General features: G+C 52.6%; 1 protein-coding gene across 1 annotated transcript; it reads right to left on the bottom strand.

Moving 5' to 3' along the window:
• Positions 1–23,657: 23,657 nt before the first annotated feature.
• NALF2 (NALCN channel auxiliary factor 2) lies at positions 23,658–45,861 on the bottom strand (the record flags this gene model as incomplete). The annotated part of the gene is made up of 3 exons (XM_080624691.1): positions 23,658–24,067; positions 24,642–24,813; positions 45,100–45,861. 3 exons carry the CDS (start codon positions 45,859–45,861, stop codon positions 23,658–23,660), a joined length of 1,344 nt encoding a protein of 447 aa, XP_080480817.1.
• Positions 45,862–62,664: the final 16,803 nt, after the last annotated feature.

Below are 62,664 nucleotides of genomic sequence, written 5' to 3'. Positions count from 1 at the left end.
GTCCCCGCTATACAAAAAAGATGTGGACAGGCTGGAGAGGGTTTAGAGAAAATCCGAGACAGGGCAGTCATGTGAGGAAAGGCTGAGGGAGGTTGGCTTGTTCAGCCTAGAAAAAAGGTGGCTCATGGGAGACCTTATCACTATGTTCTGGTATTTAAAGGATGGCCACAAAGAAAATTGAGACTTCCTTCATACAGGGAGTCACAAGGGGTGATGAGCACAAGTTACTCCTGGGGAGATTCCAACTGGACACAAGAGGAAAATTCTTCCCAATGAGAACAAGCAACCATTGGAATAAATTCCCCAGGGAAGCAGAGGACTCCCCAGCGCTGGATACTGGACAGGCTGCTGGGACATCCACTCTAGGTCATGCTTACCTAGAAGCGTTGGACCAGATGATCCTTGAGGTCCCTTCCAACCTGGCATTCCATGACTCTATGATTCTATGAAATACAGGCTGTGAGGAGACTGGGCTGGGAGCAGCACTGAGGAGAAGGACTTTGGGGTGCAGGTTAACAAGAAGCTCAGCATGACCCAGCAACGGGCACTCGCAGACCAGAAAGCCAACCGTATCCTGGGCTTCATCAAACGAAGCGTGACCAGCAGGTTGAAGGAGGGGATTCTCCCCGTCTACTCTGCTCTTGTAAGAACCTCTTCCATCCTTCCCCCTCCCTCAGTATTGCATTCAGCTATGGGGCCCCAAACACAAGAGCCCTTGGAGTGAATCCAGAACAGGCTACAAAGATGATCAGGGGCTGAAGCACCTCTGCTCTGGAGCCAGGCTGAGAGAGGTGGGTTTGTTCAGCCCAGAGAGGAAAAAGGTCTGGGGACACCTTAGAGCAGCTCCCAGTGCCTAAAGGGGCTACAAGAAATCTGGAGAAGGGCTCTTAACAAGAGCATGTAAGTATACAGGATAAGGGGGAGTGGCTTTAAACTAACAGAGGGGAGATATATATTAGTTATTAGGAAGAAATTCCACCCTGTGAGGGTGCTGAGGCGCTGGCCCAGGGTGCCCAGAGAAGCTGTGGCTGCCCCATCCCTGGCAGTGTTCAAGGCCAGGTTGGACACAGGGGCTTGGAGCAAGCTGCTCTAGTGGAAGGTGTCCCTGCCCGTGGCAGGGGTTGGAGCTGGATGAGCTTTAAGATCAGACCAGTCTGTGATTCTATGGTTCTGTTATGTCACGTCTGCAGCTACAGCTGCTTCTTCAGGCAGCCTTTACTTTGTATTTGCATTACACACTGCCAGTTGGAGATGTGGTTTCTTTGACACAGGACATTGTGGATGATGAGAGCTCCCAGCAGATGGGATGCATAGGAGCAGAGCCCCCTGAGAGGTAATCAACACCCATCAGTGCCCGTGCTCCTACCAAGTGCCACATCACCTGCTCACAGGCATCCTTTGGCAGCAGCAGCAAGCACTCCGTTGGGCTGCCAGATCCCTGGTGTGGGCCAACATCATCTTTGCTCTTTTCTTTAAGCAAATAGAACAAAGAGTTACAGGCTGAAGCTGAAAACAACCAGCTGGGCAGTCGCTTGGCACTGGTTGTACATCGGTAGCATGGGAAGCAAGATAGACAGGGTTGGGAGCCAAGAGCTTGTCTCAGAGGAAGGGCAGTTTGCTGCAGTCCCATGGGACTGTGAACACCCTGGAGTGGGGTCCCAATAGGTAAATAGTCTCTTGAAATGAGTTTCATTGCCAGTTGGCTGCGGATTCTCCACAGTGAGAAACCAGAGGAGGGTTTCTCAGAGCAGATAACAAAGGTGCCCAGAACCCAGGGCTCAGCAGGCAGACTTTAATTCCGGCTGCCTGGAAGGGGAATGCAGCTGAGCACTGGGTGCCCAGCAGGTTTTTGACTGTGTTGATGCAACTATTGATGCCTTCTCCAGCTTTTCAAAGGTTGATTCTGACTGTAAGAAACGAATCGGAGGTGGAAAGCTGCTTGGGCAAGTTATCAAGGAAGAAGTGTGGGGTTTTGAGAGGGAAGCATGTGAACTTCAAGAAAGCATGAGTAATCCATGAGTTTGGGTTTATATCCCTCAGAAAACAAGGGGTAGGGGAAGACATCCAGGGAGTTGCCGGTTTCTTATTGGAATTCGAATAATGGCACATCTGCAGACCATCCCAACGCAGAAATGAGATAGAAAGAATAGCATGAGATCAGCTTGGTCATCTCAAACACAATAAGGAACACGCACTGAAAATATAAATCAGATCAGTCCCTAATACCGACTGTCAAAAATAACATGAGCGTGTGGGGACAGAGCTGGAAGGAGCAAGGCTCCGACCACGGGGCAGCGCGAGGACAGGCAGCAAGCGGCCTGGGAGATCAGGAAGCATCAGCAAGTATGTCAGTGAACAAGGAGAGAAAAAACGGGCGGCTCTCGTCGGCAAGGAGAACACGCACAGCTCGTACAGCTGAAATGGAAGCGGACAGAAGGGTGAGAAATGGTATTCAGAATAAACCCATTCAAATTTCACTCAGGCGGCTGCTAACACCAGTGACAGGTAAGACCAGGGAAGGTGGAGCAGAGATAGAAACATGAGGATTTCTGCAAATAGCTGGGCCTAACGAAGATGGTGTTTTAGCCATATCATAAGAGGTTATCACTGGGAATTCACAGGGACAGGGAGAGTTTAAAAGACTGGGTGAGGATGAATAAAATGTTGGGCTATTATTACACAGCTTGGTTAAATATCCCCCAAACCTTGCATGTAATCAAGGTGTTTGTTAGCACCTGGACGGTGAGATGGAAAGGAAGAGGGTTAATGGGGATTTGTTGAGGGTGATGTTGTCAGGCCAGGCTGACCTCCTTGGTGAGCAGGCACAGCAAAGCTGGCAATGGCTTTATCTGGATTCCCATGGTGCTTTGACATTCCTGCTGCTGACCAGTTCAGTCCTCACTGGAGGGCCCACCAGCCCCTGGGCTCACAAGAGGAAGGCAGGAACCCTTATCCGAGCAGGGGAGGTTCCTTAAATGAGCATTTGCACTGCAGGGAGCAGTTTATTGATAGTTTACAGTCGAGGAAGCAAAACATCGAAATGAGCTCTGCAAAAGCCTTTGCTGGTTCTATTACCAATGACTGTTTTGACTTGATAATGAAACAGAGAGAGAGATTAATGAGATTCTCCATGATGCCTGCGTGCCACAGGATGCAAGGAAGTTCGAATACAGCGTTAGGAATTATCTTAAGAAATTGAAGAGGTGGCCTGAAGAAAACAGGGTACGGTTGGAAGAATAAAAGAAGGGGGGGAAAAAAGTGCAAAGGTCTTAATGGAAGGAAGCAGAGCGGCTGAGGCAGGGGTGGCTAGGTGGCACTGCTGAGGAGCACTTCCAGCTGGTTTTAGATAAAGCACAACAGATCGGCAGTGCTGGGGAAGCAAGCACTGAGAGGGAATCACAGAATCATAGAATAGTTAGGGTTGGAAAGGACCTTAAGATCATCCAGTTCCAACCCCCCTGCCATGGGCAGGGACATCCCGCTTATCGTCAGATCTATAGGAAGGGCAACTGCACCAAGGACTACAAGTAGCAAATCCCCCAGGCTCAAAGCTCTGGGTGATGCTCCCCTGGCACATCAGGGCTGATGTGCTGCAGGAAGGTCTTGTGTGCCCTGGGATGCCTGGGGCTGTGCCCAGTGAGCCCAGGTTCTGCTGCATGGCTCTCAGTGATGGGGTTGGAGGGTTAGGAGGTCCCTTGCAGGTCTGCGTGCCCGTGCTCCGTCATCCCACGGGTAGGGTGACCTTCACACGAGGCTGTCCTTTCCAGGGAAGTCTTCCAAGTCCTGGAACAGATTGCCTGGGAATTTGTGGGGTCTTCATTGCTCAGTATTTCATAGAATACAGCTAGAAAAAATACTATTGTTGCTGTTTATCCTGCCTTTGGGGAGAAGGATGAACTAGAAGGCCTCTTTGTAGTGCTTCCTAGCTGTATATTTCTGCAGTAGGGCTTTTTTTCTGTAAGGTCTGTGTAATAGTGAAAATCACATGAGAGACTGTTTTCATTTAAGCGAGAAATATTTCCCTAATATTTGTGAATTAAAAACTGGAAGCATTAACCAGCGCCAACCCTAACAGCTCAAAAGCAAGAAGCAAATAAAAGCAAAGGAACCATCTGTAAAAAATTCTGTAATTATTTTAGGACAATTTGTAATTATTTGAATGCTTAGGGTTGTCACTGTTTTCCACGATCAGGATCCGAATTATTTAAAGGCAATCATAAATTGACCTACTCAGTCTTGCAATAGCCTTGTTCCATCTTCAAGAGTAATTTATGTTACTTTTAAGATTCATTTAAAGAGGTCAAGCAAGCTCAGAGGTCCCTGAAGTACTTTGTACTGATTATGTTCATAGAGTCTTCAAGACAGGTCCATAATGCAAATGTCTGAAGTCCAAGCTGTGCAGCTGGGTCAATCAGTTATTAACTGCACATAAGAAGTGAATTCACCATTTCTACTCAGATCTTATTAGGGACATTTGCCAAGTCCCCAAATGAAGGTACTTCTGCCTCCCAGAGAAGATCATGGTGCAGTGTCCTGCCAATTAAGAAGAAATCCTATCTGATGATGTAATTGATAGATAATTACTATGTGTCATCCTGGACCTGAGAGAGGTCCTCATGCATTGACCATGCGACACTGGTCAAGCCCCAGAAACAGGGGTTTTGCACTGTTTTCTCCAGCCTCTCACTCGCCATGGCTGCAGAAATGATGATGGATTTGTATTTCTTGGATGCAAAATGCTTGGATTCTTCAAAGCATTAGAAATGGATTCGTAATGCTTTAGATAGGCTGATCAAAGGCAGGGTCCACAACAGGGAAATAGAGAGCAGTCGACAGGGTCCTCTGAAGGGTGAGCAGAAACTGAAGAGGGAAACAACACACAGAGGCCACGTCTCTAATGCTGGGGGACTTCTCTCGATTCCTGGACTCGCTGGGTTCTTCAGCATCACCGTGCAACAGAACCTTTCCATCCACACAGGATTTAACCAAAGATGGGAGGAGAAGCTGCTATAGCAGCCCTGTCACTTTAGGTCTCCCTTTTCTTTTGGAACAGGTAAAACTGCCCCAGCAGAACACAGGGCACCTTATGGCAGATCCAAGTGCCAGCTGCTGTGCATATTTAATAGATCAGGGGATCTCTTAGAAGGATGTTGTAAAGAAGATTTTTAGCCCATTTTCCATTTACGTTTTGGCAACAGCTGTAACATTTGCAGCAGCAATGGAGCAGATTTTAGCATGTGTGACCTAAAAGCTTTGGAATTCATGACTTTCCTTTGAAGAAAGCTCCGCTAAATTGCAGGAAAGCCATCTCTTTTACTCTCTTCGTGATGTTAGCAACAACATCAATACAATAAGGTCTCCTGAAACCTGAAGTCATGGCATACCAACAGTGCCTCCTCGAATATATTTATAAGCCCTTAGGACGAAGGATCCTGAATTTTATAAAGCCTCCACACATTACTGCAGCTGCAATTATTTCTCCTCAGTGAGAGCCGAGACGTTTCATACAGTCTGGTTTATTTAAGATTGTGTTTTCAATAACTAAGAGCTCTGCCTGTGCAGTAAAGGTAGCTCTTTGTGTCCAACCACTTCCATAGGGGCACAGATTGAACATTATGCTCACATTATCAGGGCAACATGTACCAAGCAATGGCATTCATTTGATGTCTCTTTCCTGGCTCCATCTATGACTTTTCTGAGATTGTTTTCTCTCAGGACATCACTATCTCTGACCATTCGTTGTCCCTCCCATCTTACTCTATGAGTTCCTGTAACTGCCGTTTAAGATGACACTTACCAAGCTCCTCACCCCTCTTCTCAAACTCTCCTGCACCAGGATTGTCCCATTTCCCCACTTGACTGGCAGTCACTGTAACAGGCTTCGACAAGATGTGCAAGACGGAGGATGATCAGGAAACACTCGATATCCCAGTGTCAGCTTGGCAGCTGCTGCTTTTGAAGCCTGGGTTATTTTTTCCCTCGCAAGCACTAGGCAGTGTTTACAGAGCACAGCACACACAGCATCACTCGAGGGGCCATTTTACATCATTAAACATGAAAAAAACAAAAAGCAAAACCTACCACTATGTATTGACTGACATTTTTTCCTTAGAGATGCACAAATAATTATCAACAAGCAATATAACAACAAAACAGTTACATACGCTTGTGTTCTTTCTACAGAGAGAAAAATACTCAGGTCTATCTGTCCTTACTGCGCTTATTTTCACATGTTCTTCCCCCTGTACTACTGAGTTCTAAGAATTAGCAGCACATTGACATCTAGCTTTCCTATATAGACAAGGTTTTGCTTTGCTTTCTGTTTAAAAGGAAGATGGAGGCCTGATTGCTCAGCCAGCTTTGCTATTTCACTTCATTACAGAGCATACAAGCAGGAGGTTTGCCCAAAGAATCCTAAGTTAAGTCTAAACACAGCTTCTTCTAGAGAGGGTAACTAGGATGTTGCTCTTGGTTCTGTTGTATGTTTATTTATATGTTATTTGGTGATAATGAAAAACAAATGTTAGGAATCTATTCAGTTCTTAAACTTTTATAGACTTATTGTCTTTATTGTCAACTGTGCAACTGTCTCTCAGCCTCCCCCTCCCTCAGACACATGGAAGTGCAGTCGGTGACCAGTGTCAGCTGTGCTCTTACTCATCCTGGCGGGAACAATGATATTCCACACCACATTATACAACCTCCCCGGTACTCATCGCCCCCGACCCCCTAGCTCCCCGCATCCCAGGTCACTCAGGCGAGCAGGCAGGGGAGAAGTGTTCCAAGTTATTGTCCTGGAGTGCCAGTTGCAGGATTTGCTGTTGACAGCGAAAGAGGATATGATCTTTGCCTTGAGGAATATACATGATATAGGACAGACACCCTTTCAGAAAGCCCCAGCGCCTGCTTTGCCCCATGTATCGGTAACACTCGCTCACCAACAGCCCACATGAAAACAGTGAGGAGGGAGCTGCACCATTCAGCTCATGCTTAGCTTGGAGGACCAAGAGGACGGTGCTCCTCTCCTCTGCCCATTGCCAGATGATGACAGGGGTTTTCCCAGGCTCCAGCATTTCTGGTGCAGGCATTTGGCTGACCTGCCCACCAAGGAGCATGGTTCTGGGTTTGGTGCTCCTCGGGGGGACCTGCAGAGCCACTGTCTGGGTTGCAGACCCCCGAAACACAACCCTTCCCACCAAAACCAAAATGCAACTGCCCTCAGAGCAGACACAGATGGGTCTTGCAGCATCCTTTGCCCACAGTGGGGCTCAGGCTGTGGCCCTGATCCATCTGCAAATTATTTCAGTCACCTTCATAGAATCCCAGACTGGTTTGGGTTGGAAGGGACCTTAAAGCTCACCCAGTTCCACCCCCCTGCCACAGGCAGGGACCCCTTCCACTAGAGCAGCTTGCTCCAAGCCCCTGTGTCCAACCTGCCCTTGAACACTGCCAGGGATGGGGCAGCCACAGCTTCTCTGGGCACCCTGGGCCAGCACCTCAGCACCCTCACTTTATGTTTGTCTCTGTCAACGCACTGCACAAATTACCTCTTTGGAGAAGCAACCCTGATTAAATTATCACTCACAGAAATTACATCTTTAAAGCAACAGAAGCAGAAGCCAAAGAGGCTGAAAATACACACATGCACCATAAACCTTGGATAAGGGTTTCCCAGGACATCTCCCGTCAGATTTCCCTCTGTCTGGAAGAGACGCTACAGTCACGAAACAAGCATTTCAACCTGTGTATAGGGAAAGCTTATGCACAAAATGCAGTAAAACGTCAGCTAACTAAGTGACATAAGCTCAATTTCTGTGGAGTACACGAGCTCAAGTACTGCCCTGTGCTCACATCTCTCTTTGCTGATACAACCCAGTCTAAAGGCTCTTCCCAGCCCAGCTGAGCTGCACCACCCTGTCCCTGCAACCCCATCCTATTGCTCAACATACCTGACGGTCTGGTCCTTATGGACTAAACCCACATGCTTTCTGCACCTCCAAGGGAAGCCACAGACTCTTCTTGAACTGCTGCAGTTCCTTGGGGTATTTCTAGATGTCCATCAGGACAGTGGCCGTGGCACGGCTCTTACCAAGCTTTGCTTTGGGGTGCCCCCTGGGACTGACCAATGCCCCATCTCCCCATTGCTGATCCTTTTCCATGGAGCAGGGACTCACAGGACTGACGGCCTCACATGCAGCCAGCTCATGAAGCACCATCACTTGTTACGAGGGAAGCATTGTGGGCTTCAGCATGTCTCCTTTGTCACCCAGTGGGATCGTCACATGAGCCTGTTTGGCTTCCAGAACCATCCCTGAAGCCACCAGCCCCAGGTCCCTGCAAGGAGTGCTCACCCTGCCCTTCCTCAAATGTATCTGGCCTGCAGCTTCCGTATCTCTGACATGCTATGTGTATGGACTAATAGTGCTTCATTATTAGCATTAAAAAGCCCAAGGTCTTGAGGAGGCCTTAGCCCTGTCCTTCTTAAGGCAGCTTTCATTCTGGTACAATAACACGCTATATATCTCTGGTCACAGCTGCACAGATGATGTCAGCTGCCATGTGCAGCTCCTCCAGGCTAAGCATTAAAAAATAAATAAATAAAAATTGAATATTATTGAAGAGAAATGAAAACCAGAATGAAAACCAGCCAGATTGCAGTGGGTTTTGGCAGCACAGTGACCAGCGTGTCCTAGTGCCCGACGCACACAGCTGCACGCATGAATACACTGCCTCTCAGCAGCGTTTCCTTGACAGCCAGTGCAAAGCACAGTGCCAGATGTGGAGGCACTGAGATAGGGGAGCGAAGCCCCCCTGTCTCCCACATTCCTGAAGACCAACTGTTTCTCTCTGCCCACCAAAGCTGTCTCTGCAGAGGAGCCAGCGGGGAGGAGAGTCAGTAGCAATTGGGAGCCATAGACTAGGGTCTTCCCGTATAATTCTGGGCTAAACTTGAACTAAACATCTTGGGGTTGGTCAGGGCGAAGAGCTGAAGCCCTGGCTTTGAAAAGGGTAAGTCTGAGGAATTTGTATCAAAGCAGGAGCAGTCATAAGGAGGACATATGGAACTGTCTCTTTCGGCTCACTTAAGTTACTGGACACTGAACAGCCGAGGCCCTGATCCATGTAGAGGACCTCTTTGTAAGTGGATTTGTTGCCAGGTGACCTGGGATTTCAGTGATTTGCAACCTCGAGACTGTTAACATTACACGACAGCAATAACCAGGGGAAGGAAAACGCAAGTGTTTGTTCTTAGATGCATGCCAGCCGTTGCATATTGAGGTGAGGAGAAAGATCACAGGGCTCAGACATAACATCCTATACTAACACAGCCTTAAACCAGCAATTTCCTCTGTGGAGCCCACGTCAGATCAAGGCTTGATGAAGTACCGTGTCTGAGCATAGGTTAGAGGATTTGGGAAGGGGCAGAAGCCAGTTGTTATGGTATGGAATAGTAAAAATTAAATTGCTTATTACAAAGGCGTATTTCAATCGGCGAACAGATGCGGCCCTAATGAGTGCCATTCGCCTTCATCTCCTCTTACAGGTCCAGGAGTGACGGCTCCTCCACCAGCTCTGGATTGCTAGCTTTGGGGCGTGCTGCATTTCTAGGCTAGACCAGCCAATTGTAAACTTGTGTGTTTCATCTCAGAATAAAAAATTATGATTGAAAAATAGCAAACCATGTAATTTTTTGACAGAACTAATTCATTTGTGATTTGGAATAACATCCTTTTGGATGTGAAGGCCAGCTTCTCTGGATCAATTGGATGAAGGTATCCGCTTTATTTCAAAGAGATCTGAAGAGGTAGGACTTGACAGCTCTTTGTGGAAATCTTTCCTATCTCCGTTGTATATCTAAATTACATTTATTGATATACAATGTTGACATTTTTGTAATACTTCTGAATCTCATAACCTTCTGTTTCAAATTCACAGTCTTCTACTTCTTAAGCTATTATTATTTTTACCAGTCCCAAGGGTGTGCTAGAGTCTCTTTGGTACAAATTAGAAAGGCTTTTATGAAAAACTTACAGTTTACATAAAAGAGGTTCTCTCTTTGGCTTCCTAACTCCACCATCCCTAATGCCAATGTAGTGACAGCTTCTAGCATAGACTCACCCAAAACGGGTCTCCACGGCATCTGGTGTTTTAGCACTGATGCTAGCCTTGTTCACAACTAGGCTCAGAGGATCTGAGATGGTGCTAGAAACAGCAGCAATGTTCCCCAAGAGGGAAAAAAAAGCCAAATGTTGACAAGCTTGTGAATATAAACATGTCAGGGCTCTTCTGACAGCAAGACTTTGCTCCAAGCTGGTTGCAGGCTTACCTGGAGGTTTACTGTAGGCTGGTGGCTAACCTGGGCTTAGCACCGAGTGATGGAGAGGCGGATTTGGGGAAGACTGAGTACCAACTGATTTTTCAAGGAACAAAAACTGGGGTAAAATGATCCCTGTGTAGATAAACTGTGGAGCAACACCAATGAGTTTTGGAGCAAAGATCAAGTCACAGGCAAAAAGGCTGAATGATAGAGAGGAGGGTGGTGGGAAGAAACCAAGGAAGACTGGAGGAAGAAGAGTGTGAAAACTTGCTACAGCAAGCCTTGGGAAACGTGACAGATCAAGTGTGAAGGGTAGCTAGGACACCCAAAAGAGACAGAGGATATAACCCTAATCATCACATCCATGGCACTAATTTTGTGTTAATAGCATGAACGAGACAGGCAGAGAAAAGGAAATCAGGGTGTAAATGATGTGATGTGCCACAGGTAATACGAAGATAACTTTCCCTAATGTGGCATTGCATGCAGCAGTTTCTGTGACTTGGTTCAGGGCACTTGTTTTGATGTTTCCTTGTTAAGAAGAGGAAGTTTGATGTAACTTGACATCCCCTGGATATATCAGGTCTGTGATCTTTGCTTGCACTTAACGCTTCCCTCTTCGAATTAAAACCAGATCCTTCACCCTTTTCCTTACAGGAAGCTGCCCAAAAGGCAGTGTACGGGATGGATCAGCGCTGGAGAGCACAAGATGAACAAACTTGGCATTCTGGACATGCCATGTCTGTGTTGCTCCCCTAACACAACACCAATTCACCTCCAGAATCTCCTGCAAACCCTCACCTGCACCAGCAGAAGACTCTCAATTACACCAGAAGCAAGCTGTCTGAATGTACAAGTGATTTTGTAACAGGGGTGAGATGTTTGTGGAGGAGGACAGAAACAGGACAGTGATCTGAGATGTCATGACTGGAACAGGGCTGCAAGGAGAAAGACTCCTTGTGGCCCAAGGTAGGCAAAGGGTTTGACAGGGAATAAACAACAACAGCAGGCTTCCTTTTGGATAATACACTTGGACTGGATATAATGCTAAGCACATCCCACACTCCAGGACACAGGAGCATTGTGTCCAGTCCTTCCCAATCTCAGCCCACAACATCCAGCCTTAACCTCACCAAGTCTCCCCTGCCACTATTGAAAGAGAAGTCCCCCAGGATGGGATGTGCACATTCCTGCTGACCACCACCAAGTCTTCCCTGTAGCAGGACATCTGCCCTTCTGTAGATAGATGGGGAACACAAGGGCCAAGGCCACCCACTCCCAGGGCTTCACTCTTAGGCTTTTGAAACTCTTCTCAGAATACTGGGGCCTACAGGTTTCACCTGATGTGGTTTTATTAACAGGGTTTCCGGATGAGCTCAGGGCAAGCTCATGAGAGTGGATGGTTACCCAAGTCCCATACGGCACCAGCACACCTTCTCCTTCTGTGCCTGACCCTCTGCCTTGAAATATACATCTCTGTATCTTTGTATATTTATCTCTGTATATTTGTATAGATATAGATGAAACAAATAAAAAGAACTTCCACTGCTTTCAGGTGAAGGCAGAAAAACCCCTTCTCTGCCCTTTCCTGTCAAAGGGTTTGACTTCAGTACAATTAAAGCTGAATTAATAAAGACACCAATGTTTTCAATGGGAGAAACACATCAGGATGTCCTTGATCTTCCTCAGTTACTAAACCAGATCTCACAGAATTACAGAGACCCTTGTGCAGTGTCAAGGCCACGATCCAAAGTGGGCAAAGGAGGGACCAGGAAAAAGAGAAAAAGAAGTCACACAGTAAAACCCAGCTGGATCACAGCCTTTAATGTAGAAACCCATATAAACCCACATAATCCTATCTCCAACAGCCCATCCAGGCAACTCCTGCTCTGCTATGGCAAGAGGGTTGCGGATGAAAAAGGAACTGTAAGATCCTACTTAATGCAAATCTTAGACAAAAAGAAGTGATCAAAGGAGTCCTCCAGGCAAAAAAAAATGGGGAAAATGACGATCATTCATCGTTTCTTCAACTCTGAACTACAAGGTTTTCATCAGTTTTCTGAGGTGGCATCACAGTAACTTTCCAGTCACAAAATCCAACAAAATAATACCTGTTCGAGCACATACAAATAAATGAAGAACTCCTCACCAACATCAGGGCATTTCAGTGTGGATGTATCCAGAACAAACGGACTTTGAAAGGCCTAGAAACATCCTTGAGCTTCATGTACTGCCTGAAACTGCATCCTTATGGTGAAGAGCCGAAAGGACAATAAAACACAGGCTCTCTTCAGTCTTCCATCTTCAAATGCTGCTGTGAAATACAAGGCCCTCAAGCACATTTTTAGATTTATGGTTAAAAAGTTGCCTAATTTTTGTAAGTCCTGAGCACTCCTCTGCCCAGGGAAGACTGAGAAAGTCCTGGAGCTCTGAAATTGCTCAGAAACACCATCACACAGCGTGTTTTCTAGATGCACATGCTTGAAAAATGATACCTTTTCCTTGCTTGATAAACCAGGATGCAGAGCCTTGTATGTCATCTTTTAAGCTATATAAATAAACAAAGGAACAAAGGGAATTCCTAGCTCACATCCAGAAGAGACGGTGTTAGAAATCCCAACCCCACACATGATTTCAGTGCCTGGGGAGTCCCGTCTTGTACCTCAAAGCATTTCCAAGCCTGGAGTTTCATTTAGGTCTGCAGCGCTTTGTGTTGTTTTCTCAGGGGTGCAGCATTTTCCATGCTCTTTCTAGCAGTAATATTTTTTACATTGCCCATTTCAGCTTTTATGGAGCCAAAAGGCAAATTTACAGCTGAGAAATTTCTCTCTCATTCCAGCTTTGATGTCTGCAGGCCTATAACCATAAAAATGTATATCTGCTTAACTTGCGTCAACTTCAAATCCCTGCTAATGAAATCCCTGGGAACCGGCATGTTCCTGGGTGGATTTTCAGCTGCTGCACCAGATCAGGCACCTTGTGGCTACTGAGACCCTTCCCTGTGCTTTACCCGATGCTCATTGCAAGCTCCCCAGGCTGGGCAGTCGTGCACCTTCTTGCTCCCTTCTTCAGCACCATTAATCTTGAGGTCTTTTACATGGTAGCCAACCCCAACACATACCTTTTTCAGGGCATTTGGGAGGTGGGGAGGTGGCGCATGCTTATGGTACCTCTCCTCTTGGAAAGGCAGCGACCGAGGACAGGGATGCTTGGGGATTGCGAAATCATGAGATGCCTGAAGAGCATGGGTGAGGGATGTGTGTCTCTGGTGACAAGACACAGGGGCATCAAAAGGAACTTTCACAAACAAATAGCATCTCAAGCATGCAGCATGGCACTCCAGCAGTCACTGCCACAGGACAGGGGATACCAGGGTCTGAAAATGCAGCTGTACCAATTCAACAGTTGAACATCAACCCAGAGCTGTTACATAAAGAGATACCAGCAAATCCCTTGCAATTGACTCAGAAATCCCATTAATGCACGCTGATGTACGGGTACTTCAGGAGCAGCATTGCTGTATGCTTGCCCTGCTTTCACAGGGCTTCCCTAAACCTCTGCCACAGCACATCCCACACCTGATCCCAGCCACACCAGTGTTATTTCCTGGGGGCTCAGCAAGTATATTAAGCTCTCACCCTTTGGCTGTGTTACCTGTACCAAGCCACGGACTCAAACTTTTAATCTCTAACAGTAGTTCCGTTTTGAAAGGCTTCATATTAAGCAGCTACCACATACCCAATGTGGCAGGGATGCCAGCAAGTGCTGTCTCATCGCTGCAGCAGGAGACTGATAGGAATGAGCAATGGCACAGGGCTTGCTGGGACCTGTCCTACCAGCAGTGCTCCCAAAGGACAAAGCAAACCCAAACACGTTCCCTGAGAAGCTTGGTGCTGTATTCCGAGAGTATTTAACAGCTCAGGACTCTAATATGTAGTTTCTAGAACTCAGCTGAGGCCCAGAGCTGCTCAAATTTGGGCAGCTCAGAACACACCCATGAGGAATCACTGCTGAAAGCACATTTAAAGCAAGTGGGATGGGGTGTTGCAGCCCTTAGGAAATGGCTGAGTTGGATTTAGTTGCCTGCAGCAATGTGCTAACCTGAGACACCTGAGTGCTATTCTGGAGATAGCCTCTGCTGTGTGCCTTTCTGTTTGTCTGTGGGGCTAAGCATGGTCCCCTCTATGCAGATAACAGTCCTCTCATTTCTGTTAGCTGGCCATCAAGCTTCTACATTGGAGTTCATGTTCACGTTTTGTCCTGGAAACCATCTTGTCTTTGCCTTATTTTTACCTTTTGTCAGTACCAGAACATGGTACTCCCTGAAAATCAAAACACTGGGCTGGAAAACACCCGGACAAATGGATTTCAGAACAAAGAACCCCACCGCCATTGATTTGCATCAACAATGCTCTTGTACAGCACCTGCTCTGTCCTCTTGCTTTCCTGTCAAAGCCATGAAGGTTCCCTGAGGAATATGGGGAAAATTCACAGTTATTGCTGCTGGAGGCTTTGCAATGTAGGTGCAAGATGACTTAATGTAACTTAAAGCATGGTTTTAGTTAAAAAGGGTCTGGATAATGTTGATCTCTGGTTGCCCAAACTAGGAGTAGCACTATGGCCCTCCCAGCTGCCTGTTTTGGTATCCTGAATCTCTGGGTTTTGTGGGCAAAAAGACAACCAGTCTGCTGTATCCATGAAATGGCTCCATCTGAGAGATGTGATGCCACCTTCTACCCAGCTAATGGATGACTCGAGCAAAGCATTGTGGAAATGAAAAGCGGCTAACATTCCATCTGCTGGCATTAGTGGCCAGGGAAGAGATGCATGTGTGCCTGTGTCCATGCGGCAAAGGGTGCGCAGGCTGCCAGCAGGGACAGGCAGCCCTGGAATACTTTGGATTTTGCAGCTGAAAGGCTGAATACAGATACTGGGGGGTAAAGAGAAGAGCTAGGGATGTCCCTGTGGGTGAAGGGAGAGGAAAGGGGATGGTGCAGCAGCAGGAGCCCTGTGCTGAGCTCAGCCTCAGCTCCATACTTCAACACAACCTTTCTGGTACAGCCTCTCATTCCTGGACCACCTCCTCAGCTTGAGGAACTCTGGGGAACATTTTATATTTATATATATATATATATATGCACACACATATATATATTCTCCCTGTCTGAGCTACAAAGGAAACTTGTCTCTTGCAGAGATGACTCCTGCAGAGATGATTTGATCCTCTTTGGGCAGAAGGGAACAAAGATCCTCATGGGAGGCCAGGAGACACTTCCTCAGTTCTAGCGGTGATACATCCCACTCATCATCTCCCCACCCAGCCCCTCATGCAGTTACACACCAGGCACCCACTCCCCAGCCGTGCTCTCCCCTCCTGCACCCACCACTCTCCTGGTTTCACAGCAGAGCCGCTGCCTCCCCTCGCATTTGCCTTCTGCACCAATCTGCTCTTTAAAAAAATGACTTCTATCGCTGCCCAATTTCATCCCTTTTTTTTGTGCTTTCTTTTCGTCTTCTTTACAAATGTGAGTTTTCAGCTCGGGGTAGGAATGGCCAAAGTGTAACTCTGGAGTTTTATTACATGGCCTTTCGCAGCCTGGCATGCAGCATTCAATTTGGAGCGGAGTGTCCTAGCTCTGTTGCATGCCGAGATCTGTTGTCCAGATGAATTAATTCCAGATTATATGTGGGTGTGGACTTCAGCTGGGCAAAATTTGGATACCCTGGTTTAGTCATTATTCTCTGATGAATCTCTTGGTGACAGTCTTTGCCCCTATTGTTCTGAGGTGAGCCCCATGGCAAGAAATGTGAAGGCAAGAAACAAAAGAATATAAAGAAAGGTTACGAAATCAGATTCAGTAAGGCAGGGTTATTGTCCCTCCATTCTGCCTCTTCTGTCCTCCATTTGAGATTGGATTTTGCAGGCAAAAAACACCCGTAGGACACACAGACGGAGCGGGTTTGAAGGGCAGGTTCTGGTGGGGAGCCGGCACCCGAGCCAAGCCACCACATCACCCCAGCCAGTGAGCAGCACACTGGGACCTGCACGGCCCCAGCTAAACCACAGAGAAAGGGAGGAGGAAGTTATCATCAATTCTTAACATTTTATTTCTTTACTGGGTTAAACAAGGAGCGGAGAAAACCTCTGCCCCAAAATACAACAGAACTGAAAGCATTACAGGTACAGAGACTATTGAACACAGAGAGTAGTAGGATAATATTTTTAATACAACTGAATTATAGCATGGTTTTTGTGTTTTTGTTTGGGTTTTTTTTTTGTTTTTTGTCAAACCATTTTGGAAAAGAAATGTAATAGGAACTAGTGCAAAAAAGTTCTAAACATGAAGCACAGTGTATAAAATGGCATAAGAAAACTGTCCCCTCGAGGACACAGTCACTTTCTTATGACAGAGGGGAGAAAGAGAAACAGAAGGGGGGTGGGAACAGAGAGGGAGGGTCCGGGAGGCAGAGGAAGAAAGCTGGAAAGAAAGAGAAACCGGGCAGGGGGATTAGAAAGAATATTTTGACTTCAGCAGTATGGTTTGTTTTTTGTTTTGTTTTCACCTCGCCACCACGTTCTGTAAAAGGACCTTTTTTGTTTCGTAGGTCTGAGCTCTGTAACCACCGACATGTCACAAGCACTTGAGAAGGGTTCGGTCACAAGCAGCCTGGTCCCCTATAGGCAAAGCTGCCTCGGCGGTGGGGGGGGGCTCTGGTCCCCACCAAGGTCCCCCCCGTGGCAGAGGGGCAGAGAGACCTCGCCACGGCCGCCAGGAGCAGCATCTCCCGCGCTCGGAGTGGAGAAGGGCAAGAGGGCAAGGACACTTCCTTTGGGGGTTCTTCAGAACTCTCCCTCACACCGGTTCCTGTTGAACCGCGGCTTTTCCTGCTTCGCGCCATTCCGGCCCGTTGAGTTTCTTCCAAATTTAAACTCCCATGAGCACACGGGAGCATCACCAGGTTTGAAGGCATCCCGGAACTGTGATGTCCGAACGTATCGGAGGCTAGAAGATTCACTCTGCATTCGTTTGGGTTTGGGAAAGAAAACAGAGGTTGGTTAGAGGGATGGCTGGGGGCTCCTACCACTGGCTGAGCTCCTAGAGAAGAGAGGATGCTTCCTCCTGGGTAGCAGCACCTCAGCAATGGTTCCCTGGGTGGAATGTGCCCATGCAGCTCCCAAGGTGTGTAATCCTGGACTGAAACCACCCTGGTAAGAACAGCAGTTCTCCAGCCTGCTTTTTCCATGGAACCACTCAGCCTACTGCCCCCAAGAAATCGGCTGGATGCTATTTTAAGTCAAACTGGTTGGAATTCTTTACAAATTGCTATTCTCTCCGAATCCACCGCCACCAGTTCCAACTGTGCGAGCAGAAAAAGCGTGATTGATTTTTTTCTTTTTCCCTTTTTTTTTGAAAATGAAAGGTTTTGTGGGAAAGGGCTGCTCTTGATACATTTCTCAATTTGAAAAAAAAAAAAAGGTCATAATTATCAATATCGCTTGTTTTGACAAGTTTCCGAATAAAAAAACCCAACCAAACCAACAACTGTCTGGCTTGAAATATCTTTTTGTTTTGCAACTCAAGCACGCACAGTTCCCAAATACATTTAAAAATGGTAAAACCAACCCCAAATTTCATAAGCCAAACCTAATCTTTTCTTCTTTTGAGTTTCAGTTTACAATGAGCGAAGCTGTTGACTTTCTGGGCTGAAAATGGATCATCATAAAATGCCAACAAGCCTGGAAACCATGCCTGACCTTGTTTCCAACAGAAGTACTAGATCTGCAGTGTAGCAAAGGAAGCAGCAGGAATGGTGTTCATGGGTGCAGCCCATCTCCTGCCCATGAACACCCCATCCTGTGAGCAGAGGCTGAGAGCTTTGATAAAACCCCAATAACTTTTAAAGGGAATTATTTATGATTTTCTTTTCTATGATCCTGATTTGAAAATGATTTATTCTTCACATATGGCCACAGAATCTTCTTTGCTCCCTTCGTCCCAGTTGGGCAGAACTGAAGGTCCCTTTAGAACCTGTCCTGGTGGAGCTGACGCCTGTGGTCTCTTCCACATGCAGGGAGCCCTGGTCTTGGAAAACTTGTTTTTGGGAGGATGCTCTTCTCCACTCAGCCATGGGGAGCATGGTCTGGGCTGGCTTTGTTGTTTGAGATGGAGCCTGGAGCTGCAGGAATGCTGTAAACTACTTGATTTTCAGGAGTCAGGGTCTGGCACTCAGGACAAGCAGAGCAGGCTCTCCCTATCCCTCTCCACGCAGCAAGGCACAGGATGGGGAGCAGTCACCCAAAGAGCCACATGGACCAAGAACACTCAAAAGCAGCTGCTGAAAACCTCCACTCCTGAAATAAAACTAAATGGTGCTTGGACATGTGTACCCTCAGCCTGAGCTGCTGTGATCCAGGAGCTGTGAACAGGCCTCTTTGGGTGCAGAAGGGATGATTGCAGGGTTCGTAATGCAGGTACTGCTGTCACCCCACCAGGATGCTCAAGAGCTGACTTTGTTTGATAGGCTAGGTCAGACGGTTACTAACGTCCTGCCTAAACATTAGACACTGCCCTTTCTAACCTTTCAAGTGCAATTTAAGAGATTTATTCCCCTGTGGATGGGAAGCCATAGGGCAGCTTGGAAAGTCTATGAACAAAATTGTCTGCCACATTGCATAGATTTTAATAGGGATTTTCGCAGAAGCCAAGCACGTTTCTGTCCTGATTTTGTCTCTACCCATTTCTATAGGCATTCCTTTCTGGGGTGGCAGGGAGGTATCCTATTATAATTCATCACAAGCTGCTGCATGACTTTTTGCAGGCAGAGACTTCAATAGGCCCTGCTCTGCACTGTAAATAACCTACCTCCCTGGGAACGTGGCACAGGGAGACTGCGCCAGCCAGATGAGACCTACAGAGCTCACCCGGCCATGGGAAGCTCCATCGTACCACTGAGGAGAATCCTGTTCCAGAAGCAGCAGATATCAGGGATTTTCTTTTGGCTTTTTTTTTTTAAACCGTCTCCCAGCATCGCCTGCAGTCCTGAGTGGCAGTGAATGAACTGCCCTGACATCTCCTATTGAAGCAAAGCAAAATGTGTTGAACAAAAACCATTTCAAGATGTTTTCTGAGTGTTGCCAAGTTACTCAACATGTTCTGCTTTAGTTGTCAGATGCTTTCAAAGCGATTTCCCTAACTCAGAGCACGAATGGTGAGGGCTCTCCCTGGGAATCTTTTGCCTGGGGCTACCATGGATCTGTATTTTCATAAGAAAAAGGCTCAAGTAATGATTAATCTTCACCAGAGGAAGCAGGCCCTTTCTTTGCAATTTTTCTTCAGTTATTTTTAATTAATTTGTACGACTGGCAGTGACATTAAAGGGCAAAACCCAGGACTAATGCTCCAGCCAGGCAGGACCCAACTACTTTTCCTCCTGCACCCCCGCCTGCACTGTCCCTGCACCCAGACGCTGTTGGGATAGCATCGCCCCTCAGGGAAGACAAAGCTTCTTGCCAGGGACGGCAGAGAGGAATCACTGCTTTCCAATAGGCTTCTGCTCCAAGCAAAGAGTCTATCCACTGAAGGAAAGCTTGAATTTTACACATTAATCCCAATGCACAGTGCCTTCCCTAGGGCGAAGAAATAAGATCACTGAATGAAAAGGAGAAAGGACCTTGGTTTTAAATTCCTGGTAGGATAAATCCATTTAGACCTGGTGTTTTCCAAGGTGGCTGCAGGAGCGTGGCTCTGCAAAGGGCTCCTGGGCAAAGGGGGAGCTCAAGTTGAAGCATACCTACACACAGGGGCAGAGAAACCCTCTTGCCTTATGAGAGGCACATTCACTCTTTGTTATACTAAAACCAATGTCAGCAGTGTTAACTGAGACGATGTTAACATGTTCTTTCTGAACTTTTCTCTTGTATAGCAAAGAGAAAGCTAATATGGATGGAGGATTATTAAGGTTGTAATGTCAGACCAAAGAGAAGATTTTTATCCGACAGCCTTATAATGATGGACTGCGACATACACCGCTTCCAGCTGCTCTGTCCTGTTCTGTGAACAGCCGAATCTGGATTCATTTAACGAGATTGGCAAAGTGTTGAATACAGCATATGGTGCCCTAAAACCACAAAACTTATTGACAGCAGCCCAGACTCGCTAAATAAAAGAACTCCTTCCAAAAGCCTCGGTCTGTGAAGACTCAGCACTTTCCTCCCAGTCACACTAGGTAAAAGCCCAGCCCTGCGCCTGCCAACGCAGCTCCGCACCCCGTGCGCTCCCCCTGCCCGTGGACCCCGCACGCTGGCCTCACGTGAACACCTCCAGGGAAGCTGCAGCTTGGGAAACGTGTGGATCTCCTCTGGCTACAGCAGAGCTGCCCTGTGGAGCCTCGCTGATGAGGGTGACAGAGCTACACCTCCTCAGCAGTCACACTACAGGCCCCAGTTTGGAAATGGCTCAGCTTTCAGATTCAGTGGGATGTAGCGCTGGCTCCCTGCCTCCTGAGGTGAAGCTCAATAGCTGAAGTCACGGAAGGTGAAGATGTTTACTGAATGGATTTAGTGGAGTGTGCCCGTTACTTAAAACAAGATGCTCTTGAAGGTCCCTTACAACCCAAACCATTCTGTGATTCTATATGATTATCACAGCTCCCAGGTTATTCCATCAAAACCCTAGCTCCTGGAGATAACCTGGGCTATTTGACCTCACTCCCACCACTCTCTGGACATCACCCATCACAAACCCTCAGTGCTACCAGAAGTCCCCCAAGCCCAGACTGACATCAACACCCTGGTCTGTGGCTCTGCTTATCAGCATGCAGAACAGCCTTGGAGCAAGCAGGAGGGCACAGACCCCTTGAGAACAGTCTTAGCCCTGGGCTCACATACGCAGAGCGCAGCAGAGCGAGCCCACAGAACACCAGGCTGCCCGCCTGCACGCAGGCTGGGCACTGCTCAGTGTCACACCAGCAGACAATGAATAGGGCCAGTGACTCAGGGCCACTTGCTGACGCACCACACTGGGCTATTCTTCTCTCTCTAGATGAGTCGCTCAAAGATTGGATGCAGCCTATCTCCGAGAGAGGCGCCTGGAATTAGCTTAACTCTTGGCAGTACATGAAAAATCTAATTTCCTTAAGAGCGAACTGGATCCGGCTGTCTCTAGGCAGGAACAGGACTGTGCTCCCTCCCTTGGTCTGGCTGTATGCTCTTGCTAGTCATCAAAGCAGCTACACAACTCATTTAACAGCAGAGCAAAAGGAGGAGTCAGATCCCTCTTTGCTGAACTGGTGCATGTCCACATGATCAGACTGGTGTAAACTAGACTGAAAATATACAGATGCGGTGAGGAATAGTCAAACACTAAAAAATCATCCTGTCGTTTTTGGGCAGCAACAGCAAGGGGCTCAGGAAACACTCTGCATCTCCCATGAACACCACCTCTCCCAGCCTGATAACCGAGGGCCAGTGGGTTCATGGGCTTTGTATCTGTGGGACTTTGGTAACAGGCAACTGATAACATGTAAACATCACCCCAAAGCTCTGAGATTCAAGTCAACGCAGAAATCAAACATTCAGCTGCTTCTCAGAGCCTCTTTGGTCTGCAAATGGGCTGGAAATGTCAGGAAACCTGTCCTTCCCATAATATGCCCGGTACTTCCTTCTTCCAGCCGGACAGGAAGTAGCTTTGCTCATGGGGCTCTGCTTGGTTTTGCTTCACCTCAGCAGACCAGGAACCACAAACAGCCCTCAACTCTGTGATTTCATGGACCCTCGCAGGGATGTGGGATCAGTTTGAGATGCAGCAGGACATTCCTCCTGCTCCATCCCTGCCTCTCAGCAGGGCTGCAGCTCTGCTCCCCATCAAGAGGCAGCCTAAAAACAGAGGGACCATCACATGTCCTTTGTAAGCAATGAGCAGGTTCACATCCACACTGCAACCAGGACATTTCATGCTAAAACATACCTTCCTCTCTCCCCTCACATACCCCTAGAATGAACTTTGTCCCAGGTGCCTGGCCTGGAAGCACAGCACCATTCCCCATGCAATCACTCTGCAGGATTCATGCTGGGAGCAGCTCCTGGTGGGGGAGTGGAGAACTTCAGAATTTCCTAAGAAAGCAGGATCTGATTTCTGTTTGGGGCTGAATCCCTGGATACACTGAGCTCAGGTTAAAAAAAAAGACAAGTAAGCAAAATGAGGTTGTGCCAGCCAGCACCTTGCCCAGCTAAGTCCAGCTGGGCTCCTAGAAATCTTCTGGTTTGGGGGGGAATCCATGGATAGGCAGCATTCACAAAACCTCTCTTTCCCAGCTGGGCTTTATTAGTGCCTCTTCTTTGTGTGGAAGACTCTCCCTATATGTCATTTCTCCAGCTCTTTTGCCATCCAGTTGATGATGTGTGGCTAGGAAGCATGTAAGGATGAGTTCCAATGCCCTGCATCTAACTGTAACCACGCACAATCCCCTTCCCTCACTTAGCCTGTGCACTGCTGGAATCACATCTCCCTAACTCCTCTCAGAGACCAGCCACTCCAGTCAGGAAAGAAAGCAAAAAAGGTTAAACCAAATCATCAGGACACTTGGCAACGTGGGATGTGGGAACACTGGGGACATCCCTCCTGCTCTGTGCCTTCTCCCTGCCTCTCCACCTCCTTGCACAGAGGAGTGGGAGAGGCAAGGCTGGAGGAGCAGGTTGGGAACATGAGACAAACCCCCGAGTAGTACCACAGTGTAATGCAATATCATCCAACTCCTGTCCCCCAATCCCATCAGCAAGGGGAATGCCATGCTGAGGACACTGCACCCCACAAGGATGGTTCTGCCTTGAGTTGGTGCTTTTCCCTGGGACAGGAGTGGGTGCCAAGGCTGTGCCAAGAGGTGCTGCCTCCTGCATGCCTGGCCCTTATGGGGGGACTTACAGACCAAGGAGGAAAAGAAACAGGGGCTGAGCTGTCAAACCCTTGGCATCTCGCTGGCGTGTAAGGTGCGGGTGCCCAAGGCACTCGCGGCAGGTGGCTGGGAGATGCGTGGCAGTTCCACAGGGACACCTCATCCAAAGGGAGCCCTTCCCCTCCACTCCCCCACCCCTGTGCCGTACCTTCCTGCGCCGGCTGCTACTGACCGAACCCTTCTCAAAGCCGAGTCCCGCAGCCCTGTGCGCATTAGAGACTCTTCATCACGGGGATGCCCCGCGGCGAGCAGCTCTTGGGGGTATGTGCAGGGGTGTGTGTGTGCGCATCACCCCCAATCCCGTGCCTCCCATTGGAGGAATAGCATGTGCCCCCCTTCGTGGAAAAAGATCTGGCGTTCTTCTTAGAGGTCGGCTTTCCCCTCCGTGTCACTCGTCCCGCGCCACGCTCTCCTCCAGGGCAGGCAGGGCCTCCAGGCTGAGCCTTCCGCCGGCCGCCCCGCCGCCGCAGTGCACGCTCGAGAAGGACACCATGGTGTGGAGAAGCATCAGGACCAGCACGCACAGTCTGATCCTGCTGCTGCTGAAGCGAGACCCTGCGGAGACCGGCAGCAAGGATGGGGAGTGGGGCTGGTGGTACTGGTGGTGGTGGTGGTAGAGGTGGTAGTGGTTCTGCCGCTGGTGATGGAGGTGGGGGTCGTGGCGGTGGAAATGGAGTGACTCTGATGCTGTGGATTTGGGAGATGTGTTGTCGTTGCTGTCTGGTGGGTGGTCGCAGGAGTCCCATTGCACCTCGCAGCACTTGGCCTCCTCGTCAGGCAGCTGGTTCTCCAGCAGCCCTGGGGGAAGGAAGCAGAGGAAAACAGTCAGTGAGAGACGCTGGATGGGGCTGTGGACAGAGCCAGCCCCAGTTCCTGCCAGCCATGCACTAAGGGACAGGCAGAACCTGACAACTGGGACACCCAGAGACTCCTGAGACTGGCCCTCAGTGGGGTTGTGAGCCTGCACAGACTGGCAAGCAGAGACCACAGCCCCGAGGCACGTTCACCCCCATGCTGCTTGTAGCAGTTAAATGCCCCAGCCCTGCTTTAATCCCACTCCCTTCATTCCCTTATGTGCTTGCTTTAGGTTTCAATTAGAGCTTGGGCGTTCATTTCCCACACTAAGCTGCTGGGCAGCTGCTGTATCTCCATTAACCACTTACACCTCAGCCCCAGCCAGCCACATTTTGGCAGTCAGGCACTGCTCCTGTGCCTCCACACTGTACCTCCTCCCACTCTGCCCCAAAAAGCCTTCAAAATCTGATGCATGGCTTGCAAGCACAATGGGACTCGTCAGCACCCAGCCCTGTCCCATCTTTCCCTGACTCCTTGGATGTGCAAGAGCCCAGCCCCACTCCCCGGATCCCCTTACCTGTACAGATGAAGCCAGGCAAACCTCCATAGATCAGCTCATCATTGTCCGGTAACACAAACGGGCACCTGGTCTGCACCTCCAGGCAGTATTGCTTGCATGGGATCCGGTGTCGGCACTGTTGTTGGGTCACGTTGAAATACTCGGAGCACAACCAGGCCTTGTAGACAGCCTAGGGGAAGTCACCAAGAGGGACATGTTACCTCCCTGGACAGCTGGGTAGCCAAAGCATTGCAGAGACAAGGGGTTAAATGTGTGTCAGTACATCAGGGCTGCTTACTGAACTCACCGAGCAACCAAAATAAACCACTGAAGTGCTGGGATCATGGCACCCATCTAACAAACTAAATCCACCACAAAAGTAAAGCTTTTGTAGATGTCCTCTACAGACAAGCACTGCAACACACCACGGTGACTCTGTCACGGCTGGTGGCCCAAGAGCTTGGTCCATCACATGGGAAAACTCAAGCACTGCTTATTGACCATGCCAGACCATCTTCCTCCTTCACAAGACATCTCACCAGTCCTTCAGGGCAGGGTACGGACCATTTATGCCACCTCTAAAGCACTTTTGCCCCCATCAGCTCTGAACAAGGGCCATGGAACAGCAGGACAGACTATGAGCTGATCTTCATTGGGAACTTCCAAAGGTCTCTGCCTCCTGGAAAAGCTGCTGGCCAGAAGCAGGCGGGCACCACTGGGACACAGCATACACAGCCGCTGCAGCCTCAGGCTCATCCTCCTTTGCCACCAAATAACATCTTCCCCACATTCCCCACCTATCTACCTGGTTCTGGGGTAGAATCCCAATTCATGGAAATCTGGAATTCTTCTCTGTGTCATTTCTTTTGACTCAAATGAGCAGACCTTGGGGGGAACTCGTTCATTTTACAGACGTATTTTGACACTCAGATGGACCAAACGGTGGCTCAGATGCCCGTGTGTGCTCCAGTTGCCTTTCTACTGTTTGGAGCTGTGCTGGGCAACACTTCCAGAAGCAAAAGCAACCCAGGGGTTCACCTGCAGCTGCAAGGCTGTGCCACAACCCCTGCCTCTCAGGCTGTCGGGTCCATCACCACAGCCACTCATGAGCAGGGCAGAGAAAGTGGTTTCCATCTGCAGCTGACCAAGATGCACCAACCAGCTCCTCCCTTCCACCCTCCATGTGTTCGTGCCCATTGCAACCAGCAGGGCACAGCCCAGATGGCTTTGGTTAAGAATGTATCTCCCGCATCCCCCTTATCTCCTGAGCATCAGGCACGGGTGGAAATTGTTTGTCTTCGCTTGCTTTAACAGGGAGGGAGATCTCCCATTGCTCCTGGTGAGCTGTCATTCCTCAGGCTGCAAGAAACCCGTGACACCTCTGGGAAGAGCAGCACCCTCCGTGGCACTTCCAGCTCATCTATGAATATATCTAGGCACTAGTGACAGAGTCAAGGCCATGTTAATGACCACATACAACTTCCTTTGAAACCAACTAGAAAGGACTCCCCGTGATTCAAAGGGAATGAATTTTCCTCCTCAACGTGCTTGGAGAAAACCCCATGCTCCTCCTTCCAGCTGCATTTTTATTTTCTGGAGGCTTTAAAAACATCACTTCTTTGTTTCCCCATGTTTTCCATAGATCCTTATCATCATTTGCTTGGACGATGGTAGTGTCTCAGGATTAAAGCTGGTTGGGAAATTCTTGGCAAGTTATTTTATTTCCTTTTTTTTTTTTCCTCCTTGGAAAATGCCAAATCATGAAAACCAGAATTTTCACGGAAGCATGTTAGTTTTGGTGAAACTTTCATCACAAGAAGTTTAACTGGGACCAGGGCACAATATATGGAGCAAGCACTTCAGAGCAGTCAATAGCCCTGCGGTCAGGGCTTTCAGCTGGGATGTCGGAAATTCAGCTGCGGTCCTGCTTTTACTCTGTGGCCCGATGGACGTTAATTACTTAGACAAATTGGAACAGCTTCAAAGAAGAGACCTACTTGGCAATCAGAGAGTCAGGATACAACTGGGAAGGGGAGCTTCAAGTTCTGCATCTGCCCAAAATGAGTGCCCCAGGAGCGAGAAAGAGGAAGAGGGGAGATGGGGAAACAGGGAGGACAAACACAGCCTGTGTCCCAGAGATGCCACAACCCCCACCACAATGCATGTCCTTGCCACCAGCATCCTCAGGGACAGTGTCAGGAGCAAGGGGAGAGTGGGGCAGTGAGGAAGAAACAGAAGGACTCAGTACCTAAAGCTTTCCGATACCTAAAGGGGGCCTTACAAGAAATCTGGAGAGGGTGCGGGCGGGGACACACTGAGTGCCCCCCTCTAACTCAGCCCATTTTCCAGGCCCTCGTCTGACTTTGGACTGAACATCTCCATCAATGGGACTTCCTTGCATTTCCTGAGGAGGTTGTTTTACTGCTGAAACCACTTATCTCGCTGCCTACAAGTTTTCCTTCATACTTGACCTACATTTTCCCATCCAAAAGTTCATTCCTTTCAATCATTCCATAAACCATCACTCTCCCTCCTCTCTGTTTACACATTTCTAATATTTGCAGATGTATCATGCTCCCCATTTAGTCATAACATAGGCAAGCTCGACTGATTTACTCTGTGATTTCCTGCGAGTTTCCCTCCCAGCCCTTCAATCATCCCCGACTCTCCCCCACACTGCTTCCTAGACCTTGCTCACATTCACAGCTCTCACCTGGGGACCCAAACAGCCTGCTGCCGAGGGATGCTACAGCCGGTTCCCTGGCAGAGGACCGTGGCTGTCACCTGCACTGTCCTAGCTCCAGCTTTGGGCTGCAACAACCTGCTGTTTGGCCCCACAGGCGGAAGGAGCAGCCGGCACAGGAGACTCCTGAGAGCTTGGTAGAAAGGAGCTTGGGCTCATCCAGCTCTCCTGATTAAACACAGCTTGCACAAGCAGACTCGGCGTGCATCTGCATGTTTTTCCCCTTAAATGCTTCTATTGACTCTTATCAGGGAAGGCTGGTAGAGGGTTGGAGGCTCAGACAAGGCCATTCCATGAATTCAATGAATTTCACTGTGTGAAAGGCTGCAAGGAGCCGGCGATACCTCAGCCACCAGAGAGGGCAAAGGAGGTGCTCTCACCCAGAACCTGCACCCAGGCACCAGGATTTCCCTGGTGCCTTCCCTTTTCCCTTTCCTCTCCAGGGTACCCTCCTGCCCAGGGGGAAGTACTGGAGCCGTTCAGCTGCCCAGGTCTCAGCTGGCCCTCACCTCGCCAGGCTGTGGGTCCTCTGGGTGTTGCATTCCCACGTCCAGGCATTCTCACAGCTGTGCACCACAAAACTGCCCAGGTCTGCTCAAAAATACAGTAAAGACTTGCTGGATCAATGGGGCTGGCAGCTGCCTCACTCCACTGGGATGTAGGCAGATCTCTAAGAGACACCAGCATCCACTCATATTGCATATCTGCAAAGATCAGCGTCGCAGGCAAGAAGCAAACTCCATGGGATGCTCCAGCCTCATGGCTTTGGCTTTTCAACAGCTTTCAATGTCTCTGAGCTTACCCTATGCAACCTGCCTTCTGCTGCTGCTAGTAAGGACGTGCAAGAATTTAGGACAGGAAGAAATTTATTCTGTTTAGATCAAAGGGGAAAGCTTTCTCAGGAAGTGAGTTTGGTTGCAATCAGTGTTTCTTCCATTCTGTTTTTGCTTTTGGCTGATCTCCAGCCTGGCCAAGTAAATAGAAGTGACCTCAACTCCAAACAGCTCTATTTTGGTGCCCTCTTCCTGCATTTTTAGCTCAGAGGACTGCCTAGATGATTCCAAGAAAGCACAACTAGGAAAGGGGCCAACTTCAGACACCTAATTTATATGCAAGGAGGAGGAGGACAGGCTACTTATCTGCATCTGAATTTTGCAGGTGTGCCCAAACACTCCATCATAAAAGGCATTAAAAAGAAACAGAATGAACTGGATTCCCAACAGCCAGCTAATTAAGCTACCTGCCTGCTCACACTCCCAGTGATATCTGAAAGCAGCAGTCAGAGGGACAGCCTTTTCACAGGCACTTCTGTGCCAAATTGAGTTCTTCACTGCCTGCACTTCTCCCACCGCCTCCTGTCAGTACCAGTATAACATCCCTCATCAAATCACTTTTCCAGAGTTTTTCTGCACAAAATAATGTACTCATTTTTTAAAGTAATTTGGCCATTTCAGTGCTGACCTACTTGCTGCTAGTATTCTGTAAGCACTGGCACTGCCTGTTGAACCACCCCAAATAAATGTGAGGAGCAGCACCAAGGGATGCAGCAGGAATGAAGCAGCATCCTTGGGATGCAACGCCTTTGCAGAGGATGTGGCGCTTGGGACAGCCAGGATGCACACCAGGACCACCAGCTGTAACTAAGCCAATGAGCTGCTGCTTTCCCATTACAGCAGGAATCAACACTTGGGAAGTTTCCTCCAGGAAAATCCCACTAATAGCACGGGTGTGGTGCACCAGCTGTAACGAATCCTTCTCCTTAATTAGAGGCAGCAACACCTGATTCTGCAGAGGGGGATCTGCAGAGTGGAGAGGGATAATGAAGGCAGAGGGGGAAGCGGGAAGCCCTCCCCTACAAAATAACTTTCTTCCACACAGGAAAGGCAGGATCTGGGGCTCACCCTCCGCGAACTTCGAGCCTGGTCAAGGTGGGGAGTTCACCTAGTTGCATGCCCGGGGCTACCATCCACACTGCATGAGGAGAGCAGAGCTGCTGCCCAGCAGTAATAAGCAGTTACACCAGGTGCAGGCAAAATTGGATGCTTTGAGAAAGCGAGCACGGGTTTATAGCTTTGCAGAGCTGCCCAGGGCTGTATTTAATTGCAATAATACTGGGCTCTGCTGACTAATCTGAGGAAGCGCTGGGGTCAGCTCTGGAAGGAGACCCTGGAGCGTGCTCAGGCTGGTGGCTGGAAGCTGCTGGGCTCTGCTGTCACAACCCTTCTCTTTGCTGCTGCTGAGGCCACAAGTGCTTGACGTGGTCACAGCTGCACAGGGCTGGGGTGGTGCATAAACATCAAACAAGCTCCTGCCAGCCCCACTGGGCTTGCTGCTCCCTTGGACCAGACCCCATCTGTGTCAGGGAACCTGCCTGAAACCCTCCACCCAAACCCACCAGTGAGCTCATGTTTTGCTCATTGGGATACCACACGCACCCAGCTACCAGTTTCCAGGTAGGAAAGACTTTCTGGCAGGAGGCATACCTGCCTACACCTGCCAGACCCCCCTCTCCGGCTGAGAGCTGGTCCCTTCCCTCCCCTCCCAGAGCAGTTCCTGGGACTCACATTTCCATCATGGCCTGAGATGAGCATCTGGAGTGGCTGCGCCTCATTAATCTTGGACACAGGGAAATGAGTACCGCTAATGAGCCGCTTGGGCATCTCTCCAAGCTCTGGCACATCAGGATGCAGCGCGGGAAGCAGGACACGCAGGGCAGGAGAGAAGAGCCCCCTTGGATGGCAGAGGATTAAGGCAATGCTAACGTCCACGGCCAGCCAGGAGGAGTCACAAACACAAGCTGTAATGTCCAATTACCGCTGTATTCAATTACTGCTGCCTGCAATCCTGACATTAACAATGTCGAGCTTTTAAAACAGCTTTTCTTTTTTTCCCCCCTTTTAAATTAGCTTTGTTATAGGCTGTTCTAACATCACATCTGTAACAGCTGGGGTTCTGGTCACTTCTTTGATATTTCCAGAGCTGTGTTATCCCTGCCTTACCACATTCACATGCTCTGGTTTGGGAAGAGGGGGGGTGGAAACCAACGGATCCCCAAACCCCAACAATTGTGCACGATTTTATTTTTTTGTATTGTTTTTACCCTTTTTTTACTCTAAACTTGATTTTGCTGGCGATGACAGCGCTGGAGCCGCAGATTCTCTGTTTCACAGCCGGGGGAGGCAAGGGCTGGGGTGCCTCTGCCCATTGTACCCCGGCACCGTAGGGCATGGAGGAGAGTCAGCATCTGTGGCTCCAGGAATCATGATGGAGGCTGCCAGCAGGAACGGTGTGAGATGGGGACGGGTGCTCGGCGGGAATGGGGCCGGCCGCAGGCAGGCGGCAGGGTGCTGGGAACGGCACCATTGCAACCTCCAGCCGCTTGTTCCTCAATCACCACTAGGAACACCACACAGGGCTGCTGGACCAGCATCCTGCCTGCTGCCCATGCCGGGCTCCCCACTACTCTGCGCTCCCCCCTCTAGGGTTTATTATTCTTTCTTTTCCCATTAGTTTTTCCCCAGCCATCCTATGCATGACCCTACTTTTCATCCTGGTTCATCACTCCAACAGGCTGTGCCAGGCTCCTCCTCAGGGAGGGTCCAGGAAGGGGAAACTCCCGTGTGCTCCCCAGACATGGCTTCCCACCCATGTCCTGAGACCAGACCCGCGTCCCTTGATCTCATTGATGGAGTTGCTCCCAAATGACCTAGAAGCAACGCAAGTCAGAGCAACCTGCTCATAACACCTGAGCGACTTCACGAAGTAGCTCATCAATTTTACATTTTTATTTTAATTCCCAGTTCTTGGATTACAGACTATCTGAATGCCCCTTCTTCTGCGGGGGGAAGGCCCCCCAAATAAACCCCCCTCTGAGCTACTCAAAACAAGTCGAAGACACACAATTCCCTAAGCACTCATCTATCAAAATGAAAATAGATTTAAAGCATGACCACCATGCACCTTTGAAACTCAAAGCCCAGGCAGCAACTCCATAGCACTAAAGCTCATGATATCCGATAGCTCGACACACACCTTGGGAACACATTGAGCAGGCAAAGGACAGGAGAACAAGCACCTCAACCTGCCTCTGCAAGCACGTGCACACCTTCAACACCCATGGAAATGCTGGGCCAGGGCAGGAGTGGTTACCAGTGCCAGCTCCCAACCCACGGATGTTGTCAGGGGATGGGCACCTCATTTACAGGCTCATTTCTTTGCTTATCAGCTCATTGCAACCAAGGGTTCCTGTGTACAGAGGCCAAGGAAAAGCCTGGTCTCATCCCAGCAGACGCAGCTCTCAGCTTGGAACAAATCCAGGAGGAATAGCCCGGCATTGCGGTTTGTACTGAAATGGGAAGCATCTCCTGGAATAGCTGGGCTGACGGCCTCGCTTCAGACACTGGACATGGCACTTGGCATCCCAGCATGGCTGTGTGGCTGCATCTATATTACACAGCAAGCAACAAAACCCATAATCGTATCAATGAACATCGCAGCTGGACTAATGGAAAGGCAGCAACCACTGGAAAGCCCCCCTGCTTCCACAGCCAGTACCATGTGCCTGCATGTCATGGGTCCCCCATTTCCCTGCACCCCCATGCACCCTCCAGCAAACACCCTGCACTGATTCTCGCTGTCCTACATGGTCACAGTACCTGGTACAGGGGCTGATGCTGCAGTCACAGTGACGCAGGGTGCAGGGGCAGATGTGTGGGACCCTGAACCACAGGGCAGACATCGCAGTCTGCTCCTTGAAGCCCCTTCCCTCCCACCACATCTCCCACTTGACCACAGGGGCCACCGTGGCAAACCAGTCAGTGCAGACCAACTGGGTCCCGGATGGGGTTTACCCCCATGGTCCGGGTGCCCACCTTGCAGCCACCCAGCCCTGCACAACCACTCCTGCAACCCCAGCCTGCTGCAGTAGGCTTTTGATGCACCGCCGAAAACATTACAATTCCCATGAAACAGTATTTTTGTTTAATTATAAATTGCACCCTGGGACAGACACATCCTTCCTCCAAGGATGATGATGGGTGGAAGCACTCTGCTCCCTGCTGCCCACAGACCCCCAGCTCTCGCTCCAGTGTATGCAATGTCAGCAGTGTGTTCAGTCCCCCCTGGGTCTGTCCCCTCTATTTTCCCTGTGATTTCTTCTGACAGTGACTACCCATGCTTGGACAGTGTCTAGTACAATGCGGCCCCAGTCTTGGTGGGCTGCCTGCAGGCGCTGCTGTAAAACACCAGCAGTAGACAGTCTCTGTCCTGAGAAACGTTTGATGCACACAAGCCCGACAGCACAGCGAAGGCAGAAAGGACCAGCACTCCCACGCTGAGCCCGCTGAGCGAGAGCGGCAATAGTAAATCCAGACTGCTGTTTTATGCTCTCCTTTCAAGATGGGTTTTGGCTGGGGTTTAGAGAGGAGAAGACCAGCTCTTCAGGAAGGCGAGGTCGGGATGGGAACATGAAGGTATGCATGGGAAGGGAATGGTCACCAGGAGAGCTAGCCAGGAGACTGGGACAACCAATCAGGCGGCCAGGGAGTGAGCAGCTTCTCAGCATCTGGAGGGGTTTGTCCTTTTCCATCTCCCATGTGGCCAGGGCCCAAAGGGGAAGGTGTCCAGGGCTGTGGGGAAGCCAGGCCATGCAGGGACTGAGCCCCCTCCCTGGAGCCCGGACCCTCTGGTTTGTGAGGGCTCCGGCACACCAAAACAGACCAGCATTACCTGGCCCAGATATACCAAACCAAATGGGACCCTCCCCAGCTACCGCAGCATGGGTGCACCCAGCCTGCCCCAACTCTGCGGGTGGGCCACTGAGGAGAAGGAAGAGGGGACAGCTTGGTCACTCAGCCATTGCTTGCTAGGGTTGTGCCAAGCCCTCCCTCCCAAAACCACTCCAGTTACTGTGCAGCCAGGGATGTATCTTCCCAGCTGCAGGAATAGGGAATCCAGAGGAACATTAACCAGCTTCCTAAAAAGAACTCAGGGGGATTTCAGAGCACCTCAGAAGGTGGGAGGGCTGCTCACAACACAGTGATGTCTCTGCGGTAGCTGCACTAGCCAGCACAGCTCTGGAAAGGTGCGTAACCATCACTCACCAGCTAGCCCCTGGTGAGGTTGCAGGTAACCGGTGGGTTAGCTAGCAGCCTAGTCTGCTGTTAGTCCAAAAGTAATTAAAGACCAGTATAAAGCTGAAGATGAACACGACCGAGTTGGGACAGAGGGAAAGTCAGGTCCTTGCAATCTATTAGCATCGCTTGAGGAATTCACTCCCATTAGATACTGCTGCAGCTGGGAGCAGGATTCAAAAGTAGATTAAACATTTATTCAGATAATGGGAACATCCTGTTACATTAGATGGATATAAAAAAATAAAGGCTAGACACTTCAGTGCCACAAGTCATATATTACCCACCAGCTGATGGGGACGAGGAAGAAGTTTCCCTGCAGAGCAAATACATCTACCTTTGAAGGAAGCAGTTGGGCTGGAGCATCATTTTCAGCAGGGTTTGAGTGCCCAGCCCAGCAAGGGCTACACTGGGGCATCATGACAGCGCTGCCCTTGCAACCTATGCACATGGAAGGGCCCGATCCTGCACCTTGCCAGAAGCCCTTTGTTCCCACACAAGTGCCTGAATGGTGCGCAGCATCCCACAAGGTCCTATTTTGTGTGAATGGGAACACAATGTGGTACAGGGACTAAGGGACACCCTGCAGCAGGAGGAAGTCTCTGCCTTGCACGCCTCACAGAATGGGGTGAGCAGCAGGATTTGGCCCAGCTCCCTCATGCAGCAAACAGGGGGAGACAGCCCAGCTCCCAGGCACCTTTCATGGTCAGAAGGACATGCAGTCTCCCAGGCCAATGCTGGAGTTTAGACAACTGCAAAAGCCTGCTACACTTGTTCACAGAGGTCTCTTAAATGCAGCAAAAGATGATCTCCTAGATGCTTATCACCACTTCTGATGGATACAAGGGGACTGAAAATGGCTCGTGTCAGACCTGAGAGCTGGAACCTCTCTTCTTATCGCCTGACGAACAGCACTGGCAGAAATTTCCCTCTCTCTTCCAGGTGGAGCCTTAATGCACCCAGGAGGTGGGGAAAAACCCAGGATAACTCCCAGTCTCCATGGTGAGCAGCAGGCAGATGCTCCTAGCCAGCATCACTCCTCAATCAGCCAGCCTCAAGGGATGCACTCCTGTGAGGAAGCCCAGTCCCCACTGCTCTCCCCTGGAGCAAGCCCAGGCGAGACTGGGGCTCTCCTCTCTGTAAAGCTGCCATACACAAACACAGCCACACTGCTCCATCCCCCTGCCAGCTCTGCCCGCAGGCTGCCTCCTCCTCCCAGGCCAGGAGCCAGGATGTAGGCAAGCCCCGGGGCTCCCCGGGCACTGCTGCCAGGCTTATGGAAACACAGCACACAGAGCCTCAGGGCTGCATGCACAGCACCCACACAGCAAATGGGTGCAGGAAGGAAGGCAATGAATTGCAGGCAGGGTGCTGCAAGACAAGGGGGTGAGTAAAGGGGTCTGCATCTTTGGTAACACTGGAACCCAGGGACTTGAACTTCCAAAGCATGGCATGAAGATAAATTATCCCCCGCAGAGTGGAAGTGCTTCCCCTGCATTTCCATGAGGAAGAAGTGTCCAGAGAGATGCCCATGCCCTGGGCCCATTGCTGCCCCAGGACCATGCTCCAAGCCAGCCCTCTGTCCCGGCAGCTACTGCTGCTCCCTGACAACCTCATTGTCACAGGACAGCAATGAACGAAGACAAACAAGTAATACATCATAGCAAATAAAAGCTGCTCTTGCATAAACTTCTGCGGGCACTGCTCCACCAGCCGTGCTGCACACCTAACAGGAACACCAGGCAAAGTTCATCAACACCACTGAATCAAGAGCCTTCATTTTCACTACATACTTTCCACATGCAAAATCAATGGACTGCAACACTCAAAGTGCTTCCAACCCAAGGCATGACTGCCAGCAGGTTTGCTTTATGTGCTTAAAGCACAGGGCAAGGAAGCTCTGCAGCCTGCAGTTACTGGGGCCATTAAAAAGATCCGAACAACTTACAAGGGTATAGATCCAAACCACACTCCTAGAATTCACCTAGAAACTGAACAGCAGGCAGCAAAAATCACAGGACTCTGCTGTTGCATGCGTCTTGCCAGCACAAGCATCCCTCCTCAACGGGCAGATGCCCTCCCTGGATACAGATTTCCAATGCCCAATGGGAAGCGGGGCTGGGCTGCCGGATGAGGGATGCACTGGGCAGTTACAAAATCTTGCCAAACACAAACAATAAACAGCATTCCTGCAGATGGTGCTTCTGCTCACAGCCATGCCCCGAAGAACCCCAGGGATCAAAGAAGGGTTTGAGGCCCGCATCCAGGAGCAAAACCACGCTGAGAGCACTCAGCAGACAGCAAAACACCCGGTGCTTCTCCACCCCAGCAACACCTCTCTGTCACCTACCTGTGCCAGCTCCCACCAAGCAGCCTGAGTAACTGGGTGGGAGCAGGAGGAGCAGGTGTGCCTGGACACATCAGAAACCTTTGGGAGCAGGGATTGCAGGAATATCTCAAACACACTGTTGGAGAGTTCCAAGTCAACATCTGCACACTCACATATCCCTTCTCCCCATGCTAGGGGCCGCAGACCTGTTAGCAACAGCTCAACAGGCAGGAAAGGGGGAGAGGACAACTGCTGCTTGTGAAATAATCATCACAAGCACCTGAGGTGGCTGCGGGCGAGGACTTCTCCCTACTGCCATGAGCATTTCCTGTCCTCATTTGTAGAGGCAGGTCTGAAGCATTTATCAGTAGCATGGCTGCCTGGGAATGTTCTGGCTGAAGGTTTTTTCTGCTTTCTGAAAATGCCAGTCCTTGGACAGTGAAGCACCTCATGGGAAGACTGCAGCCTGGTATAGAATGGAAATTCTAGGAAACCAGGTGGAGGTCCCCATGAGTGAGGCCAGAAGGGTTCAGGGGATAAGAAAGGATTCCCCACAGGGAAACCTGGACCTGCCCCTAGCAGCCACCAAACCCAGGGGTTTGGAGATGGTGCTGGAGACCTTCCTGTGAAGAATGAACCATGCAGAGCAAAGCTCTCATCTAGTCTCAGGCTGCCTGTAGTTGCTTTGTATCCTCAAGCACGAGGACTTATCTCCTCTTTACAGCTTTTCTCTTGGTTATGGCATCATTCTTACTCTCCACCATCTAGCTCAATGGAGATGCCACTGAAGACTAGGAGCAGGTCAGGGGGAGACTCAGGTTTGGAAGGGGTTGAACTCTGCACTCTTATGTTAAACACACAAATACAGCTCTTGCTCCCCCTGCACCGATCAGTCACAACCGTTCTTCCCAAACAGCATCTGGCTGGGAACTTGCAAGAAAATCTCTGCTTGTCACCTCTCCCTCCAGAACAACGAGCTGGGGAGAGTGATGGGGACTGGTGCAGCACGATGCCTGCAGGCACAAGATGCACAAAGCTCCCTGTTCCAGGGAAACAGGTCCTGGCACAGTCCTCATCAGGCCCCATCCCTGCCACTGGTGCCAGCTTGAGCACCCCCTCTGCAGCTCCCCTCACCGCCACACTCTGCCCTCACACAACCTCCATCCACCAGAAGTGCTGCACAAGTTGTCACACAGACATAAGATGACAGCTGAGATGCCAAATACATGTATCTTTTATTCCTGGGGGCATAAGCAGGGCTCGCACTGTTTCCTTCTCCAGCCAGGATCAGGAGCACCAGGATGCTCACACAGGCAGCCAAAAACTTGCTGGTGATGCTGTTTTACGCTGCCTTTTCTAACACAATAGCCACACCAGCAGAGTTTGGGGGCACTCATGCTGTCTGTCTGCACCCAGCACCACTCCTCCCTCTGATACCTCAAGAACATGGCTGGGAGAGAGGCCTCGGGGAGCAAAAGCCAAGCAGGGAAGAGGATCGAGGCTGAGGTGGTCGAGCCTCCCCAGGCGGGCTGCTGCCTGCTCTGCCCATGGGAGCAGCGTGGACAGATGGCTACTTCTCACCCAAGCAGCTTCTGTGTCTCATTCACAGATTTGCTGTCCCTGAGTCATTGCCCTTCAAACGACAGCAGAGACGAGCTTCCTCTGTGTGGAGCTAGGCATGAGTTGCATGCTAATGGCATCCCGGTGACAGCGGGAATAGCCCCTGGCAGGCAGGTGTACCCTGCGCTCCTGCTCCAACCCTGGCAGGCAGCTCTGGAGGCAGGCAGCAGAGGAAAAGCCCCGTGGAGCATCTCTGGGGCCAGGCCTGGGGCTGTGGCATAGTTTGAGGAGATGCCGAAGGGGCTGGGGCTGCTGTGTGTGGTCACTGAGGCATCAGGGTCCTGAGCGGTACCCAGTGTCTCTGCCACAGTGGGAGGCCAGGCTATGTGTGATCCCTTGATGTCCACAAAAGGCTCTTTTCCTGATGCAAAAGATGCCAGTTCCAGGATAGGGACCACAATAAGCCCTCTGCATGAGCAGGTCCAGCGATGGCCTGGGTTCAAGCAGACACCAGTGTGCATCCTCTTCCCCCTCTCAGTGCCTGGCTATGGAGAGGGCGCTGCTGCCTCTCCTCCGGCAGCACAAGGGTGCTTGCAGAGCTGGCAGTCAGCGTGACACTAACAGATCCCTTTGTTGCTACTAAAAGCAGCATTGCAAGCCTGCTAGTAAAAGCAGCATTGCAAGCGCTCCCCAGTATGGGCCACCCCAGGCAGCCTGTGACAATGGATGTGTACAGCAAGGGGGGGATCAAGGAAGTTATGTCATTTTATCAGGTTACACATTTTGCGAACACCATGGCACACGCTTCTGGGCTCACTGACTCCCAGAGACTGCCTGCACCCAACAGGACCATGGCACCCCGGATGCTTTCCAAAAGGCATCGTTAGTGCAGTGTCACACTGTGTCTCTCCCACTGAAGCAGAGCCTGCTTCTCTGAGGAGCTGGTTCTACCCTGCCATGGAGCCCCCGTGCTCCCAGGGACAGGCACACGCGAAGAGGAACCTGGGCTCCTGCACCCAGCACCGGCAGCAGCAGGCACAGCCTGAGCACACGGGTGCAGGAACAGGCGCTGGCACCTGCGTCACTTGTAGCTACTTGGTGACAGTTTGATGGAGAAAGATCTCTCGCCCTCCCTCACACCTCCCTGCACCATTTGCCAACCTGCCTGTTGCTGCACAGAGACTTGCTGCCTTCATAAACTTCTGCTTTTTCCCCTTAAGCACCACCAACAGACATTAACAGGCAAGGACTAACAGACAACAAGCCACCCCAAAGCAGGCACCCAACCACCACTGAAATCAGTGGTGAATCCCCTCCCATTCACATCATAGAATCATAGAATAGCTAGGGTTGGAAAGGACCTTAAGATCATCCAGTTCCAACCCCCCTGCCATGGGCAGGGACACCTCACACTAAACCATGGCACCCAAGGCTCTGTCCAACCTGGCCTTGAACACCACCAAGGATGGAGCATTCACAACCTCCCTGGGCAACCCATTCCAGTGCCTCACCACCCTCACAGTAAAGAATTTCTTCCTTAGATCCAATCTAAACCTCCCCTGTTTCAGTTTGAACCCGTTACCCCTTGTCCTGTCACTGCAGTCCCTGATGAAGAGTCCATCCCCAGCATCTTTGTAGGCCCCCTTCAGATACTGGAAGGCTGCTATGAGGTCTCCACGCAGCCTTCTCTTCTCCAGGCTGAACAGCCCCAACTTTCTCAGCCTGTCTCCATACGGGAGGTGCTCCAGCCCCTGATCATCCTCATGGCCTCCTCTGGACTTGTTCCAACAGTTCCATGTCCTTTTTATGTTGAGGACACCAGAACTGCACACAATGCTCCAAGTGAGGTCTCATGAGAGCAGAGCAGAGGGGCAGGATCACCTCCTTCGACCTGCTGGTCACGCTGCTCTTGATGCAGCCCAGGATATGGTTGCTTTCTGGGCTGCGAGCGCACACTGAAGTTGGCTCATGTCCATTTTTTCATTGACCAACACCCCCAAGTCCTTCTCTGCAGGGCTGCTCTGAATCTCTTCTCTGCCCAACAGCCCAACCAAGTGCTGAGGGAAAGCACTCCAAGGCTGCTGCCCCCATCCCTGGCTACTTCACCCCACAGCAACCATGTGGGTCCAGCTGCCAGCACTGTGCACCCCTCAGCATCGTGTGATGTCTCAACACCAAGAAAAGCTCAGGCCTGTCCAAGCACCGGCTCAGCATCCCACTTCCTTCCTGGCTCACAGCACTCCCATGCATCCCAGCCACCACAGGAGCCCTTCTGATACCTTGACAGTTCCTTTTTTACAGAGCAAACTCCTTTCATCAGTTCAGTTTTTGATTCTTCTGTTTTTCAATCTTTGATCTCTGTTTCCAAGCATTTGGGTGGCACCCAACACAAGGCACAAGGAATTCAGCCATGCCAGAGGCTGTGGCCACAGTAACAGCACACCTAACCCAAAATATCCCTTTTGTTCAAATTCTTTCTACAATGTGATCACATCTTTGTGTAGGGCTCAAAAAAAGCCCCTTTGCTTACACGGCATTGGTGTGTAATGTGGAGCTGTGTGCTTGGCTAAGCTCATGCATGTGGTCTTGCTAAATGATGTGCTGAACCTACTCTGGAACTTGAATCTCATGAAATGCCAGTAAAGCTCCACCTCACCAGCCAGGCTTGCTCCATGGAAAAGCTCCATGTGCACACACCAAAGCTGCCTGGGTGCTTGGGAGCAGCCTCTCCCCTCTTGGGTGCTGCTGCTCCTGGTGCAGCACCCACAAGCCCATTAGTGCAGTAAGAGGGGACCAGACCCAGGGTGCAGCTTTGCAGTCACTCACCAGCAGATTCACTGATACTAATGTAACCCCATATGTTTTTGGTGAAGCCACTTTTGCTGTGGGTCTCAAGGAACCTGCCTTCTGCCTGCAGGGCTCCATGCACCAGGTTGAGTAGCATTTTGGATAAATCCAGCAAACACAAACTCAACTCAATCTGCATTTGTGAAGGTAAAACACTACTTTACTTGCCTCAAGTGGCATCCCTGGCACTGGGATGTCCCCAAGACATGGCCCTCCCAAAGCTTCCATCCAGAAGATGCTCCGCATGGAGGGATGCTCAGCAGAGATGCTGATTGCTGATGCCATTTCTGGGTAAACAAGAGCAAGAAAACAGGACCCCTGGAGGGTGTTGAACCTGGCACTGCAGATTTGCTGCCCAGCCACTCAGCATGGGCTGTGCCAAGTGTGATGCCGCAGCACCTCACAGCCGGAACCAGCCTCCGTCTCTCATGCATCGCCTGCACGTCCACAGTGGGGAAGCACCAGCACATTGTGAAAGCATCAGGAGTGAAATCCTGCCCTGCCAGGCTCCCTCAGACAGGCTCTCCGGTGGGTAACATGGAAACCAGAGGTGCAGAAACAGATCTGGCCAGGGTCACAGTAGGACTTAACAGCCACTGGCTCATCCACGCAGAGAAACCCTGGTAATCTAATATAATTTGAGATGCTACAGGTCCTATCCAGCCTTGCCTTCCCACTAGTGCTCTGTAACCAGCCACGGCCCTGCAGCTGCTGGCTGTCAGTCCTTCTCCCTGCACAGCTTTGTTTCTTGCAGCTTAATGAGTCCTTAATTCAGCAGGCTTTGTCCCATAGATCTTGATTTGCCCTCGTACCAGTGGGAGCGGGCACTTTTAGGAGAGCTCTCCATAGCAGCTGTTGGTGATGGAGGCAGCACACAGTGCTCTGCCTTTATAGAAGCAAACCTCTCATCTGGCAGTGGCTGAGCTGGAGCAACTCTGCTTTTTGCCTGTTCAGAAACATGGAAAAAAGGTACAAACCTGCTGCAAGCATTCTGCAAGGCAACACTTTGGCAGGATGGGTTTTCCTTCCTGCACTAAGTCCTGCCAAGCCTGCATTCGGCAGGTGCTGCCCTCACCTGCATTTCCCAATGGACATTCAGCTGCAACATCCACATCCCAGGGCTGTGACTTCCTCCAGCCCTTTTGAAGGATGCTACCAACGTGTCACCACAATCACTCAGCACACAAAGCGCACCGCGTCTTGCAGTGAAAGGGTACAAAGCATGCAGGAAGAGGGAAGACGGAGGTGTCAGGCAGCTGCTCCTGACTCAATTTAATGCCTTTTCCCTTAAAGGTAGAACACCACCAATGTTTTCCACCTCTTCTATGCACATCACCGCTAACTAGCACCATGTCCCCAGCAGCTGGCACACAGGTGGGCACTGCAAGAGGTGACATGTATTTCAGAAGATAGACGGACTTTATGGACCCACTTTTTCCTCTCCCTCCCCTGTTCGCATGGTGCTGGGGAACACAAGGGCCGTAAGTGCCAACCTCCATGAACCCACACACACACACGAAATGCAAACAGACAATAAACCTAAACCCCATCTTTTTCACATTTCACTCTCAGCCATTGGGATTTTTGGTGTTAGTTGTAGGAGGAGTAACTAAAACATTTTCAGAGTGTGATTTGGAAGCTGACAGTGCTTCACGGGAATAACAACAACGTATGCAGAAGGTGGGATCTGCCTGGGAATTATTTCCAAGCAGAAAATAAAAAGGCCTGAGAGAGTATTACAGCAATGAGTAATCTGAGCAGCAGAATTACACAGAGACCCCACCATTTCACAGCGTTTTCCGCAGCTCCCAGGGGGGATTTTAGCCCAGCTTTCCCTGAGCGCTCCCTCAAGCTCCACGCACAAATAGACCCAGGGTTTGTACACGCAGGATGCTGCTTCCCCCTGGCAGCGTCTGCCTTTCCCCTGCTGAGCGCAGCGCCCCAAACTCAGGGGCTGCCCTCAGGATGATTTATTAACAGGGAAGGATGGAACTCGTGTGTCTCCTGAAAGCAACCCGCAATGCTCAGCTGTTCCCAAGTTGTTAACTTGGGGTCAAAGCTGCTGCCATAAGGAACTGGCTGCTCCAGTGGGGCTGTTGTTGTTGTTTTACAGCAGATGCAATAAAGAGCCAAAATCTCTGGGGTGATTTGGCTGCCAAAGAGCTCCGTATGTGCTGTTTACTGAGCCGTGCTGCTCCCTGGGGACAGAATTACGGGGGGATCTGTGGCTCTGCAGAGGGAAGGCTGTGTGCAGGTGAGCTGGAGCTGCCTTGTTTCCTCACCTTCAATTTTCCAGCTGCTGTTATGGAATAGGAATTTTGTGAATGGGAGGCAGCACAAATCCCCATGCATGGCCACAGGGTGCAGGAGCTCTGCATCCACAGCCCCCAACCCCACATAATCCCTCAGCCCCAGAAATATTACTTAAGTCTACGTACAGGGCTCTCTAAAGCCAGTCTCCCGCTGCAAGGATTATGCAGCAGCCTCTCACGTTGGCTGAGCTGTCCATTATGTTTTCTTCCACTCCTCTCCTATTTTGCTGTCATTTGCTCTCATGGGTTGTTACCATCAAGCAGTGGCTCTCTGCTGTTAATTACAAGCGGGTAATATTCAGCATCTGGATAGGAATTACAAACTCAGCTAGCTTTAAAAATCCCGCCAGCCCATTTTTTCCAATGCAATGAGCAACTGCAGCCCCTGCTGAAGAGCGGGGCACACAGAATCAGGCCAAAACTCACTCGCCACCACAATGCCAGATGAGTTTGGCGTTACCCTCATTTCACAAATGGAGAACAGCCACCGAGATGGCAAAGCTGAGGCTCGCAACTGGGAAAGGCTAAAGTAAGGCACCTAAATACATATTGAAGCACCTTAAATAAGTGGCCTGATTTCCATAAGAGACTGAAACGAGCGGGAGGTGCGAGGGCTTGGGTTGGTGCATGCCAACCCAGGCAACCATACTGGAAATCTCCTTGCAAGTGCATACAGGTTGGCCCGGCTGCTCATGCTCTCCTGTTGCTTCCCAAACGCCTCCTGTGAAATCACAAAGCTGATGCTCTTAGATGCTAGAAAGATGCAACTGTCAATGTGACACAGAGCAAGTTAGGAGGGACACATCCTGCTGCTGCTGCCTTCAGCTCTGCACCTTCTAAGCTCGTTTCCTGCTTCCTCATCAAGGATGTTAAGACCAGGGACACTTAATGACGACTCATCTAAGCACAGCTCTGTTTCTGGCTGCTTTAGAGTCCATGGGAACATCTCCTTGTCCAAGACTCAAAGGTAATGGTTATTTTCTTATGTCTGCTCTCTCTCCGGGTCTCTATACCAGTGGGTACAAGCAAGTCAGCCTGAACAGAGATGGATGCTAAGCCTTAAGTGAGGGCTCTTGTAGGCTCCACTGGCCAAGGCACAGGAAGACCCTGCTTCTGCTGGACCCTCAGGAGCGGGAGCAGCACATCAGTGGGTCGTGCTGAGTCCCTTCCTTCACCGTGGAAGCGGAGCAGCAGGACCAAATACTCTCTCAGTATTCAGCAGACTGAATACTATGTACCTTTGAAACCACAGGGGGAATATGGGCAAGCAGATTGTAATTACCTGGCCTGGCACAGGCTCAGAACGCCACCACTAGCTCCTTTCCAAAACCAGCTCCTTACAAAAGTGATGCAGAAACACGGGCACAAGAGCGGCAGCTAGGATCTCGCTGTCGTGCCCTTGACGAAAGACACCACCTTGGTGTCTCCGGTGCTGTGCCTCAGTGCTGCTCCCACACTTTCCCAGGGGATGAGCCCCAGGCCAAGAGCTGCCTGTGCTGCTACCACAGCTCCAACTGTCCCTCAAAACTCCCTCAGAAGCACAGCAGCCTAACACCGTCCTGTCACCAGGAAGAAATTCTGCCACCGTCCCTCTGGGTCTGTCCCCCAAGACATAGCTCTGAGAAAGGTTTAATTATCAAGACCATTATGCTTCCTAGAGGTGATGTCCGGAGGGAGCGCACATGGGTGAGCCAGGCAGCTCCAAGCAGGCGAAGGCTGGACTCATGAGAAAGCTGGAGAGCACCCACAGAACCACACTGAGGACTCCAGACAGAGATGCAATTGTAGCTCTCATTCTGGAGAGGAGACAGCATTGTGCTGAGGCTCCACATGACTGATGCTGGGGAAAGCAACCCATTCACTTTTGGACCATGGACAGTGCCCTGGAACTGGTGACAGTCTGACACTATGGGAATGGCAAGGAGTGGACTCCTATCCCAGCACCCCTGGCCCACCTTCCTGGGAAAAACAGGTGGAAGGGCTGGAATACAGCTGCTGCATTCAGGGAAGGGGCTCTGGCACCTTGGTTCATCTCAGGTCACTGCTTGTCACTCGCAGAGCCCTGGGCTGCCCCAGCCCTTTTGCAGCAACCTTCTGCAGCAACCCCCTGCAGCAGAAGCAGCAGCAGGCCAGAGGCAGCGATGAGGGGCCCCAAAGCTGCCCTAGCTTGGCCTGTGTGCACACGAGTGTGTGTCTGTACACATAAAGGGGTGAAGTGGTGTTGGGAGCCTGCCTGTATGTGGATGGATGTGAAGGGATGAGTGCATGAACACCCAGACCAAGTCCTGCTCTGCCCTCTTTCTCCCATCACCCCATCCTGGCCACCTTGAGGGCTCTGGGCTCATCTCACCAGCACTGCCAAGCTGTGCCTTGGAGGGCACAGGGAGACCTCCAGCCTGTGGGCAGGTGGAAGCATGGCTCCATCAGGCATGAGAGCAGGAGGGCTGTGGCATCCCACTGCAGCCAGGACCCCCGGGGCTCAGTGTGACTGCAGGACAGCATGCTGCCCACCCGTCAGCACAGCACGGGGGGAGCCTGGGATGCCCCATCCTACCTTGCAGTCTGTCAGGCAGGATCTGACCGAGTACTCTTCCGATTGCAAGTACTTCTCCAGCAAGAGGTCGAACTCCTCGTATTTTTCCTGAGCGTGTTGGTCCAGCCGCTGGTACGCTTGGACGCAGCTGCTACAGGCCTCCCCGCCCAGCGCCCCGGCCGCCGCCACCACCAAGTCCACCATCAGGTTGTCCACGCTGCAGTCCAGGCCGTCCGGGCCGGCCATCTCCCGCAGCAGGTCCCAGATCGTGTAAGTATCACAAAAGGAGAGGTTGAAGTTCCTAAAGTAAGCCTGCAGGAAGGTCCTCTTGGAGGAGGGAGAGGCAAAGTAGGGGGCGGCGGCGGGGGGCGAGCGGAGGGGCGCGCCGGCCGGGGAGCCCCGCGGCCGCTGCAGGGCGTGCAGCCGGGCGCAGGCCGAGTCCAGGTCGCCGCGGGCGGCGGGGCAGGGGCCGGGGGCCCGGCTGAGGTTACCGAGCAGGGCCTCGCAGCTGCCGCCCGCCGGCTCGGCCGCCAGCAGGGCCCGCGGCCCGCGGCTCCTCGCCCTCCCGGCGCCGCTCCGCTCCCGCGCCCGGAGCTTGGCCCCGGCGCAGAGCCACAGATGGTCGGAGAGGAGGACGGTGAAGAAGAGGAGCGAGGCCAGCGAGAGGCGCCATTTCTGCGCCCGCTCGGGGTCGGCCACCGGCTTGTCGCTGCGGCGCGGCGCGCAGCACACCGCCCCGCCGGCGGCGCCCCCGCGGGGGTACATCCAGGCGCCGCGGATCATGCTGCGGGAGCGGCGCGGGGGGGCGGCGGCGGCGGCGGGGCGCGCCGCGCTGTTGCCGCTGTCACCTGCGGCCGCCGCGCCGCGCCGCCGCCGCTGCCGCCATGCCCGCGCCCCCGCCTACAGGCCGCCGCCGGCCGCCGAGCTGCCTCGGCCCCGCCGCTGCCGCCGCCGCCGCTCCCCGCCCCGGCCCCGGCTCGCCGCCAGCCGCTCGGGGGCATGCCCCGGCCCCGCTCACTCGGCTTTCCGCTTCCCCGTCGGCTGCGCCAGATCGCGGGCCCCACCGCGCCCGCCGCCGCCGGGCCCCATGCCCTCAGTCTGTCGCCATCTTCGGCCGCGCCGCCAACACCTTGAGGAGCCGCGCCGCCCTGCGCCTGCGCGCCTGGCCGGCTCCCCCCGCCCCGCCGACCATTCACGGCCCGGCCCGGCGCGGGCACCGGCGGCGGCAGGTGCCGTGGTGCTGAAGGACAGCTCCGCACGCACGGCCCGCCGCTACCGGGGCCGCGCTGCCGCGGGGAGGGGGGCGGGCGGGTTGCCGGTGCCCCGCGGGCCTCACCCCGCTCCTCACCCGGAGCCTCGGCCCCCGCCGGCTTGTCCCGTCCGCCTCCCGCGCCGCCGGCGCGGGGAGCGGGGGCCGCCTGGTAAGGGGGTGGTCCTGCGCAGAGCAGGGTCGCAGTGGGCTCTGCCAGCAGCAACCGGCGCAGAGCCCGCGGCGTCTCGCAGCTCTCCCGTGGCAGACGCGCTGCGTGTCCCGGGGGACCTGCTGCCTGCTCACCCTCAGCCCCGGTCGGCCCCATTTCTGGGTCACCCGGAGGGAGTTCTGCCCAGGCACTGAAGCTAAGAGGAAGGCAGCTTCGACGGAACATCACTTCCTTGTGTCCAAACCCTGCTGACACCCCATTAGGAGTTTATTGGGGTAATTAAACAAGAGACTGTTAGCTTACTTGGGGTGAAAACTAAACACAGCTCACAACATGAAGTCCAGCTGTAAGCAGAGCAGAGCTTGCTCCAAGGCTCCTTCTCCACACATGAAGCCATCCCCACCATTGGGCACTCACCTGTTTGTGGGAGCTGGTTCAAATGTTCTTGTTTGTGGGGTTTTCATCAAGCTCTGTCCCAAATTGAACCAGCTCCTTCACGCCACTCTGATGTGCTGACACCCTTCATCAACAGAGGTGGTGGAGTCGGTTGTCACCCTCAGGCTGGCCCAGGGAGGAAGTCACTGGTGGGTTTGTTCTTCTCTCATTTGTCAGCCTGACCTGTGAGGAGACCAAACCCTGGGAAAGGGGAGCTCACGGTGCTCATGCAAACACAGCAGGGCTGTCATCTCAACTGGAGCTCAGAGCACTTCTCTAACAGGACCACAATGTGTGGAAGTCCTCTCATCTGCAGCTGTCCTGATCCCAAATGCCCAGGCCAGCAGATGAGGATTATGCTTTGCTACAGCCACCACTTGGACCCCTGCTCCTGTTTAAAGCCACCTGCCTCTGAACACAGGCCCAGCAGAACAGGGCATGGGCCACCAATCTCTCTCTGTGGCAGCAAGGGCACTTTGGGGGCTGTGGCTCTGAACTCTCAACCCCCTGCCATGCAGCACACCCGGAACAAAGAGCACATTAATCACAGAGACCAATGTATCGGAGCCACACATACTCCAACAGTCAGGGATGCTCTGGCTGAGGCACTGAGGTGAGAAAATATCTGGTGTAGAGCCAGGAGAGGTTTTACAGCCGGAACGAGCAAATGTCGAACATCAGTGGAAGTGATATAGGGAAAACTGCAACCCAGACTGGAGACCGAGCTTCTCTGAGCTGTGGCATGGACACCTGTGGTTCCTGGAGCACAGGGCAGAGCTCGGGGGGCAGCTTCCCTTTGGCTCTTTCACCCTATCCCTTCCTGCCCCTCCAACGTGCCCGTGGCCCAGCTGGGAGGAGATGCTGGAATAGCTGAGAGCTATTCCTGCAGGTCTGGGGTTCCTTTCCCTTGTGCACACAGGATGGTACCAAGGCTTGGTGCACTGGAGCCATTATTTCAGAAATAAATACTAACCGTTCTCCCTCTCTATTTGCAATGAAATGGCCCCAGTGTCCCAGGCACAAATGCCTCACCACCTTGTGCACAGTGTGGGAGCAGCGTGTCCTGCAGCTCGGGCACCTGCGCCACACAGACAGAGCTCACCGGGTGCAAAGCACAAGGCTGTGACCACAGCAAGTCCTTGCCGCAGGGAATGGAGCCCCAGCCCACCTGGCAGAGCTCCTGCGCTTCCAGTGGGAAACTGAGGCACCAGCAGGGAAAAATGCACACAAGCCTGGGCACACCTGATAGATGCCGGCTCCGTGCATGCTGGCAGGGACCTCAGCTCCCTGAGCTGTGCTGCCTAGCCAAGACACAGCACCCGCGGGACACGGCTCGCTCTGTCACACTGCTGACAGGCTGTTCTGCCCAAGGGCTTTCACCTCCCCCGGGGGAGGTTTTGCTGTTTCAGCCCAAGGGGGAAGTGAAGTTTCATGCTATGCAAATCCGAATTGTCTCAAGGACAGCGCTACAGGCAGGAGGCCAGCAGTATTGCATGCTGTCTCTATTGTTAGAGCCAAGAGATAACAACAACCCCTCAAACCCTTGCATACTCCATTATTTAGCTGCCACCAAACCCCACTGTCCTTCAGCCCTAGCAGCTCCTTCCCTTCTAGTTTTCCACATTCCCAGTGGTGGGTTTAGTGGCTCCTGCTAAAGGCTAGGCTGGTTCCCGGGAAAGCCCAGCACTTTAGGTTTTACTTGTGTCAACAGCATGGATCTTCTCTTCCTTCTGCCTTCAGCGGGGAGCTGCTCCTTAAGCCTCTCGTTTCACGCATGTCTCCACCAGGTACAACTGTTCCCGTTGTAATTCAGCTTTTCCTCAGTCAGAGGACTCTGCTTTCTTCCTGCCCCTGCACTCCTGGTTCTTTCATGCACCCCAGGCAAGCAGGTACTTGCAGGCCGTATGGGAGCAGCAGGGCAGGCAGGAGGAGCTTCCTAGGAACCCACCCGTGCAGGCACACACTGTGGCGCTGAGCTCAGCCCCAGCTCCCCTGCGTGCTCTTACAGGCCTCTGATGGGAACAGTCATCCACTACAGAGCCTGTGCCCTGCTCAGCATCACCCAGCTGAGATGAGGCTGGATGAGCACTGCCCTGCTGGGTGAAGGGCTCTGTTGCCAGGGTGCAGTGATATTTCCACCCAGGAGTTTCCCCTTGCTGGGAAAACATCAACCGCTCCTCCCACTCCCTGCTCTCACTGTAGAAACAGCAGCTTACACACAGCCCTTCATGACATAACGGGTTCATTTGCTCAGCCTTCCTCAGGTTTCTCTCCATTTGCTGCCGGCATTTAAGGGCAGTGTTTTAGTGATGTTTTTCTTAGACCCGGCAAAGATGCATGAGCTGGACCAGGGTTCCTCGGGTGGCAGAGGCTGCTGCCCCAAAGCTCAGGAGGCTTCCTCAGGAAGCACTAGCACTTTTGGGGATTTGGAGAGTTGCCATCATTACCTGATGCTAATGAGCTAGCTCCCTTGTCAGGCAGACCCTCAGGTGGGGATACACCAGTAAGGAGGTTGCCACCAGCATAAAGTCAGTGTTTTCTTGCTACCTGCTGTAGCTGACAACACTTGGCTTGGTCTTTGCAAAGGGATCTCCACAGTATACTTTTATGGGATCTTGATGCTCTGCTGGGAAAGGCAAATTTTTAACTGGGACAGGAGGAGGCCCAGCACCAGAGGAAGCGAGGAGGAGAAGGACCCTAAGCTCCAGCTATCGGAAGCATCAGGGTATACACATCCCCAGGCACAGCCAAAGCACCTTGAAGAGACCCCAGGGGCTGACACGATGGGGTGACCAGAGAGATGGTTGCACCAGGCCTGTGTGTGCACCCATGTCACCCTGCTGACATAGGGCTTTTGGCATGCACACAGCACTGCAGAGAAGCCTTTGCTCTCTGTGACTGAAGTCAGCTGGAGAAGAGACAGAGCCTGGCTGGCTGCACTGAGTCACCGAAAGAAAAGTGTAAGTGTCGTGGTTTAAGGAGAATAAGCCAGGGCATGTGGCCTCATGTGCTCCAGCTCCTCCAAAAGCCTTTATTTGGTGTGACTCAAAGGGGAAGCCTGGACATGGGACATCACCATCAGCCTCTGCCTCCTGGGGCAGAGGGAGGACTTGTAGCCAGAGGAATCACGGGGGTGACAGTCCTGCCCGAGGGCTTGACCCAGGAACAGTCCTGGCCATGGTCATCCTGGTGTATCCTGAAGCCTCTGAACTCCAGGGCTCTGCCCTCACCCCCCCCAGGGCTCGGTGTAGGGTAGCTGGGCTCAGGCTTGTGCTCACCTCCATAAATGTGTGTGTGTGAGCTCTGCTCCGCAGCCCTCTCCCTTTACCCCTTACCTGGGCAGGAGCCAGTGTCTGGCTTAGAGTCACTGAAATCCCACCCAGAAGTGCAGATCCTGTGCTCCCACTGGAGGCTGGCAGCAGGAAATGCTTTACCCATCGTAGGAGCATTACATACCGGACTGAGCCTTGCGTCATGGTTGAACATCTCCCAGTCAGGCAGGAAGTGAGACACCCCACCACTGAGGTGGGCACTGCTGGGGTTTTAGGGAATCTCCTAAGGGATGCTCCCAGTGGGGGGCTGATTTGTTGAAACCTGAGTGCAGCTGAGGTTGCTTCATACAAAGAGAGGCCCTGAGAGCTTCACAGCCATAGCAGCCTTTGCTCTGGCAGCAAGTAAATCAAGCACAACCAAATATAACAGCCAGAAGGCAGAGAAGAAGTGGATATACCTCATGGACCTCGCAATGAGACTGGGAAAGGCAGGGAAGCCATGCCCTGGTGCCCAGGGTTTGCCCTGCCCAGCATTGCCCATGGGACCCACTTGTTCTTGCCTGGTGCCAGGCTGAGACAGGACATCTGCCTCCAGGGAGAGGGGCTCAGGGAGCCCCCCCGCGGGGGGACCCCACAGTCTCGCCTCGCTGGCGCTGCCCGTGCTGCTTTCATTCACAAATCCTCATCCCCGGGCTGGCTCCGTGCCCTCCCGACCTCGGTGGCCCTCGCATGGCGCCACTTGGCTGGGTTTCTAGACATACCCGGAATGATGTCAACAGCGTCCAGCCCTGCTTCTATATGGCCCTCCTGGGAAAACCTTCAGACCACATAGCCGAGTCGCTGGCAAGACCTGCCAGGCTCCCGGCTCCTTGGGCAAGGGCTCCTATTGCTTCAGCTCCCAAACAATGGGTGGTGGCAGGGGCTCTCAGCAGCCTCCGGGGCACCAGCTGGTCTTCCCATTAGGTCCCACAGCTGATGCCACCATGTTACCTCTGAGCACAACCTGGTGCACTGCCCGTGAAGCTGCCTCGCATCCCTTCCTGGGAATGGCCATGTTTGCATCCCACTTCTCTTGGGAAGAGGGGAGATGGGTGCTGGGTACAGCTGCAGCAGCAGTGGCAGCCAACCATGATAACCAGTGGGACTGGGCTCCTAGCAATGCCAATGCACCTGGAGAAGGGGCTGTAATGGTGGCATCTTAACAAGAGCCTACACCAGTGGTGAAAGGGATTCACCAGCTGCTCGAGATCTCATACACTCATGCAGTGCCACTGCAGTGCAGTACCATGCTGGAAAGGAGCTTCCCCTTTCCCTGTTACCTTCCCCATTCCCTGCCCTCTTGCTGGGTGCTTCTTGTGTGTTGTGGATGAAAAGGGATTTTAGTTTCCATCATGCATTTACAGGAGAAAAGCCACTCACATCCCACCCAGTGCCTCTCCCTTCTGCCTGTCCCATGGCTTTGCTGGGAGCATTTTGGCCCAGCAGCCTGGAGCCCTTGGGACCCTATTCTCCCCAGCCTGCCCCAGCACCTGCTCTGCAGCCCAATCATAGAATCATAGAATAGCTAGGGTTGGAAAGGACCTTAAGATCATCCAGTTCCAACCCCCCTGCCATGGGCAGGGACAACTCACACTAAACCATGTCACCCAAGGCTCATAGGATGAAACAGCCAGCTTGGCCCCAGACTGGTGCATCCAGAAGAAAGGAGTGGGGATGGACATGGAACTCATTGCCCTCCTGGTGCTACTGCCCTTGGAATAGGTGCCTCTTGCGGGTCCTCCCTGTGTGAACCCCAATCTGCATCCATCCTACAGCTCATCCTGCTGCCCTGTGCCCAAGTACAGGCCAGAAATCTCCCCCGTTAGAGTGGAGCAGGATGTAGCACCCTCTGCTTTCCATGTGGACTTGTACTCTATGCTTTTTCCACTCCTCTCCTGTTGTTTCTTATGATGTCCTGGAACAGACCTGAAGGAATGTTGTTCACCAGTATTCCTGTGCTTACCTGGTGTGAGAGGTCTCTCTTTCAGGCTCCATCATCCCATGCTCTCTCCCCCAGCCCTCTGCCCCTTGTCCCCACACCACTGCAGTCAGGCAAGGGGTCAGAAGAGTGCTGACAAAGATGTCACAGCACAGCACACCGATGGGACAGCCACTGTGGCTCCCCTGGCCCAGGCTGGCTGCAGCCCCATGCTGGTCCCAGCTGTGAGCACTCAGAGCAAGGGAGGGGAGCAGGGAGAGGGTTTTACAGCCCACAAAAGCAGATGTTGGTGACTGAGCCTTTGAGCTGCATGCCAAGCCGTGGCATGGAGGCTCTGCCCGGGTTTCAGAACCACTGCCAGGTCACTGGCTTTGAAGACAGTGGGGGTGGGAGAGCGGGAGGCCGTGCACACGTATCGGATTGGGCACAGAGCCCGGAGCCAGGCTGATAGACCCAGGTCTCTGCACCGGCCACCGCTGGGGCCAGGAAGCTCATCCAGCTGGAGCCAAGGAGCTCTGGAGCAAGGGTCCTCACATTGTGCTCTTCTTAACAGTGGCAGGTCCTGGGGCTGCCTAGGAAGGAGGGAGGATCTGAACACCTGGCTTGATCAGAGCATCCTCCTCATTGGCCTGGGTGCTTGCCAGTACTCACATCCCCTGACCAGCTGGTTTGCTAACCACATGAGCCATCCTGTGCTCCCAAACCCTCCAGCTTCCCTTTCCTCACCTCTCTGGCCACACTTAGTCAGAGCCCAGGTTTATTTCACCAGTGCCCAGCTCTGACTGGGGAGCTGGTTGTGCTGCTGCTGCTGCTCTCAGTCCATGCCAGCAGCGGTTGCTTTGTCCCAGTGGGGTGAGCTGAGCACAGGGTAACCTGGGTGCAGCGGATGTCACCAGGTACTTGTTGGTACAACTCACCAGATCCTGCATTTGTCTGCAGGAAGCTCTCAGCGAAGCATCTCTCTGCTCACTTGGGGCACCTCCTCTTTGCTGCAAGCAGCTCAGACACCAGCACTGTGTCTGGGCCCTGTTTTGGGGTCACCGGGCCGGGCAGCCCAGCAGAGAGGTGTCTGCATTACCTGAAGTGACCCCTGATGAGTGCTTCTGGGTACTTCTGGGTTAGGCGGGGGGGATTCCCACGCATCCTTCAGTCCGGGAGCACAGGGGGCAAGGGGAAGGGGGCAGGCACCACGAGCCATCCCTGTGGCTCTGCTGCCCCCCCGCGGGCTCCCCAGCGCCTGTCCCCGCACAGCGGGGTGTCACGTTCCCCCTCATCCCCCCCCAGCCCCGCACACCCAGCCCACGCTTCGCACACGCGTGTGCATCCCTCGGGCACGCACGCCTTGGCAGCTCCCGTGGGTACAGCATGGCTGGGCCGTGCACGCTGCTCACACACGTTTGCGGGCAGAGGGGCTCCCTCTCTGCCCAGACACCCATCAGTGCGCTCATCTGAACACGTCCACTCTATTTTCCCATTTTCCTTTCACCTCAAACCCCGCCATCCTTATCCCGCACCTTTGCCTCTGACCCCTCAGGGCGGCAGGTCCCCTGTGCCCCACAGTGTCCTCAGGCTGCCCAAGGTCCAGAGCCTTCACCTCACTCCACAGCATCTTAGTTTTTGGATTCAACTTAATAAAAGATAAGGGATGCTGTCGGAATGGTCCCAGGAGGAAAACTGGAAGCATGGCTTTCCTGCAGTGCAGGAAACTCCCATCAGCTCCAACTCCCATTAGGAGTTAGGCTGAGGGATGGAGGAGGCTGTGGTGAAAACAAACTGCAGGGAGGGAAAGGTAGGACGAGTGGAGCCCAGGGTGCTGCAAGGGAGGGAAGGAAGAAGGCATCCTTCACATTTGGAGAACCCCTGGTCTGGCCCAGCCCTGCACCCAGGGGTGGGAGGGATGCTGCATACGGGGAGAGCAGTGGCAGCGCCAGTGCCACAAGCACCCAGCCAGCTGCAGGCAGCGCAGTGAAGGGCCTGGTGCTCAAGCCCATCCCCGTGGCTCTGTGCCCCGATGATGGTGGTGACCCCAACATAGGCGGTGCCCTCACCCCCCAGGGCAGGCAGCTCATCCAGCCAAGGCAAGCACAGAGCCACATCCAGGGCTCATCCAGGCAGGAGCAAAGGGATGCAGGGCTAGAGGCACTGCAGCTCCAGAGGCCCTGGAAGCAAAACCAGGGATGGAGACAAGTCACTGTGGGCATCCACATCCCCACCACTGAGACAAGTTACCTGTGCTGGAGGGCTGAGGTCCATCTAGAGGCAAGGCTGGAGATGAGATGCCCACCCCAAGGACAGGAAGGGGTTGAGGGCTCCAGGCTGGGCTTAAATAGAGCTGCAAGCAGGTGTGGGGAGCCCCAGGTGAGGCTGTTCAGGGCCTGAGAGTGCCCCTGGGCTCTGACAAGGGCTTGGCTTAACTCTGTGTCTCCCTGCAGCACCCCCAGCCCTGCAGTAAGGACCAAACGCCCATCTGAGCCACCAGAGTGACAACGGTGACACCAGAGCTGCATCCATCCACCCCATCAGAAACAAGTGAAGGCTGAAAGGGGTGGGAGGCCAAAACTGGGTAAATGGCCAGAGGGCAAGTGAAGGCCAGATGAAAGTGGAGGCTGAAAAGTGGCCAGGGGCTGATAAAATTGTAGAGCTAAATTTAATCTGAGATCGAAAGCGTCTGATGAAGGGTGGAAGCCACTGAAGAATTGAAAGCTTAAAAGGAGCAGGAGTCTAAAGAAAAAGTGGAGACTGTTTAAAAGAGTGCATCTAATGTAAAGGGAAGCCAAAATGGTGCAGAACCCTGGGGGGAGCGAGAGGTGGAGAAACGGACAGAGAGTGGGATGCTGAATATAGCCGAGCCCCAAAACACTCTGGACACTGAGAGGGAAGCTGAAAAGTGGGAGGTGGGTGTTTGTGGGGCAGGGCTCCCTGCCTGCCCTGCCTGTTCCTGCCTGCCCTGCCTGCCCGGCACCGTGTCATGGAGCCGGGCGTGCACTAGAGGACAGCCGAGCTCCACACAACGAAACCCGGCCCTGCCTGCCTGCACCCTGCCCTGCCTGGAGCACTATGAACACCCTGCCCGTGAGCATCCCGCAGCCCACAGCATCCGCTCAGCCCTCAGCATCCCAGCCAGCCTCAAGCACTCTTGCAGCCCTAAGAAGCCCTGCAGTCCAGAGAACCCCTGCCAGCCCCCAGCCTCCCTGGCAGCATTGCTACAACTTGGAGCATTCCCTCAGCCCCAAGCATCCCCTCAGGCTGGAGCATCCCTGACAGCCCTGAACAGCCCCCAAGCAAAGGGGACCTGGACCTGGAGGCTGATGAGCTTGGGGCAGTTTGCTAAAACCACTGCTGAGCAAGTCACAGCAAAGGTGAAACTGGGGGGGGATTTGGTATTTCCGTTGGTGCTGGAATTTCCAGAGCCTTGTGCTTTATTTAAATCCAGACCCAGGAGCACTACCTGGGGGAAACAGTAGTGAAGGTTCCCACTCACGGTTCTGCCCTGGAGCTGATGTGGTTGCATAGCAAATATGGGAAATGTTTCCTTTCCCCTCAGTTTCAGGTCAGACGGGGTGGGGAGCTGCAGCAGGCCCTGCTGCCAGGAGCTGCTGCTTGCATTAGAATTAAGGAAGAAGAAAAGGACATGAGAAATCCCAGCCGCGGTGCTGTGGCAGGCATGTAGCCCGCACTGGGGTCCCCCCAGCCAACCCCTGATGAGCCTGCCCCTGGCTCGGTCAGGGAGCTGGCTCTGCCCCCCAGATCCCATCTAGAGCCGGAAAGTGTTTCCTGATGTTTAACCTCCACTTCACCCCGTGCTCCACATGGACCGCAGGCAGCCGTGTCCCCCTGCACCAGTGCAAGCCATGAGCACGTCCTCTTCCCGCACGGCCACAGGGGCCGGACCCGCTGGACAAGCATCTCTTTCCATGGGCACTCAGGGCTGGGACATGCCTTCCTGTTCCCTCTCCACCTCGGTGCCCGTGGCCATCACACACCATGGCAGGATGAGTGTCCTCAGCCCTTGCTGCCAGCCGAGGTCGTCAGGGGGCTCAGGACTCCCGTGGGATCCGGGCAGCGCATCCCCGCTGGCACCCATCATATCCAGTGCATCCTTGCGGTCTCAGTGCGGGGACCATCGCATGGTGGGCAGGGCAGGGGGTCCAGGGCGCATGGAGGCTGCTCAGGTTGAGCAGAGCAGCTGTGTTTGCTTTCCATCTGCTGGAGGGAACAACAGGGGATTGTGATTTTTGGTTTAATTTAATTTTATGTTTTTGAGGCTTTGTGTGTCCTGCAGCAGCCAGAAACCGCCATGTAAACATCCTGCCGCTTCGCCAGGAGGAGGGAGTCCTGCCTCCCTCTCTGCAGGGCTGCTCCTCTTGGCACCCATCCACCCAGCAGCACAGGAGGGTGCTGACATCCACCCAGCTCAGTGTGGTCCCTGTGACCAGGCTGGTAAAGGGTGCACAGGTGACCCCATGAGTGCCCAGGAAAGCACAAGCCCCGGGGCTGCAGCCTGCTGCCAATGCCAGCACCCAGGCAAATATCCTGCAAGAAATGGTTCTGTTCCCCCTGCAAATGCAGGCTTCAGGGACTGCCCAGGCTGGCTGGAGGGAGAGGAGATGGTGTTGGGGTGTTTTCAGGCAGTACCTCTCTGGGGAATGAGAGAGGGGGATGTCCTGGGGACAGGTTGGGATGCTCTAGGGAAAGCCGCCAGCCTGCGTGGTGCCTGTGATGCCCCGAGGGAAGCAGAAGCACAGAAAGAGAGCACATGGGAGGCAGAGTGCAGGGCAGACTCAGAGAGAGAGACCAGAGCAGCACCTTGGGCTTGGAACTGCAGTGAAACCATGGGGTTTGCTACAAGCATCCCCAAGGCTTTCCTTTCTTGTTCTCCAAGCAGGGGCTCCAGCACTCTCATGGTGGGGCTGTGGCTGTGCTGACCATCAGGGTGATCCAGGTAGTATCCACGAGTCCTTTGATTTGAATTCCAATGAGCAGGGACTCCTGTTTAAGCCATTTTCCCCAGTCCTAGACAGGAGAGGGGTCTCTAATTCTGCATGGTTTTAGGGGGAGTTTGAAAGCCATCAGAACACAAACCTCTCCCAAGCCTCATTGCACAGCTCTGCCTCCCTCCATCCATCGAGGGCAGCTCGGGTGCGCAGGGCTGGTACCTCCTTGCAGCACTCTCCAAACCCCGATAGCATCCCTGCATCGCCTCCTGCGTGCCCAGTGCCTGTTGCTCCTAGGGTGGGGGACATGGAGGACACAGGGGACATAGGGCAGGTGGCTGCAGCACTGGTGGCAGACGGCTCCGGAAGAATGCAGTCAACGGCTTCATAAAGATTGCTGAACCCTTGTGCTGTGCCTGTGCAGGAGGCAAAGAGAAGGCCCTTAGCACACACCGCTGCCTCTGCCAAGGCTTAATCAGCAGGTTTGTTCCAAGTTGTGGCCAGCCTGATTAATCCAGGCTGTCTCTGCTGGGATGCTGATTTCGGAGCTTGCTGCTGCGAGCAAATTTCTGGCTATTATGTGCAGAAAATTGTTCAGGTTCCGGCTGAATTATCGGTGTCCAGGGAAACGGAGCAATACCTTGGTGGGACCGATGCTAATGGATTGCAGCGGTGCCTCTGCGGGTGTTGGAAGGGCTCAGGGGGTCTGGGACAAACCCTAAGGCTCAGAGGCACACCGGTGTCTGTGGCAGACAAGACCCACTGCTGGCCCAGAGCATCATTGTCTTCAATGAGGAGGAGAGGAAGCATCTGACTTCGAAGGAAGCATTACCCTTCCGACCCCAACGCTCGGGCCAACTGTTGACTCATCTAACATCATCCCCTTGGCCAAGGAGACTTGGAAGCATGTGGTCAGACAATGCTGTAGCCCAGCTGCCTTCACTCCTCACAGGGGCTGTGCGTGCTGCCCCAGGGCTGGGTGAGGACGGGGCTTTGCTGAATGTGGTGTTTGCTGTTGAGGCCATGTCCCACGAGTGGTGCTCTCTAGAACACCCATGACAACGCCCGTGCTGGGGGTGACACTGCAGCAGAGCATCCTCCATCCCGGCAGGCAACTCATGGGAGCATCCTCAGCGGGCGCCTGAGGGCAGCCCCATGGCTGGGCTGCGAGGAGCTGCCAGTGGGGCCATCCAGCAGCCAATGGGGCTGGCAGCCCAGGCGAGGCGCTTGACGGCAGTGGCTTCGCGTTGTTTACTCTGCAACTTTGGCTATGGCTGGAGTTTGTTAAGGGGTCAGGCTGATTGGGTTGTTTTCCTGTACTTTACAATTTCCTATGTGGTACTTTAACAGACGTCAGGGCGCCTACAGCTACAGAGAGGCACTTTATTTTGTTTTAGAAATGGAAGTAAATAAAGACATAAATGCACCCAGGCACTGCCTTCCCCCCCCGGCCACCTCACTCACTCTCTCGCTATCTCTCTGCAGTCCCTCACTGGCTTCCTCTGGCTTGAGGGAACCTTATTTAAACTAACCGCAATATATTTTTAACGAGGACAGTTAATTAGCCCCGGCCCCAGCCTGCTGTGCATGGCTTCCTTGAAGTGGGGCCGGGGTACCCCGGAGCAGCGTGGCAGCTTGGCGAGGCTCTTTCCTTGGTGCAAACACCAGGATCCTGAAAAGCACAAAGCAAGTGGTGTTAAGCTCTTCCTAAGGAAGCGGTTTGCTGGGACTGGGCGGAGGAGCCCAGAAGGGATGGGGAGGATCCAGGCATGCTCTCCCCTTTGCCACTGAATGTTTAATCCCGGATGGCTGCAACCTTGCAGGTGTCAGCCCCATGCCCGGCCACAGCCATTGCTCCTGCTGCCCACTCTTCTCCCCAGGATGAAGCCATCATTGGGTCTGCGGCTCCAGCAGCAGCTCTGAGTCAGGCCGAAGTGATGCTGCTTCGATGGATGGACTTGTCAAGCCTAACAAAAGCCATCACTGCTCCAGTTACGCTGGTACAAACTGCGGCGATGTGCAGGAGGGAGATGGATCCTGGGGAGCTGCTCACCCCACATCACATCACCCACTGCCACCGCTTGGCTCTGCTGTTTCTTCCTTTGAGGAAGAGGCAGAGCTTGGCCCTGTCGTTGCCCCATCACTGCCGGGCTGATGTGTCTCCGTGGCACAGCGGGCACTCAGTGGCAGCACTGCACCGGCTGGCATCCTGCGGGTGCGGGTGGCTGCTGCCACGGGCATTTGTTTTTGTGCAAACAGTGGGGCTGGTGTGTTGATAAGATGCCAACGGTGCCTTTCTCTGGGCCTTTCCCTTCTCTCCCAGGCCCTGAGGGCAAACATTCCTGGCATATTTGTCATGTTCGGCTCAATACAGCATCCTTCAGAAAAGAAAAAAATCAAATAAAAGAAAATCCGGTTCTTCCACTGCTCCCTTTAGTGTTCTTTTACACTTAAGCTTTTTAATTCCAGTTCTGAATAACACTCTTTATGGGGAGGCCTGAAAAGCTGCATCCCTCACTCAGCCAGTGCAGGGGTGATGGGGCGATGTCGGGGAGCCATGGCTGTTGTCCTGCTCTTGGCACTGCCAGGGATTCTGCTGTTGCCCAGCTCTGAGCATGGGGAAGAGGGAGCTGGAGGTGCAGTGTGGGGCTTGCAAGTGGCAGAGACATGGGAACAGTGGCACTGGGTGGCCTTAAACTAGACTTGGAGAGCTGGGACAATGGGTTTCATGTGTGTCTTTTTATTGAGGTAGGCAAAAGGTGCCTGGATCCCAAGGGTGTCCTGTCACCTCTGGTGCTGAGTGGAGTGCTGGCACTGGACCTGTCACCCAGGCAGTGTGGGGTGGTCTCCAGCACAAACTCTCTCCTCTTCACCTTACCCCATTGCCCTTTCACTTTTCCACCCCATTGCCATCCCCTCCTCTCCTGCTGCCCTCCTTTTCATAGCATCATGGAATAGTTTGGGTTGGAAGGGACCTTCAAGGCTCATCCAAGACCAATCCCCCTGCACTGAAGAGGGACATCTTCAGCTAGATCAGGCTGTTTCAGAACCATATTCAGCCTGGCCTTAAAGGTGCATCCACCACCTCTCTGGGCAACCTATGCCAGTGTTTTACCACCTTCATTGTAAAATATTTCTTCCTCATGTCTAGCCTGAATCTCCCCTTTTATTTTGTGCCCATTCTCCCACCAAAGCACTAAGCCCACATCCATCAGTGTTCATTTCCAAGGCTGGGGCAGTGGTGGTGGGTGAGCTTCCATCCCCAAGTCCTGTTGCAAGTTGCCCTTTCTGGCCATCAGCGCCTGCAGCTCGCCCTGCCCTGCCGCGGGCACTCCCCAGTGCTGCCCGTGCCGCAGCTTGCCGGGAGCTGCTCCCTCTCTTTCAAAGGACACCTGGGTACGGGGGCGAGCGGCACCCGGCTTCAGAGAGCTCTCGGAGCTTGGGAAAAAGCCTCGGAGGCTCTTCCCCAGCTGTTTGCCTCTGCGTGGATTAGACCACGCCGCTGGCACGCTGCCTCCCACCGCGCTCGGTACCACCTCTGCAGCGGACACAGAGGCACAAGCCCGGAGCTGCCAAGGGGCAGGCTGGGCTGGGGACCACAGCGTGTGTGTGTGTCTGGTTCCCCCCTCTATGCATGGGGGTCTGGGAGAGGGCAATGGGGCAGCAGGAAGGGGCACGGGCAGAGCCCTGCTCCCCTCCAGCAGCCGGCCGCGGTGCACTGCCGGAGGCCGGGGGATGCTCTCTGCTTTCCCACTCCCTCCTTCATCCCCCCAAGGAAAGGGATGTTTTTGGAGGAGAATGAAAGGAAAGGCAGGGAATGCTCGCTGTGCTAATTCTGTCAGGGAGCCAAGAAATATGAAACGCTCCTTTGTTTTTTTTGAGCAATTATGCTCCGTGATTTGGCTTTTTGTATCTCTGTGCGTGTAAAACTGGTCGTTATATCCTCCCTGATCTGTGGGGAGCATGCTGCCTCCTCTCTGTGCTGCCCTGAGCTTCCATCCCTCTCCTCTCACCTGCCTCCCAGGCAGCACCAGCTCCATGGCACGGGGCATCAGACCCCCTGCCATTGCTGTGTAGCAAGTCAGGAAGATGCAGGGCATCTCTAAAATAGGTCCTGATCAAGGAAGGGCATTTGCTCACAGCAGTTTATAACCTGAGTTGTGGCCCTTTCCCCATTGCCATCACCTGCAGCACCCCCAGCAGCTCCCTGGAAGGGGTCACCCTTGTCCTGGCTCTAGCCCAACCTGACCCATTGTGTAACTTAGAGCAGCCTTTGGGCTGGTCCTTCCTGCACCAGCTGCCTGTAGCTCCACCTGCCTTTCCTCAAAATGCCTGCTGCTGTGTTCATCCCAGCTGAAGACCAAACAAAGGTGCCTCTAAAACTGCTCCACACATGGAGATGGTGCAGGGGGCTCTGCCACCAGCAGCTCCAGTGCAGTACAGAGCAAGGAGATTGCAGCCACCTGCCCCGTCCTTGGCCCTAGATGCCCCAGCCACTCTCTGCCCTTTCTGCTCTGAAGGGAATTTACCCCACCCCAGCTTTTATGACTGTTTAAACATGTGAAGGTGCCACGGGCTCCACCTGCCTGAGCCCAGCTCCATGCATAGGAAGAGTGGCATGCTGTGCTTTGCTATCTTGCCTCTTAAGGCTTTGTTTGATGGGAGATGCTCGCAGTTACCCCACACGTGACTTCCCACAGATGATTTCCCCTGCAATGCTTGTCCCCCTGACACTTCCTCCTTCCTTTAACTTCTTATCAGCCCTTATCAGTCTGTATCAGAGCTCTGCAGGCAGCTATGGCTGTGTTGGTCCCAGGGAAGCACAGAGGGATGAGGTGGTAGACAGCAAAGGGTGGCAGCTGCTCTTGGCCTCTCACCCAGCAGCTCCAACTTCGGGTCCCACTCTAGAACCCAGTGATAATGCAGCTGCTGTAGCGGGCTTTATCCACTATGGTGAGACTCTCCTGAGACAGGGAGTCTCTGATGCTGTGGGACCACTGGCATTCCTCCGTGGCTGAGTCCCACCCAGGGAGCTGCAGGGGCACGGCTTCATGCTCCATGTGCTGCACAAGATCCCACCACACACCTTTCCGAAAGGGCTTCAGAAGTCCGGTTGGGGCTGGCAAAGGCTCTACAATGGCTCAAGAGCATCCCCCTCCTTTGGCCGGCCCACACTTGTCTCTCCATCAGAGAGGCTCCTGCCGCAGCACCTCCCTGAACCGAGGGCTCCCTGAGACACTGCTTATCGCACTGCAGGGCTGGCTGGTTTTATGAGGGGCTTTTCTTTAAGACACAGAGCAAATCTGCTGCTTATAAATGCAGAGCCCGGTGCATGGCATGGACAGTGGGTGCTGCGGGCACTAGCCCTGGCTGGCAGCACAAACGTGGGGACCTCTCCACAATGTGTACAATGTGGCATTGGAAATAGCTGCCTGATAAAAACATACCTGGGTTTGCTGCCTAAAGATCTGAACAATGTCCCTGCCTTTAGCTGCCCTCACGTCTTGCCTTCTGCCATGGAAGGGGTTCAACACCTCCACATGCAC

This window comes from Psittacula echo (genome assembly GCF_963264785.1).
Source record: "Psittacula echo genome assembly, chromosome: 8".
In the NCBI taxonomy this organism is placed as follows: Eukaryota; Metazoa; Chordata; class Aves; order Psittaciformes; family Psittacidae; genus Psittacula; species Psittacula echo.
The sequence above is the reverse complement of the archived record's forward strand: the minus strand, read 5'-3'. Positions and strand labels throughout refer to the sequence as shown.